The 69943-nt window shown below is 33.8% G+C and overlaps 8 protein-coding genes and 2 pseudogenes across 12 annotated transcripts; 6 read left to right on the top strand and 4 right to left on the bottom strand.

Moving 5' to 3' along the window:
- The first annotated feature begins 1025 nt into the window (after window positions 1-1025).
- On the top strand, window positions 1026-4550 carry LOC108661342 (uncharacterized; annotated as a pseudogene).
- Window positions 4551-10348: 5798 nt separating this feature from the next.
- Window positions 10349-11442, bottom strand: LOC148764552 (uncharacterized; annotated as a pseudogene).
- On the top strand, window positions 11335-13853 carry LOC18612518 (period circadian protein). The gene is made up of 4 exons (XM_007049362.3): window positions 11335-11646; window positions 11751-11847; window positions 12870-13268; window positions 13474-13853. The coding sequence occupies exons 1-4, from the start codon at window positions 11468-11470 to the stop codon at window positions 13609-13611; spliced, it is 813 nt and encodes a 270-aa protein (XP_007049424.3). The 5' UTR covers window positions 11335-11467; the 3' UTR covers window positions 13612-13853.
- Window positions 13854-19702: 5849 nt separating this feature from the next.
- LOC18612517 (uncharacterized) lies at window positions 19703-29480 on the top strand. Of its 3 annotated transcripts, none has more exons than XM_018114284.2 (16): window positions 19703-20265; window positions 20785-21506; window positions 22300-23667; window positions 23823-24230; window positions 24341-24412; window positions 24573-24662; window positions 24779-24813; window positions 24934-25021; window positions 25120-25263; window positions 26204-26395; window positions 26483-26562; window positions 26650-26722; window positions 26822-26923; window positions 27236-27341; window positions 28210-28297; window positions 28975-29480. In XM_018114284.2, exons 1-16 carry the CDS (start codon window positions 19896-19898, stop codon window positions 29159-29161), a joined length of 4125 nt encoding a protein of 1374 aa, XP_017969773.2. In that variant the 5' UTR covers window positions 19703-19895; the 3' UTR covers window positions 29162-29480. The 3 variants fall into 3 exon arrangements, with proteins under 3 accessions (XP_017969773.2, XP_017969772.2, XP_017969774.2); XM_018114283.2 differs by having other exon boundaries at window positions 20782-21506; XM_018114285.2 differs by lacking the exon at window positions 27236-27341 and having other exon boundaries at window positions 20782-21506; window positions 28975-29115.
- A 2620-nt stretch (window positions 29481-32100) lies between these two features.
- On the top strand, window positions 32101-37843 carry LOC18612516 (zinc finger protein CONSTANS-LIKE 9-like). 3 transcript variants are annotated; one of them, XM_007049353.3, is made up of 6 exons: window positions 32101-32383; window positions 33248-33973; window positions 34924-35148; window positions 35965-36269; window positions 36921-37052; window positions 37205-37843. In XM_007049353.3, the coding sequence occupies exons 2-5, from the start codon at window positions 33389-33391 to the stop codon at window positions 37048-37050; spliced, it is 1245 nt and encodes a 414-aa protein (XP_007049415.3). In that variant the 5' UTR covers window positions 32101-32383; window positions 33248-33388; the 3' UTR covers window positions 37051-37052; window positions 37205-37843. The 3 variants fall into 3 exon arrangements, with proteins under 3 accessions (XP_007049415.3, XP_007049418.3, XP_007049416.3); XM_007049356.3 differs by having other exon boundaries at window positions 32102-32383; window positions 36079-36269; window positions 36921-37098; XM_007049354.3 differs by having other exon boundaries at window positions 32102-32383; window positions 36921-37098.
- Window positions 37844-38621: 778 nt separating this feature from the next.
- LOC18612515 (Rrp15p protein) lies at window positions 38622-41545 on the bottom strand. Its single transcript, XM_007049350.3, has 8 exons — window positions 41042-41545; window positions 40839-40940; window positions 40671-40752; window positions 40553-40572; window positions 40356-40416; window positions 39402-39481; window positions 39032-39139; window positions 38622-38884 (listed from the first exon to the last, which is right to left on the bottom strand). Exons 1-8 carry the CDS (start codon window positions 41429-41431, stop codon window positions 38822-38824), a joined length of 906 nt encoding a protein of 301 aa, XP_007049412.2. The 5' UTR covers window positions 41432-41545; the 3' UTR covers window positions 38622-38821.
- Window positions 41546-48440: 6895 nt separating this feature from the next.
- Window positions 48441-50487, top strand: XERICO (RING/U-box superfamily protein). Its single transcript, XM_018114024.2, has 3 exons — window positions 48441-48585; window positions 49370-49435; window positions 49644-50487. Exon 3 carries the CDS (start codon window positions 49841-49843, stop codon window positions 50294-50296), a length of 456 nt encoding a protein of 151 aa, XP_017969513.2. The 5' UTR covers window positions 48441-48585; window positions 49370-49435; window positions 49644-49840; the 3' UTR covers window positions 50297-50487.
- Window positions 50488-52455: 1968 nt separating this feature from the next.
- On the top strand, window positions 52456-60828 carry RNEE/G (RNAse E/G-like protein). The gene is made up of 14 exons (XM_088808327.1): window positions 52456-52730; window positions 53628-53731; window positions 54182-54363; window positions 54935-55187; window positions 55275-56380; window positions 56491-56808; window positions 56941-56982; window positions 57278-57402; window positions 58041-58188; window positions 58776-58848; window positions 59157-59269; window positions 59477-59596; window positions 59731-59886; window positions 60366-60828. Exons 1-14 carry the CDS (start codon window positions 52603-52605, stop codon window positions 60543-60545), a joined length of 3048 nt encoding a protein of 1015 aa, XP_088664453.1. The 5' UTR covers window positions 52456-52602; the 3' UTR covers window positions 60546-60828.
- Window positions 60829-61698: 870 nt separating this feature from the next.
- LOC18612512 (calcium ion-binding protein) lies at window positions 61699-63887 on the bottom strand. The gene has a single exon (XM_007049346.3). The coding sequence runs from the start codon at window positions 63579-63581 to the stop codon at window positions 61872-61874; it is 1710 nt and encodes a 569-aa protein (XP_007049408.3). The 5' UTR covers window positions 63582-63887; the 3' UTR covers window positions 61699-61871.
- Window positions 63888-66259: 2372 nt separating this feature from the next.
- Window positions 66260-68800, bottom strand: LOC18612511 (ARM repeat superfamily protein). Its single transcript, XM_018114256.2, has 2 exons — window positions 68310-68800; window positions 66260-67365 (listed from the first exon to the last, which is right to left on the bottom strand). Exons 1-2 carry the CDS (start codon window positions 68645-68647, stop codon window positions 66540-66542), a joined length of 1164 nt encoding a protein of 387 aa, XP_017969745.1. The 5' UTR covers window positions 68648-68800; the 3' UTR covers window positions 66260-66539.
- Window positions 68801-69943: the final 1143 nt, after the last annotated feature.

Genomic DNA, 69943 nt, shown 5'->3' with positions numbered 1-69943 from the left:
GGTTCCCCATATATTTATTTTTTGTTATTTAATTTTAAGTTTAAGATATTTGTTTTTTATTATTTAAATTTAAATTTAAATTTTTTTGTGGAAGAAAAATTAATGCGTAGTTAATTTTATGAAATACGTAGATAAATATGATTGTTTATCTATACAGATTAGGGTATACATTGAGAAATTGTATAAAGAAGATTTTAATAATTTTTTAATATAATCATATTTTTAAACAGGTTAGGGTAATTATAAGGTAGTAAAAATGTAATACGGTTAGGGTTAGGGTATTTTGAAAAAATTATTCGGGTAGTTAATAGGGTTAGGGTAGTTGAGTTTTTACAGGGTTAGGGTTCGGTTTAGGAAAATTAGGGTTTAGGGTACATGAGTCGTTAACATTCCTAGCCCTAGGGGTTAATTTTGTATATCTTGTTTATTTGATGTTTATCAAAATTTGTTTATCAATTGATGCGCCATTTGTATTTTTAATGATGTTATTGTGTTTTAATTATTTGATTTTCGGTTACAAGCCTAAATGCTTCATTGCATATAATTCAGTCAAAAGATAAGGTCGGCTCTGGAAGCATCAAACCTGTGTTCGGTTTGCTTCAAAACTTGATTGAGTTTTGGTCTAATTTTCGAGGTGAGTAAGATAAACACACAAGCAATTACTTGTTGGTATTTGATAACTGACCACCCTTATTAAACTTCAATTTTATAAATAATGATACTAGCCTTTCCAACGGATAATAGTACATATATTTTTTGACCCATCCACAATACTCATGCTGTTCAATCTGATGATATCTTAATAAATATAAACCATTTTCTTAGGTTTAATGGATAATTCATGTATGCAATAATTTGTACTATAAGGGATACTTTGCAAAATATATGTAATTTTGAATATATACATATATATATATATATATAACACGAATACATATTTGAATGTAGGGTTTAACAAATTGTTTTGTTTCCATCAATACGAATTAGTCTTGATAATGATATTCTGTGATACTTAAGATTATAAAATGTCGGGAGATCGCTCTTGGATGTACCGTCGATTACATAATAGATTCATTACAGCTGAATTTGTAAATGGAGTTACTGAATTTATTAATTTCGCATGTTCGATGACTACATTTATGTGGAAGAATAAAATTAGATGCCCTTGCACACGATCTAGTAACAACAAGTTCTTAGATAAAGATAAAGTCACAGAACACCTCCTAAACCGTGGCTTTACTAGGGCTTACACAATTTGGAGTTTACATGGGGAAGATCGTGTTGGACAATCATCAAGAAGTAGATCTAGAGTTGAACCATCCCTTAGATTTGAGGGAGATGCTGCTTTTCGAGAACCTATCTATGAAGATGAAATAGAAAATCCATATACTAGAATGGTTAGGGATGTTATGCGTCCCGAAGTTACTTTCAACCATGGTTCTGAAAATGAGTCTAGCTTTGTGGAAGAAGATCCCAATCCAAATGCATCTTCCTTTTACTCTTTGTTAAGCAATGTAGAGGAACCTTTGTGGGTAGGTTGCACAAAGCACACAACACTTTCAGCTATGTCGCAACTGTTAAATGTTAAGGCGGAGTACAATTTGAGTGAATCATGTTTTGATCAACTGTTGGAGATAATAAAGAATATGTTGCCATCTGATGAGAATTTACTTATCGACTTTTATAGAATGAAGAAGAAGGTAGCAAAGCTTGGTTTGGGATATATCAAAATTGATGCTTGTAAGAACAATTGCATGTTATTTTATGAGCGACTCGCTACATTTGAGCATTGTCAGGTATGTGGACATCCTCGGTATAAACAGAGGAATTCAAGTGTGAGAAGGCATAAGAAAATTCCTTACAAGATTTTGCGTTACTTGCCACTTATACCGAGGCTTCAAAGGCTTTATATGTCATGTAAAACTGCTGAACATATGACGTGGCATGCGCAACACCACAGTGATGATGGACTCCTTAGACACCCTGTTGATGGTGAGGCTTGGCAACACTTCAATCACACACATGAATTCTTTGCAATGGAACCTCGAAATGTAAGACTCGGGTTATGTGCTGACGGTTTCAACCCTTTTGGATCGACTACCAAGCCTTATTCTGTTTGGCCAGTAATGCTTTATGTGTATAATTCACCCCCATTAATGTATATGAAACAACAATATAAATTTTTTAACATGGTTATCCCGGGTAAGAAAAGTTCAAGTCAAAATATAGATGTTTTCTTGAGGCCTTTGATTAATGAGTTGACTTTATTGTGGAGAGAAGGTATTGTGACCTATGATGCATATAAGAAACAAAATTTTCATATGAGGGCAGCATTATTATGGACAATTAATGATTTTCCTGCTTATGGTATGTTGTCAGGTGGAGTACACATGGACGATTATCATGTCCATATTGCATGGAACATTCTAAATATTTCATATTAGAACATGGTAGGAAACCTTGTTTCTTTGATTGTCATCGACAATTTTTGTCAGCTAATCATCCTTTTAAGAGGCACAGAGACAAATTTATTAAAAAAAGAGTTGAACATGACTTACCATTTCCTCGATTATCAAGCAAAGAAATATTGACACGTTTGAATGGGCTTCCTTATCTCCCATTCGAAACAAAATATGGTGAGCGAAAGAGTTCAGGATATGGTGTTTGTCACAATTGGGTGAAGAAGAGTATATTTTGGTCTCTACCTTATTGGCATATGCTTTTTATTCGTCACAATTTAGATGTTATGCATATTGAACGTAATTTTTTTGAGAATATACTCAACATAGTGATGGATGTTAAAGGAAGGACAAAGGACAACATAAAGGCACGACAAGATTTGAAGGTGTATTGCAAGCGGCTAGAATTGGAATTGGTGGAAAATAATGGAAAACTGTACAAGCCCAAGGCTGCTTACACATTAAATAAGGAGGAAATAAGAAATGTCTGTGCTTGGGTTAAACAATTGAGATTACCAGATGGTTTTGCATCGAACATTTCTCGGTGTGTTAATGAGATTGATTACAAGATTTATGGGATGAAAAGTCATGATTGTCATGTTTTTATGCAACGATTGCTCCCAATTGTATTCCGTGATATGCTGCCTCAAAGAATTTGGGATTCAATTATTGATATATCTCAATTTTTTAGGGATTTGTGCGCAACTGAAATGCCTATTGATCATATGGAAACGTTGCAAGGAAAAATATGTGAAACTATATGCAAACTAGAGAGGATATTTCCTCCGGGTTTCTTTAACTTGATGGAGCATTTACCGATTCATTTACCTTACGAGGCCAAGGTTGGTGGACCCATCCAGTATCGATGGATGTATCCATTTTAGAGGTAAAATAATTGTTATTTGTTTTCAATTATGATTTATTTTGAAGAGTTAAAAGTACATCATAAGATTGATGAATATTGTGGTTGTTAGGTTTTTGCAACAGTTGAAGAAAAAAGTAAAAAATCGTGCCTCTGTTGAAGGATCTATATGTGAGGCTTATGTTATCGAGGAAGTTTCCTCATTCTGCTCATGGTATTTTGAACTTGCTGTGCGAACAAAAGTAAATCGAATGCCACATAATGATGATGGGGGAGAGGTGGACTCTATGGGTCGTCTTTCAATTTTCACTCACCCGAGGTGAGCTTTTGGTTCATGTGATAAATCTCGATTTTTAGATGAGGATGAGTTTTATGCTGTTGAGTTATGTGTTTAAATGAATTGTGAAGAGATGTTGCCATATATAACGTAAGTACCATGACTTTTTTAACTTGTTAATACCCTATAATAAGATTTAAGTTAATCATGTAGTCGTGGATATTATGATAGGATATTTGATGAAATTGTGAAGGGAGATGTTGTGGAAATTTCGGAAGAGGAATTGGAGAAAGTACATGATGCGAGATTTGTTAAATGGTTTAAAAATTATGTAAGTTTCCTTAACATAGAAGTGAACTTTTAATTAATTCATTCCTTTTTTATTATGTTATTTATTATTTTATTCTCTTGTATCAATTGTTTGTAGGTTGCAAAGCATAATGAGAAAATAGACCAACATTTAATTGAAATCTCTTATGGTCCTGGACGTATGATAAGGTGTTACAGTGGATATTTTGTAAACAGTTTCAAGTTTCACACCTTAGACTACGGAAAAAATCGTAAGACAATGAATAGTGGGGTTTGCATAAAAGGAAGTTTTTACAATGATCATGAGCGTGACTTTTATGGCATCTTAGTGGATATAATCGAGTTGGAGTATTTTGGTATAGGGAATAGAGTTGTTCTATTCAAGTGTCATTGGTTTGATACTGAAAAAGGAATAAAGGTAAATCAATTGCATGGTCTTGTTGATGTCAATTACAACTCAATACTGGCCAGTAATGAACCATTTGTTTTAGTTGCCCAAGCTCACCAAGTTTATTATAGTAGTTATCCATCAAGAATAAGATATCGACGTGATTGGTGGGCAGTATTTAAAACAAAAGCTAGGAGTAGATTTCAAATTCCTATTAGTGGTGATAGAGAAAATGAAAGTGATTTGAATGAATGAGTATACCAAGAAAATGTGTCCAATTCAATTAGTAGTACTCAATCAGAGGAAGTTGATTTAACAGAGTTAGCGACTGGTGATTATGAAGAGGTTAATCCATCGATTGAGGATGAAGAAGATGATATCGATAAAGATGAAGATGAAGAAGACGACATGGAAAGAGAAGATAATGAAGATGATGATGAAGATGAAGATGAGGATGAATATGAAGATGAAGATGAAGATCATGTGGAGCACGACGAGTGTGAAACTTATAATGATGATAGTGATAATAATGCAGAACATGAGTTTGATTAATAAGGAAGTGAATGATGACTGTAGCCACGTAGGATATTGGTTTAATATTTTATTTTTACAGTATTGTTGAACTTAAATTTTATAATATTAAAGTATTTTGATATGATGTAAAATTAGAACGTTTGCGTTTAAATCAAGATTTAAATGTTGAAATTAATTAATATATAATTGCTGTTTTGCTTCTCAATTTTAAGAATTACATGTGTCAATGCTATGAACTGATGTTGTTTATTCTGTTATAATAATAATCATTTTAATAATAATTGCTAATGGGATTTTAACAACATGTTGTAAATTGCAGGAACGATGGTTAAAGGGAAGCAATCAAAACCGAGACCTAGGTCTTCATATGCAACGGGGAATATGGCTGTGCTTACAAGTTCCCAAGCGTGTGATGATATATACATTCCACAACAGGTGCAGCAGCAAAATAATGATGTGCCATTTGAGACACAATCTTTGTACGATGTATTTGCAGAGCAAGTAGAAAATGAGACATCTACACATGATATTACAAGATCACCATCTATTGATCTTAGTGGAAATGCAAATGAGGAATCGTCAAGATCAAGAGGTAGGGGACCTAGTGTAGGACTACAGACTCTTGTGGATCCATCGAACAGACTGCGTATAACTCCTATTGGGGATAGGTATGTTATCTTGTTAAACTTGTTATATTTTTCAACTCAATTTATAATTTTTTTAATTTTAATATATACAATTATTTGAAATATTTTACAAGCACTTTTTTCGAGAGAGGGGTCACATCTACAATAACACGGATCATCAAAAATCACTTTCATGGTCCATGGTCGACATGGAGGAAAGTCCCTAATGATATCAAAGAGTTAATGTTTAGCAAATTTCAGGTATTATGTTTGTTATATATTTTTTAAGCGTACACTTTTCCATTAATTTGTATAACTTTGTTAAATTATTGTATTACATTATGTTGTAGGAAAAGTGTGTGTGGTCTGCAAATAAAGATGTTGTAGTTCGACGCATATGGGAAAAAATTTGTTCCCATCGATTAAGAGACATGCTTTTAGAAGAAAGGCATAAAGCAATGATTGAAGCTAAAACTAACAACATTACAGAATGCAGAGGCATGTCGAGGGAATGGATCACAAATGAAATATGGGACACCCTGATCGATACAGTATGGGGTACAGAAGAGTGGCAAAACAAATTGTGACAAGCAAGGTAAAATCGTTTAACGCCAAAAGAAGGAAGCATTCCAAAGCACACTAGCAGTTCAATTCCATTTGTGGTTCATGCAAAAAGGATGGTATGAATTAATGTTACTCAGAATTAATATGTATGTTTTCCCATGAATTTTATTTAAATTGTTTACATATATATTGGATTTTGGTTTTGCTATACATGTTATATATATCAAGATATATATATATATATATATATATATAGATTATGATTGACTAAATACAATTGTTAATAAATTCAGGCAATTGAGCTGAAACGAGATGTTACTTTCTTGAAAGTTTTCAACCGTACTCATAAGCGCTCAGGGGGTCATGGTGATTTTATTGATAACAAGTCCAAGTCTACGAGTGTAAATAAAAATTCATTTATTTTGACTATTTCTTCTAAGTTGATGTTCTACTTCAATATTAATCATTAATGATGGTTTTTATGTAGGAACTGTATAATTCTGTACTATCACAGAAGTATGGCGATGAGTCATCTTCTCAGTCGAAATTCGATCCATGTGCTTGGACTGAAGCAATTGGAAGGAAGGAGACTACACGCACTCACGTGTATGGGTTTGGCACTCGTGTCCCTGCGACAGCTTTACTAACTGGAACACAATCCAATGTAGCAACATCTGAGTCTGCATGTGCCACTCTCAACTCAAACTTTAACAGTCCCGCAAATGCATTGGAAGAAAAAGTGAAAAATCTTGCACAAAACTTGAATAAGATACGTGAGGAAATACGTGGGGAAATACATGAAGAAATGAGAAATGTGATGGCGGAAGGCATGAGTGAATTTATGGCACGTATGGAAACCATGTTCATGAGTAATGCGCGTTCAACCCTTGGCGATGCGGGACCTTCAAGACTTGACAAGTAAGAAAAAAATTCCCTCACATGATGTATAATTTTCAGAGCAAACACTTGGATACTTTTTAAGGATGTTATGTTTAATATTCATATGTATCAAATTATATTATATATTGTGTGTTAAGGATAATTTATAATTAGATGTTAGGACTTGAATCTTAATTTTGTAATGTGTTTTTATTTAATATATTTTACAGTTGAATGCAGAATTAAATTTAGTATTGAGAACAAAAATGGTAATTTTTTATGAAAATTTATTATAAAAATAATAGATCAAAATTTTCCAACGGATTTTTCGTTGGAAATATACTTTCCAACGGAATTTTTCGTTGGGCAATTTCCGTTGGAATTGAATTTTTCAACGAAATTTCCGTTGGAAATTTGTTGGAAATTTCCAACGGATTTCTTAAAAAAAGACTAAAAATTCCAATTTTCAACGAATTTCCAACGGAATTTTTCGTGAGAAATTTCCAACAGATTTTCAACGGATTTTCAACGGAAAGTATTGCCCACAAGGCTTATACCGACGAAATTTTCAACGGACTTTTTCGTTAGAAATCCGTTGGAAATAAACATTTCCAACGGAAAAAGACCTATTTCCAACGGAAATTTCTGTTGGAAATAGCCAAATTTTTTGTAGTGCAAGAATTGTCCCTTAAGAGCAACATGACAATTTTTTTTTTTTGCTCCATTTGCATCAACGTGGCTATCTCTTAATCTCAGTAGAGGTAAGGATCTAATCAATGATATTTGTTGGTCAATTATCTTTGGAGTAACTTGTTGGCTCCTCTGAAAGTGGTGCAATTGTTTTGTTTTTAATGGGAAAGAAATCTCAGGAGAAAGTCATTTGTGTCTTGTGAATAGTTGGTCTAAAGCTAGTTTCTCACCTCTCTTTTGGTTCGGAGTTTGGAAGGCCTTCTATTAACCCACAAGTAAAAAGTTTTATTGGTTGGTCATTTCCCCATATGGACTAGATTGCTTTAAATCTTGATGGTGCATATAAACGTTCATTACAACAAGCTGTTGCGGGAGGTTTACTTCGTGACATCTCTGGAGGCTGGAAAAATGGTTTTTCTATTCAGTTGGGTAAATGTAATGTTCCTTTCAATACAAAAGAGCACATTTCCAACACTAGGCCTTGATGGTTTTATAATTTTAGTACACTAAAATATGCTTCCATGACATAAATTCCTTTGCAAAGAGAAGATAAACATAGCAACATACAAAAACAGATACCTATGATCTTTTCTTAAACAATGATCAGATGACAGAATGAATTAAGCTCCTTAGCAAACATCATCATTTTGAGAAGTGTTCATCCCAGAACATCAAACAATGAATAAAAAAAAGGGAGTTACCATTTTCCTTTACATCAAACAAGTACCTTATCTAAGGTGGACGTACGGTTACAAGCGGAGTTGGAAAGGTTGACAGTGGAAGAGAGCAACGCAGCTGGAAGAATGGACGAGAGAGAGCCAGTGGCGACTGATGGAGCTGGAAACGGTGAAAGAGAACAATGTGGCTAGAAGAGAAAAAGGACGTGTGAGAAAAAATGATTTTATATGGGTAAGGTTGTAATTTTTTAAACTTATGAGAGGTAATTTATTCTTAACGACTTTGGAAGCTATTCCATTAGACATGGAATAACTAATAGTAAGGGTTACGTTTAGTTAAAGATAGTTTTCTACTAATTTTGAAAAAAAAAGGTAAAACTTAAAGAATTGTTATTTCTTGCCAAATTGCCAACCAAACAAGGGCGAAAATAATAGCTGAGAGTGATTCCTCGTACCAAACGGGCTGTAAATATATTGTGAATATTTGGATACAAAATTCAATGTCATTTTTTCTAGTTGACTTTAATTGTAAAAAATTTTCATATATGGAATGCAATGGAGTTTAGAGTAAAAATTGAAAAACATTTTACTTTACTTAATTAATAGAGAAAAATAGTTAAATTTATGAGAAAATTGTAAGAAATGGTTTTCCTCATAAGCTCATTTCAGAAATATCCTTCACTATAAAGTTAACTGTTTTTTAATTTTAGTCATAAAATGATAAAAATACCCTTATAATAATTTCAAACAAATTAAATGCTCTCAATTTTTCTCTCTCGTCATTCGTCTGTTGTGCTCCCCATTCTGTCGTACTCTTTATTTTTTTCTTTTGTCGTCCAACTCTCTAATTTTACCACCATCATCATTTCTCATCATCTTACCATATCATCGTCGATCTATAGACCAAATAGCATAATATGAAAGGTAATAATATATTTTTGGATTTATTAGTTTACATTCACAAAACCCTCTATCGTCGATCTACAGATTAAAAAGCATGACATAGTGAGTAACAACAGGTTCTTGGATTCATTGATGTTGAGTTTTTCAGTGATTCAAATCTGGTAGAACATGCTTTGGCATGTAATAAAGCAATTCATGTCTTGGCGTGTAACAAAGTGATTCATGCCTGGATGTGTGATATCAGTAGGAAGAAGGAAGCTTTGGCTTGTAATATCTAATGCTGAAGCTTTGGCCTTGGCATGTAGCATCTGGTGCTAAAGCTTTGACCTTGGCGTGTAGCATCTGCTACTAAAGTTTTAATGTGTAACATTTTCGGCTTTAGCTTTGGTGTGTAACATTTGATGCTAAAGCTTTGGCCTTGACATGTAACATCTAGTGCTTAAGCTTTGACCTTGGCGTGTAGCATCTGCTGCTGAAGTTTTTATGTGTAACATCTTCGGCTTTAGCTTTGATGTGTAACATTTGATGTTAAAGTTTTGACCTTGGCGTGTGATATCTAGTGTTGAAGATTTGACATTAGCGTGTAACATCTGCAGCTGAAGTTTTGGTATGTAACATCTTCTACTGAAGTGTGTAACATCTGCTTAGGCTTGTAGTGTCATTTTGTTTTCTTTTTCTGTTATTAAACATGGCATGCAACTTGCTCCTTTATATTTTACTACAACATAAACTTTTTGAGTTAAAACATGTAACAATTTTTTTTCAACTGTAACAATATTTTTTTGAACAAAACATGTAATAAAAATATTTTTTAAACGTAGCGTGTAACATGTTCTCTTTTTTTGTATTTCACTAGAACATAAATTCTTGAAGTTAAACACTTTCACAAGAGAGATAAATGTTTAAAATCAAAAAATAATTTGTCATGAAAATGAATATGTATTGAAAAATTATTCAACGTTAACATTACTCTTAGGATAAAATAGACTTGGACAAAAAGATATTATCCAAAATCCTTTAATTTGGATAATTAGCTTTTAGGTTATTTTATTTATTTTTTTAATAAAAGAAAATTAAAATATACTGGTATTATAAAGAAAAGAGTGAGAAATCGAATCTATCAAAGCAAAATTGAAAATTAGCATATTGGAACTTGATTTTGCTAATATTAATACACTTTTCAAGCCTCTTTATAAACAAAGTACAACTTGCCTATGACATGGAGAATGGCAACAAAAGCAATGAAACCAATGCTCATGACAAGTAGGACATTTTGAGAGATTTTGAGCCTTGGTGCATCATTTGTGTAAAACTACAGCATAGTCTCGGTAGCTTTTCCCGAGGTCGCACTGCTTGTTCTTCTCCTCCTCATGTTTACAACTGCTACCGCACTTCCTCTTGATGGAGCTGTTTCAGTTACTATTTCTAGGTCAACTCAAATTCAGATCGTATAACTTGAATATAAAGAGATTTTATTAAAAGTAATTTGATCCAAAAATCTTTTTTCTTAACTAAAAATAATTAAAATTAAAAAAATCATTTTCAAAAGCAACTTATCTTTGAGAGGTAAAAGAAAAAATTCATCCCTAAATTTATTGACTCAAATAATTAATTTATTAGGTCAAGCTAAGACAACAAAATCATTCAACTATATAATAGATAAGTAAAAATGATCATGAGTCGAGTTAAACTAGACTCACACCAAGTTTATTGAGCTTCCCTTTATTAATGTCAAGGTGGAGCTCAAGTTGCAGGCTTACCAATTTTCCCGTTTTTAATTCTGAGTTTAGCTTAATTCATCTATTTTTACATATTATTTATTACAAAAATAATAAAATATATATTTATATTATTTTTAAATATTTTAAATCTATTTCAAAATTAAAATTAAATAAATATATACTCCTTTTGTTCCAAATTATTCGTACCTTTTTATTTTCATGAAGTTTAGAAAAAGTTTTAATTTTAATGTATTTAATATGTTATATAAAATTGATGTTTCATAATTTTTAGTGTTAATAAATAAAAAAGTTAAAAAATATTATATTATTAATAAAATAGTCTAATTGAGTCGAACCGGGTAAATCTATGCCAAATGCAACCCAATTACCCAAATAAGACCAAATCTGCAAGTCTGGACTGCTAGCTGGGGCCGAACTTGAATTGCAAGAAATGTAGAAGTTAATAGAAACATTTCTGCCTTTTGTTTTTTATATTCCTACTACCTCTGCTGCTGCAACTTGTTATATTTCTCCAAGAATCATTTCCTGCCATCGTCATCGAGTGCCTTACTACCTCCATGGATCTAGAGGAAAATCTGGAATCACTCTCACTCCAAAACAGCGACCAAAGCCAAAGTAGAGAGCTATGGAGAATGAAGGTGGCTTCGAACGTCTTCTTCATTTACGACGACGAAGATGGATTCGCAAACGCCATCGCCCAAGGTCTCTGCCCTACCCCCTACCCTTATAATAAAGTGTAAGTCCTCTCTCTCTCTCTCTCTCTCTCTCTCTCTCTCTGGGTGATCTTCGTTGAAAACCCGGATTAAGAAAGCTGCCTTTTCGATGTTTCTTTCCTTTCAGCTTTGAGTTACTCCACCTGGGATTACGGGAATACGATCACAAATATCTAAATTTGACTGGTTCTGTGGCTCAATTGAGGGATGAAGACAATGCGAAGGTACCATTTCTTTTGCGATTAATTTCAAAATTCTTTTTTGAATGTAATGTTGCGGGTTTGCTTGTAAATTTGATTGTGAATGAGGAGTCATATCGAGCTACCTCTTTTTGGAAGTTGTGTATCCTGGTAAAATAAGAGGGAAAATGGATTCTTCAGATTGGCAGTTTCAATTTTTAGGGTGGGTTTCTGTATTTCATACATGAGGGGTTTTATATTTTTGGGTATATAGAAGCTCATTAGGAAGGGAGGGGACCCTCTCCCACCTCATAAACCAATGCCGTCTCCAAGATTCAAACCTTAGATTTTCAAGTTGAAAAATTTTGAAGTTCTAACCTTTAGAGCGTTCCCTTGGGGACTAATTTAAAAATGTTGTGATCCTGCCTCTTTGATGGTTTTCATTTTAGCCCACTACTGCATATTTACGCACTTTTAATTGTATCATTGAATGCCTTGTGGAAGTCCATAGCCGAAACATTGCATTCTTCTCTTTATCACTAATTTACTGCAATAGCTCAAATCCTACATGATCTACGAAGAGGTTGCCACATTTTAAAATTGGCGTATGCAATATTCTGAACTCAAAAGAACTAAAAGGGAAAAGCATGGAGCTGTGGTTGGCCGAGGGTGAGGAAATAGGAATGTGATTTAAGGACTTGCAGAATAAGGGACATAATCTGAACTGAGGATAGTTTTGATGAGTGTGACTGGTTGAGAAGACATATGGAATGGATTCGAATATTAGCTGGCATGCTTTTCCTTTTAAGCATCTTGTCATCAAAAACTTATGAAATATGGTATCATGTATTTGGCAATCTTAGTGGTGAAATAATCAACCTTGAGAAAGATTGTTCCTTCTGAATAAAGAATTAAGGCCATTTGGCCTAGTATGGGTGTATCAATCCACTGCATCATTGCTTCTGAAATTATCACTTGATTGTTTCCTTTGCCACATAAGACATCTTAGTTTCATGAGCAATTAAATGTTTTATGGAAATTTTATCTTCCCTTTTACTCTGTTTCAGGCAACAATGGTGATGCTACATCATTTGGAGCCACCAATACTGTCACATGCTATAAATGCAGTTCTGGCTAAAATAGCAGATGCCAAGCGCATATCATCTACCGTACCCAGTATCGTAGCCCCTTTTCTTGTGCCAGCATCAAAGCTTAAGTTGGAAGGTGGAAATTTAACAACAAATAGCAACAAGCTTCCTCTTTATGGTATTCAAGTAGGCCCAGAGACCGATGCAAGTCGAGTCATTGCTGCCAAAACCCAGAAGCCTCCCCTATCTTTGCAAATTCATTATGAGCCTTTAGCTTGCTTTCTTCAGATAGTCCGTGCTGCAAACTTGCCAACTTCTATTATAGTTGGGCAAAGAAGCCAAAGCCCATTTAATGAAGCTTTAATTGAGGACCAAGAGGTAATCATTCTTTGGCAACTTTAAAGCAATTGTGATAATGACTTGAATAGGTGAGCAAGGATTGATGTGGGAAACCAGATCAATACTGATTTTGCCTCTAACAAAGGGAGTGATGCATTGCTTGTTAATTGATTTCAATTTGTTCCTGACATCTTAAAAAGATTTTGAGATTAATTTGGATGTATTGGAAAATGGTTTTTCTCAGACCCTCTATGAGATAGGAGAGCTCATGGCAAGCACCACTGGCACATACTTCCGGAGAGAGCAAATGAAAACTAATTGGATTCCTACAGCAAAGTCAGGCAGTGGTGGTCGAGAGCCATGGCGTGCATTCTATGGTTAAGCGTCAAGCTGTCGTAGGAAGCAGAAGCTGAGGTGTAATCGACGCATGCAGGCAGATAGATATATATATATATGGAAGTGTAGTAGTGCTTATAACGTTGATCATATTGCCCAGGCTGTCTAACATGTTTTATTTATTGTCGGATATAGTGGGAAGTGTAGTGCTTAAAACTCCAATAGCATGTTTGGTTGGGGGAATGGCTTATTCCCAAGGAATTTTGATTCCTTAGTTTGGTTGAAAAATGATCTATGGAATGGCTATTCTCCAAAATCTTTTAAAATCAAGGAATAGCTAATACCACCTTCCCTTATGGTATTAGCTATTCCATGATTGAGGAATAAATTTAAAATTTGATAAAAATAAAAATATCCCTTACAAATTTGAAAAATTACAACTTTATTTATATAAAATATTATTTTTCTCTCTCTCCTCTTTCTCTCACTTGATTCAAATTTTTAATAAAATATTAATATTTTAAAATATTAATATTAAATTATAATTAAAATATTAATATTTAAATTATCAATTATTAATAAAATAAATTATAAATTATTCCTATTTAAAAACAAAATAAATTAAAAATAAATAAACATAATATCATTTGAATTATATAAACAATATTAATAATTAAATCATCAATTATTAATATTTTAAATAAATTACCAATTATTAATATTTAAAAAATAAAATAAAATAAAAATTAATCATAATAATATTTAAATTAAATAAAATATTAATATTTAAATTATTAATTATTAATATTTTAATTTAATTCTAGATTATTAATATTTAAAAAATCTAATAAAAATAAAATGTCATATAAATAATAAAATGTGTTTTTGTCTTTTTATTTTCTATTCCTTTCTTATTCCAAAATTATTGTTACCAACCAAACACTACAATAAGTTATAATAATTATTCTTGTCCAATTCTCTTTGTCATACCAAACTAAGTAATAACTATTCTATTTTATTCCCACCTCATTCTATTCCCACATAATAACTATTCTATTCCATTCATGTCTATTTCGCTAACCAAACGTACCACAAAATGTTTTGAGAGTATAGAATTTCTCTTTTCATGCATCATATTTTTTGGTTGGATATTTAAAATGTGCATAAAAGCTTAAGGGAATATTGACCGTGAGAGTAAAGGACAGTAGGACGAGAACGAAGGAAACGAGAATAGGTGCGTGTTACTCTGGTACACAATCAATGGTTGATTATGTTTTGGTTAGTCTAGATAATTTGTGAATTTGGAGATTTGAATTTTAAAAACTCGAACAAAGTATTTAATTAATTTACATAATTAATCATAATTTTGTAATTGTAAAGACAATGAGTACTTTGTAATTCAGAAGCTTCTATCATAAAAGTGAAAATATAAAAAACAATAATACTATAACAATTTTCGTTAAAAAATGAAAAATAAATAAAACGTAATAAAACATGTTGATTCGTTACATATATTGTATATTTATTTACTTATGTACAAATTACCTTCTTGCCTTTTGCTTTTATAAAAGAAAAAAATTTGTAGAAATGACAACAAACTAGGATTCTAATGAAATTAACCTCTATATAAGAAAAAAAACAACCTCTATATAAGAAAAATAATCTTAATCAGAAATTAGATATATACTTTGACCTAACTTTTTTTAAGCTTAAAAGTTATTGTGAAGCTTTTATAAAAAAAATAATAGTTTTTAAAATTAAGTTAAAGCTATTTGGTTAGCTGATTGACAAAATAAATTATACAACTTTTAATTTTGATTGGAATTATCAGAGTATTCATATCATTTTTAATTACCCAATAAATCAAAGCGGAAACTTGTATACAATTTCAAATGTTAAAATCAAAAAATTCTATAAAGAGACGGAATAACTCTTAAACTTGTATAATAGTAATAACATTAGATTTTTTGATGAAAAAGAGAGAAAACATTTAAATAGTATTTAAATGCAACTTTGAATTTTTTATTTTCTTTTCTCTTAATCTTTGTAAAAATAAAAAATTTTTGATTTTACTATTTTGTTGTTGAGTCTTCTGCTTTTTTTTTTTCTTGGTTTTTAGTAATATTTGAAGAGAGGTAGAGGAGAACGAGATTGTGATTTTAAATTGGAGAAGGGTGATTTGCAAAAGAAGAGAGAGGAGATAAAGATTGATTGAAAAAAAGGCATTTCTTGAAAAACTGACGTGTTTTTAAAAGAAGATAAGAGAAAGCTCTTATTGAAGCTTTCCTTTAAACTCTTTTTTTTTTTAATTTTATTTTTAAAAAAAAAGTAACTTTTTTTTAAAAGCTTCTCAAAAATCATGTGTTAGTCTAGTTTTTACTTTTAAGAGGTAAATAAATTGAAAAAAAGACAAGCCAAATAAGCACGAAAATATCTTAATGCAATTTTGAATTTTAAGTCTTTTTTTTCTATTAATCTTTATAAGAACAAAAAAAATCTAAAATTTTGCTATTTTATTGTAATGTCTTTTGTTTTTTTTTTCTTTTTTTTCTATTAGTCTTTGTATAGAGAGAGAGGTAAAAGAGAAGAAAATTGTGGTTTGTGTTGGAAAAAGGTGATTTGCAAAGAAAGATTGATTGAGAGAGAAAAGTATTTTTTGAAAAGCTGACATGTTTTTAAAAAAAAAAGAAGAAAAAGTTTTTCTTTTTTATTTAACTTTTTTTCAGCTTGTTAACTTCTTAAAAGCAGAAACTAAATCAAACAAGATTTTAGAGAAAACTCTTAAAAAGCAATTTAAAAATAAAACCTTAAAAAAAAAAATTCAAAGAGGAACTTTCTCTTCGTTTCTTTTAAAAACACACCAATTTTTTAAAAAATGTCTCTCTCTCTCAATCAATCTCCCTCTCCTCTCCCTCTCTATGCAAATCACCTTTCTCTAATGCAAAATTATTATCTCTCTCTTAAGGGTGAGCAAATGTGAACCGCATCGAACAATCGAACCGAACTGAAATGAGTTCGATTTTTTTGGTTTGGTTAGTTCAGTTTTTTGGATAGTTCGGTTATGATAGCTCAGTTATTAAAATTAATTCGGTTCGATTTCGGTTAGGAAAATTTCTAATCAAACTAATCGAACTTATATAAGAGTATTATGGGGATTTTGCATGAAAAATAAATCCTAAACTTAATCTCTTTTCCTCTTTAGTTCCTTTTTAATTATATGAATATCCATCTTATTATTATAATTTTTTATTATAATTTTTAATATTTTTGTAGTATTGATTTAGTAAAAAAACAGTATAAATAAATATATACAAAAAAAATTGTCAAGTTCGGTTTTTGAAAACCAAACCTAACTAATCGAATTAGTTCAGTTCGGTTTCCATTATTTTTAAATATGAGTTCGATTAGTTCGGTTATTAGATATCCAAAACCGAACTAACCGAAATAACCGTTTGCACACCCCGACTCCCTTTTCTCTATCTCTCTCTTCAAAGCCTACTAGAAAAAGAAATAAAAGATCGAGCAACAGGATAGCAAAATCTAAATTTTTTTTATTCTTATAAAGATTAAAAAAAACTCAAAATTTAAAACTACATTTAGATACTATTTAAAGGTTTTCTCCATTCTTTACTAAAAAATCTAATATTATTATTGTTATACAACTTTGAGAGTTATTCCGTATTTCTTTAATTTTTAACATCTGAAATCTATATAAACTCAAAGCAGATTTGTTCCACTTTGGTTTATAAATTATTGAAGATGGCATGGATATCCGTTATTGTAAATTTTAACTAAACTTAGAGCTTATATAATTTATTTTACAAAAGAGCTTACCAAATAATTTTAGCTTAATTTTAAAAGTTATTATTTTTCATAAGAGTTTCAAAATAACTTTCAAGTTGAAAAAGAAAAAAAAAACTAAGTCAAACAGGCTCAAGTTTTTCTTTTAAGGTTTTATTTTAATTTTATTTTTTACAAAAATTAATTATTTTTTAAGAGCTTATCAAAATCTTATTTGACTTGATTTCTACTTTTAAGAGATAGATAAGTTAAAAAAAAAAAACCAGCTCACATGCTTGTTTGGCCTAACTTATTTTTAGCTTATATAATTCTTAAAAACAGAAGCTGGAAACAGAATTTTGTGAGAAGCTCTTAAAAAAAATAACTTTTTTTAAAAAAAAAATTAAAAAAAAGTTCCAAATAAGAGCTTTCTCTTTCTCTTTTTTTTTTTTTAAAAAAAAACATGCCATCTTTGTAAGAGAGTTATTTTTTTTCCAAAAAGTTCCTCTCTAAAAAAATATATCCTTCCTCTCTCCCTATCGATATCCCTCTTCTCTTTTCCTTTCAACAAATCATCTTTCTAGGGTTTTTTTTTGTTTTTACAAAAATTAAAAGAAAAGAAAACCCAAAATTCAAAACTGCATTCAAATATTGTTTCTTTTTTCTGTTTTGTTTTTCATTTTATTTTCTATCTTTTTTTTTTTTACTTTGAAAACTCTTTTTATTGTTTGATATTTCTTACTTTATTGTTTGATATGACAATTATGTGATGCTTATTTGTTCTTAACTTCTTTTTATGTATATAATATTTGTTAATTATGATTAAAATAATTTGTCAAATAAGTCAATAATTGTTGAAATAAATTAGATGAAAATTGAAAAATCAATATTTGTATTCATTTGTGGTAGCTCAATTTTAAAGAATTTTTTCTTTTAAGTATAATAATATGTTGCATTACAAGAAAATTGAAATAGACTTTAATTCCTTTGGCAACAGGAATTGCAAAATCCTTAAAATACTTAGTAGTGAATTTCACATTTGAGTTAACAGTACCAACAGATAATGTAGCACTCCTTGATAAAATAAATAATCCATTAAATAATGAGAAAAAAATATAAAAGCCAAAATCTTTGTGTTAATGGAGGGGAAGTTTTTGAGTAAGGATATCAAGACCTGGATAGACTTGTATGGAATTAGCGTTGATGATTTCGGTAGGAAAATTGGTTGCCAAATCAATGGCTAAAAGTGATTTTTCTGACCCGATTGGATCCATTATTAATACCACATTGAGTTATCTTCCTTGTATGTAACATTATTTTTGTTCAACTCCAAATGTCATAAATTTCAAACCAATCTTTAAAAAATAATAACAAATATTTTTTTATATTCTTCATTTATCTTTTAGCAATTCATAATATTATAGGAGAAATTATATTTTTTTCACACTCATATTTTTTTATTTGATTTAATTTTTTTCTCTTGATTTATTAAATACTCTTTATAGTAATTTTAATTAAAATTAAAATTTATATAAGTTGTTTTACCAAAAGTCTTATCTATAAAAAAGAGCTTATAAAAAGTAAATTTATCAAACAGTTTTATCTTAATTTTAAAAATTATTATTTTTCATATGAACTTCATAATAGTTTTAAACTAAAAAAAGTCAAATCAAACATGCTTTAAATAGGTTGGAACATAAGAGCTTTATAATAGCTTTTAAATTAAAAAAATGTAAGCCAAACAAGTTTTAAATAAATTTTTTGCACTAATAATTTAAAATAATTTTTAAATTATTTAAAAAATTTAAATAAATATTTATTATTTTATTGTATTCAATTAATTTTTATAATTTTATTTTAAATTAAATAAATTTTTATAACTAACAATTAATTAATTATCATTAATCAAAATATTACATGTGGCATTAAAAGGGAGAATAAAAAAATATCATGTAATCATTTTATCATGTCACATCAATATAAATTAATAATTAATATTTTGTTTAACATTAATTAATTAACTGTTAATTATAAAAATTTATTTGATTAAAAATCTAAATATAAACAATTCATTAAACGTAATAAAAAAATAAATATTTATTTAAAATTTTATAATTAATTTAGAGACTTTTTTTTACTCATTATGTTTAAATTTTTTAAAATATTTTTTCATTTAAAAAAATTAAAGTAATCATTCAATTTTTTCGATAAATAAATTGCGTTGTAACATAAATATACTATTAAAATTTTGGGTTAAATGGCGTTCCATTTTTTTGGTACAAACAAAATCTCATTTCTTTTTTATTGCAAAAAATAATGAATAAAGTATTACTTTATGTTAATGAGTAAAAAGCGCACACAAAGAAAAAAAAAAGGGGGCAGAGAGAAAGGGCTTGCGAATTCAAAATTTCTTCACGATCTTTCCCGCACAAAGCCACTCCCCAGTCCCCACACTCCTACTGAAACACAAGGAAAGAAAATATGTATTTCAATTTCTGAACCCTAATTCCGAAAATTTCCCCAAATTTCCCCACTCTCTCCTCCGGAAGAATGGCCTCTAAACTCCCCGACGAACCCCCCTGCAACACACAGGAGACGGACGAAGAAACCATCGCCTTCAGGAAGAAACGGTCGCGGCGCGTGAGCTTTGCCGACCGCGAGATCACCTCGGTCCATATCTTCAAACGCGACGACGACTGCGAGACCCCGCCGGATTCCACTCCCAGGGCAGCTTCTGACCGGGACAAGGCAGTGCTTGGTCTCTTTAGAGATTTGGTGGATAGTGATGATTCAAACGGTGGTGATGACGATGAGGATGAAGATGACGACGTCTTGAGTGCGAGAAAGTCGTTCTTGAGGCCGATGGAGTCGCCGTCTCCAGGTGGAAGTAGCACAGTGGGGTCTGCTACTTCTAATGATGGTCAGTTTGGGTTGCATTGTTAATTTTTAAGCATTTGTTTTAGTTTGCCAAGACTTAGGGTTCATAATTGTTGAGGCGCCTTTCGGTTGTTATTTTGTTATTTGCTTTTTGTTTTGGAAACCAAAATGCAAAAAGTGCAACTTGAATATAAAAGCAAATACTAATTCTTTCGATAGCTTTGGTGAATAATAAAATGTTCTACTTTACCTTATATAATAATTATGTTTGAACGTGAGTTATGTTTTCATTTTTTGTTCATCTTTGATTAAACATGAATATTCTTTTCACTATTTGTGTTTTATTTCTTAGCAACTTTTTAAGAATCAAAAAGCAAGTAGTAAAATAACACTCAAACAAAGCATTAATATACAACGCCTCATTGCCTAAAATTTTCTGAGATGAAAAGATATTTGTCTCCTGTTATATCATAAATCTAGTGATTTAAGCTAATGAATAGAATGGTTAATGCTAATAATTGCCATGTTTTGAAATGTTTGTTCAAATGTCTTGTTGCAGAAGACAACTTTTTTGGACCTGTGTCTGCAAACTTTATCCGACCTGGAAGGTTGTCTGATTCTGCTGCTTCAGATGATAACCATGATATCACAATGGATTCAACAGCATTTTCAATGCATTTTCGTAGCATTGTGCGATCAGAGTCAGGAGATCTCACTACCTCAACAGGAGTTCGTCTTGCATCTGAAGAGAAGACGCCTTGCCAAGTTACCATGCCTTCTGATCCGGAAAGTTTAATGGTGTTAACAAAGGTGAAGAAGCTAAAGTCTCCATCACCTGTGCCTATTAATAAGTCTAGTGGTGGTAGAGATTCTAATGACATGAGTCTTGTTGGAGAAAGCCTGCACAGGTATGATTACGGGAGACTCTCTCCCACATTAGAAGCACTTTTGGCAGAAGGCAGTAAGGAGTTTAATGCCATCCCTGCTTCTGATTCTACCAGTCCAAAGTTATCAAGGATTGAATTGGCCATATCTCGTGAGAATGGGAATGACTGTGTGGAACCCTTACATTATGGGAATTTAGAGCCTTTCATCATTAATAATCATGATATGTCTAGTAATGGTGTTTCTACTGCTCAAAACAAACTGGTTGAGGCAACATGTGATTCGACAACCACTCTTATTGATCAAATAGTGCATGACTGCTTGTCGAACCCAAAAGATGGTCCAGTTGCTGAAGGTTTTTTCGATTGGCAAATCCATACTCCTGATCATCTGAACAAAGTATGGCTCAATCTGATGTTACTTGGACTATTTTTTTCCCCAAATTTTGGTTATTTTCTTATTAATAATTTAATTTGGTATCAGGGAACAATGTGTGTTCTCCTAATAATCTAATTTTACTCAGATTGTTTCTTTTTAGATGTTTTAGTTATTTCCTTTTTAATAATTTAATTTGGTAGTTTAAGTAGATTCACATGGGGTGTTGTTACATGATTGAATGCTCGGAGTTTTCATTTATAATATGCTGCTTTTTTTTTCAATATTTTGGTTATTTTCTTTTTAAGAATTTAATTTGGTATCAGGGAACAAAGATTGTTCTCCTGTTAATCTTATGTTCCTTAGCTTTTTTTTTTTTTAAATGTTTTGGTTATTTCCTTTTTTTTTTAATTTAATCTGGTACTTTCATTAAATAGATTCACATGGGGCATTGTTACATGATTGATTTCTTGGAGTTTTCATTTACACATTGGTGCTTTGGATCTCACAATTTTCTATCCTAACATCTACAAGATCATCTTCTTTTTCTTTTGTGAGATTTTAATTTAGTATTATTTAGGAATCTATGTTATGCAATGACATGTCAAAGATGCAAGTATTGCACTTATCAACTCATGAAGGGTTATTGCAGTAGCTTTCACTGACACAATTTCATATATTTCTTCCATTGACACCCTTCGTTGGAGATGGTGAATAGAGATTTATATACTTTTTCATTGCTCAGTTAGTATCTGTCAGTTCTTCAGGAAGAACTAAGGTATGGATTAGCACTCTTTTTTAATTGTTTCCATTTCAGGGGAACAAGGATATTACTGAAGTTATGTCTGGAACCAGTGTGCTGAATTCTGAGTTGCTTGCTGTTACTACTGGTACCCCACTAAACCAGAGTAGTGAAGCTGTTCAGGTAGATTTGTTCAAACAGTTTGAATGTGGAAACCAGCCTCCAACTAAAGATGGGGTGAAAGCAAATTCTCCTCAGGATGAAATACATACTTCTAATGTTGGTCATGCTTCTAATCAACTGCATGGATCTCCATTAGCTGGGTCCATATACTCGATATCTGCTAAAAGGCAGCAAATACTTCTGGATACTACAAATTCACCGAGACGTGCACTATTTGTTACTCCTTCCCCAAGACACCCGGGTTCTATTTTGTCTAAGGGAAGTGTAAAACAAGGTGGGAGTGTGCCATCCATTTTGAAAAGTAATTCCAAGTTAAAAATTCTGGAGCCTTCTCCCTGTGCTTCCGCTTTCAATGATGGAATTGTAAAGTCAAAACTCAGATTATCAGAGTCTCTTTCTTCTAGAGCTTCTCCATTCAATACCATTATGGAGGAACCAAGTGAGAGTTTTCAGTGCCAACAGGCAAATGCCCCCATTATTAATCTAGAGGAGCAGTTATCTGGTGTTGATCTGAAGAAGGGGAAAGTAGATTGCAATGGTCTTGGGACTCCAAAGAACATCAGTAGTTTTATTCAAGATGGAGGGACCAGTGGACTTGGAAAAGATAAGGAATATAATGACAAATCTACTGAAAGAATGGCCACATTTACTTCACCATCTAAGTTCATTCACTCAGGAAAGAAAATGGGGCATCATACTTTGACATCAGTAGAACTTTTAGATGGGACACTAGTAGCTTCAACATTTGGAATAAGTGAAGATAAGAGAGATACGGGTACAGTTTATAAGCTCGTTTCTCCTCTGGTGGACAGGTTAAATCAGTTGTCATCAGCAACAAAATACCAAGGCACTCTTTCTGGCAATTTAAAGCTTCAACATCAGGATAACAGCACCACTATTGTTTCTGGACGAGAATGCAACCTAGTAGAAACAGTTCCTATCGGTAACTATTTAACTCCAACAGCTGAAAACAGAACACAGTCCGGCTCACCTCTTGTTAAGATTAACAGTTTAAAAGACTTTTGTCTAGTAAGGAGGGTGGATGAAAGAGAGAGTAATGGGCTTGATTTGCAGAATACTTCTAAAACCTTGAGGGATTTCCCTGATGGTGTTGCCCTCAAACTGCAGTCAGGAAGCCGTGAGAAGAATATCCAGACTGCAACTGAGCCAACCCGGTCCAGTGAACAGATGAAGGTTTCTGCTGCTTTTGCTTCCTTAGATGCACATGGAAGAAGTAAAAATGAGCGGTCTCCTCAAAAGGTATATGTCTTTCTCTATATCTTCTCTCATTCTAAGTCAGTCTACTGCGATCAAATCTTTGCCCTGTGTTTTGATGCCAATACTACCCTAAGTGCTTCCTAGCTCTAAATTCATATTAAAGCTGACATTTAAAGTCTGGTGCAATAATTGCTCAGAGCCCATCCAAGAACAAGCAAACTCAGAGTCCCACTTCAAAAGAGCCAAGTTGGAGCCTATGTAGGAAAGAACTGCATGGTGATAGTATGCAACTCTCTGTTGCAAAAGATGTAGTATCTCTTCACTGCAGTTCAACTTTACAAAGGATTGATGACTGTCATCAAAGATTTGTACAGAATCCAACTCCTGTCCAAGACATTCAGATCTCTTCAAAAAGAAAAAGGACAAGTGAAGAAGTAGCTCTTCCGGATGTGCATCATGCAGATAAACGTAACATTATCCAGCAGAGTCCTAAATCTCATAAAGTTGGAGAAAATTATACGGAGCGTATGTTGGAATTTTATGATGGAAGTGATAAAGGAAATGAAAGGATTGAAGATGGCAAAACATCGAAAAATTGGACTGATGTATGTGTACCATGTTGCCTAATTTGTTGCATATCCAGATTTGGTTATATATAATGCAAAAATTTTACTGTTACCTGTCCTGTTGAATTTGATTAGATCTTATATTGCAGATTTCTCTCAAACTATCCGCAGATACAAATCAGCTACTGTCTCCATCCTTTGATAAACTAAATATAAAAGTGGTACATACCTTGTTTTTCTAAATTTTCTGTGCCCGTCTAACATTTTTTCAAAAATGCAGGATATAAATAATGATAACATCTTTTCCTAACCTAAATTCCCATGTAACAGTTCCTGTCTCCTTTTTTTTTTTTTTTTTGCCTCAATAATTTGAATGTGCAGATAAACATGATGGAAGATATATTGATTCATCAGCAGAAGGTTAATCTATGTGCGATGCTTTGTTCTGAAATTCAATCCCAGCTATGCTCGGTAAGCAACACTTCCAGCCTCTTTGTATGCAGGGGTGCTGCTTGCTACTCCCGACCCTAATAACCAAACTAGACTAACATATTGCTGACACTGCTCCTATATATTGCTGTTGGTAGGCATATGATCAATCCAGCAATATTTGGCATAAGAGGTGGTTCCACTTTATCCTCATGTCTTTATTATGAATGTGACTGATATTGGTGTCTGTAATTTTCATGGAAATGGTTTTGCATTACAAGTGTTACGGTTGCTGAAAATGATGTCCTTGCAGAGTTGCTGGGACAAAACCATTGCTCTACAGAATAGTCTATGAAAAGGCTAAATTGCAGTTGATGCATGTTAAGCATGAAAGATTGCTGGTATTTGCTTTACTTTCTGTTTTTCTTTATCTTTTTGGTTAATGTTATTCATTCTGCTCAAATGTGTATGGTTTTGTTGCCTACAATCTTCAATACAGAAACAGGTACAGTTACTGAGAACCAGAGTTCAGGAGTCTCAAATGTTGAAGTTAAATTGTGTCATACATCCACCTGTGTCTGCTGAAAAAGACACTCAACTTGATGATAATTTACGTTCAGTTAGAATTGGAGGCAATGTTGCGGTATACTTATCTGTTATAAGATGTGGATCTATTCTGCATGTTTTTTAGCGCTATAAAGGCTGATATGGCCATGTTGCTGCTTTAATTAATTTTTTGTCTCATCCTTTTTAATTTATATACTTAAATGATTAAAAAGGAAAAAAGGTACTGCTCTAGAGACTAATATTATGTCATACAAATGGGAAACCATGTTTTATTTTAAATGAAACCCTCGCTGGGTTTGTATGGCTCCCAATTTTCATTGTAATAATGTGTTTTAATTTTGAGCAAAGCCCATTTGAGTGGCAAAGAATTTTTTTTGACTATTTCTTTTTTGTGTATCTATCATATTTTGTTGTTTTTGCAGCTGGTATAAGCTATATGTATGGGCTCAAACATATATCAACCTAAGCTGGATGTAGAATTATATTTATTTTCCTCTTTGACATTTTAAGATATCTCAATGAAGAAGAAAATTAGAGTTAGTATCTTGGAAGATTATGGCTCATTTTTGCTTAAAAGTTTCATTGAATTTATTTGGAGTATGATATTATAGTTTCTTGGATGATTACATGATCTATGTCTTCTGTTTGATGACAATATCTGCATGATTTATATATCATGCGATTGTTCAAAAAAATAAAAGATAAGCTTTACATATTTTGGGGATTGTCCTCTATATATTATGAAATACTACTAACTTTCAGCATAAAGCGCACCAGAGGCAGTGGAGGACTCCACCATATACTGTTGCTATGAATGATGCTAAATATCAGTAGCATTCATCAGCTATAACCAAAACCAGCTGTTTAAATATTAATATGATTCATCCTATCTCTTCATATGTTGTGTATTACAGTTGAGTTTTGCTCATGCCTCTTATAATGTTTTAAACGATCTGGATCATTAATTTTGGTTAATTTTTTGGTTCTTATGCTACGTTTTCTTTGTGTCATGCCAGGGATCCAGTGATAAAGTTACCACAATGAAGCATGAGGCTGAAGCTCTGGAAAAAAAAATAAAAAATTTAACCAAATCTTTTCACATTTATTGCAAGATGAAAGGAGAACCAAGTTGTTCTGACACTATTGATTTGGTTAATGATCATCTAAAGAAGAGAACTTGTTGCAGATTTATACGCCAGGATATGCAGGTCTTTTTAACTCTTGCTTTTATTCTTCTCAAAACACACTGGAGGTTATTTTATGAATGAGACATAACCTGTTTGTTATTTCATCAGTTGTGGGAGGTTGATGATTTGGAGAATAGGAATGGCCTTCACAATGTTGTTCTCAACTACCATGGGTTCATCTGTCAGAGGTTGCTTTTTGATGTATTTATCTTTGACCAACACTTGTTTATGTCTGCCAAGTTTTACATTTTTTCTTATATTTTGATGATCTGCAGTCTCAAGTTAAATACTGGTCCAATTTCAAGTATTATTGTTGCAAACAAATTGAATGATATAAACATCACTAAGGTACCAAAGTCAACAATTTAACTGAAGTGTACCTTTGTTCTTTTTCTTTTCTGTTTCATTTTGTCATGCTTATTTTTAAAGTTTGATCTTGTTCATTAGAACTTCCCAAACATGGATGCTTGCTTGGCATTTGCATTTGTCTTTAAACATGAATCCACTAAGAAGTATGGTGGGTTCAAAAGTCTAGCACAAGAAACACAAGTAAGTACTTCTGTCTCATAATGTCTTGTGTCTCTTGCTTTTCTCTTATGATGTAAACAAATTATTTTAGTTTAATTTCTATAAGAAAAGTACACCATGTTTATGCTTTGCTTATGTTTGCCCTGGAATGAAGCTATAGTACATACTTTCAAGTTTCGAGCGAGTGATTCTGTGGTTTCTTGCAGTTATATTTGCTCTAACCTGTTGAACTTTTCTCAATACTTGTTCCTGGTGTGTCTCAGAAATTTCAGAGTATTTCTGGACAATTGCAACGTTTGAAATGATTCACTTTATTTTGTCCTGATTATGCAGAGAACGAGTTTACTTTTGACAAATCTGCTAGATGTGGTTGAGGAAGTACAGATAGCGCAGTTAGAGATTAGAAATCTGACACTAACAAGCTTTCATTCTCCATCTGGTATTCATTTTTCTCTTTATCATGTTCCCTGGAGTTGTGATGACATGGTGTAAATTCTTGAATCAATGGCTTTGGAGAATTTGAAATGTCATTCTTATCTTCAGGCAATCAAAGTAGAGATGGGTGACCAGATTGCATTTCTTGTTGGATATAATTCTATTAGAAGCCTATGCATGTTTATCCTGCATGAAACTGTCTTATTTATTCTTTTTTTTTTTTACTGATTGTGTGGAGCTTATCAATTTGGCCTTTCTAGATGTTGCTTTTATTTACTAGTAGTAGGATGAGATATACAGTCATAAAACTAATAATGGTAAGATGTTTATTTCCTTGGCTCTTTCTTCAGTCAGTTTAACATATTCAAGGTAAAGTCTCTTAATGATAAGTGTGCTAGACCATCCAAAGTTTTAATGCTTCTGTCTATCCAATTACTTTGTTAACAGTATAATTGTAAAGAGGTTTGGGCATAGCCCATAAATGGCTTAGCAAAGTTCAATCTATGTTGTGTAAGTATTTTTGCACTCATGTCCCCAAAGAGACAACGGTAACTTTGCTCTCATGGCTTCCTAGTTGCCTTCTGCCTCTTGATTTCCAGAACAGTTATGACTCTTATCATTTATGCAGTTAGTTTGTTTATTACTTGGTTTTTTTGCTGTCCTAAATTCTAAATCATTGTAATATCAATTTGCCAAAAACCCTGTTTTGGTTGGAATGCTCTGTTGGCTTGACTTAGTTACCATTTTTCCATTCTTTATATGTATGGGCAAAATCGAACCCCAGTCCTCTTTCTTCTGTCCAGTTTTAAGCCTTAACTTCCTAAAGAACATATATGGTCAAATTGAAACTTGATAGCACTCCTGGTTTGCAGCTGAGCAGCTGGGTTTGCAGCTTGCTTTCATTGATTTTGACAGTGGTGTAAAGGTGATGATGACTCTTGACGTGACATGTTTGAACTGGTAAAGTCCTGCATAGATTGTATTTTCTACTTTTTCTTTAATAAGCATTTTGCTAATCTGATGCTTTATCTTAGAGCTGAATTGCCTGAATTGGATTTATGATCTTTTCATGTGGTTGAGAAATTTATAACATATGGAGCATAGATCTTTGCCAAAGAGTTTGTAACTGTTTTGTGCATTATGTTGATTTTTATATTAGTTTCTATGGATTGGTTCAGTTCATCAATTATTTTAGGCTTCAAAGTAGTCCTTTTTTTTTTCTTATCCAATAAAAAATGTTAGTAGTTCAAGCAGTCTGATATTATTTAGAATGTGAGTTCAGCTGCCCTAACGTTGGATTAACTGGTTACTGTTTCTTCAATGTTACATTATTAATCTTGTTATAAAAGTGCCATTGGTAGTCTGTTTTATTTAGGTACCATTTTCTTCAGTTGTGGTTCAGATTGTAATTATGAATGAAATTTGGATAACAATTCTTAACAAATTCGAGTAGATCTGTAATTGTCTAAATATAAAATATTGAATTCTGGAGACTCTTAGGTGACTGCTCATTGTTGTTTGTGCTCTGATAATTGTAAAGCATTACACTATGTACCGATAGGCTCCACGGAAGATAAGTTTACTTGTAATTTGTCAAATAATCAACTGACTTCTCTTGTCTCGTGGTTTCTTAACAGTGGGGTTTATCCTTCGGAGGTCCTACCTTATCAGTTACAGACTCCCACCGCTGGGACAGAAAACTTACAGCTTCGACCACTCTCAGCTGAAATAAAAGCTGCAGTTGGAAACCTTAGAGCTGGACACTCGAGGATTATAAGGCTCTGTAGGTGTGTTTCCCAGGTGATGCGATCTTCGGGCAGGTGATGAGTGTTTTTAACATCCGTTAAGAAGACAGTCGGAACACCAACAAGTTGTTGTTGTTGTTGTTGTTCTCCCTGTTGCTTGTTTGAGCATCGTGTTCTGTTTCTTTGTAAATAATAGTACAAAAGTGATGACTTGCTGACATCTTTAGTCACTGGTAAATGTAAGAACAATTTTTTGTGGTTCTGTTAATATATGGAGAACCTCAAAGTAGCCAGTTCACCTGAGTGCAGTGACATGGAGGTGAAATGCACTGTATAAATACTTAAAAAGCTGTATGAAAGAAATTGTTGGGAACAGGAGTGTAACGTTGCGGATCAAAGGCGCAGCCTTTTGAACTGTTAGGGCAGTGTATTTTCCCAAATGAAGGGAGAGCCCTGCTAACGAGGTAAGCTTATCGACCTTTTAAACGAGGTAAGCTTGTAGTGAGGAATAAACTTGAGTGGTTGAAGTGTCTACATCATTCTTCTTTGAAAGTCTAAACACTAGGGCCACCGGATTTATATGTGGCGTGGACCATCGAAGGCCAGCGTATGATGTTGAATGAATGTGTTCCTTGAAAATGTTTTTTGAATGTGAATATAGCTTTTGTCCGTACATAGTATCCTGGCGAACTTTGTTTCAGAGTATATACAAAACGAGGTCGCTATTGACAGACGTGGATTATTACTTGAACGGCCACGTGCAGCAGTTATGTTGTTTGGGCTGCCGGGTTTCTGGGACCAAAAAGTTTGATAAACAAGATACTCCCCCAACACTTTTTCCTGTCTTCAAACAGAAGAAGATTAAAAAATTGACGAAAGAAAAGCAAAAGGGAGAGAGAAAAATCTACCCATACCCCCCCAACCCAGCAAGAAGGGGTTTCTTTCTCTGATCTGTCTTAGGTTTGAGCAGGAGGATAAGCTGTTTCTTTCACATAAAAACTCTTTTATGTTTCACTTTATGCTAAAACATTATCCCGACACAAGGTGAAGATGAACCTCTCCCAAAGATTAGCTTGTGCTATTCCTAGTCTGCTTCACATTTAGCATGCTGCTTGAATCAAAAGCTGAGTCGCGGGTACAACTAGATTCTCCAGAAAAAAAAAAAAAAAGAAACGATTTCGCTTTATTTCCCTTTCAGCCTTCAGGTTGGCGCACGGCGGTTGGTTGTTGGTAGGTGTGAAACCCGGGGGTGTTGAGTCAACATTTTCTTATTTACTCATTAAAAAAGCGCACCGTGATTATCATGGGAATATAGAAGTGGGATAGGGAAATTGGCTTTGGTGGGGACACGTCGGATTTATTTAATTTAATTTATTTTGCAGGCACAAGGCCGTCGTCAATCAGTGAGAGAGACAAGGGTAGTTTTGGTATTTGGTATTAAAAAAGGGAAAAAGCGAAGCACTTTTGTGCGGTTGAATCTCACATGTCTTTTCTTTGTCCATCAAGTTGCTCGTCACATACTAATGCCTTATCTGAACAAATAGTTATTGCTGCCGCCTCTTCCCTACTCTCTCCATCATACTGTATTTTCTCTACTCTCCCACCCTTTTTGCCACCTGTGTTTTTTTTTCTTCTTCTTTTTTTTTTTTAAGGGCAAAATAAAGTTTATTTCATAAAAGATTTACGAAAGATAAGGTAGTGTGGCAGCTCCTCACGGCTTACAATAACCCAGCACGTTGCAGAAAAAGAAAGGGTCAGGAGAGAAGCCACTGGTTGCCTATGAGATCAAACTCAATCTGGAGTAATCCTATAGCAACCAATGAAGAACCTCCAGCAAGAAACAATGGTCGAAGTTCCACAAACATAAAAAACAAGAACCGAAAATGAAACCTGGGAAAATAATTTACGTTGCGCCTTTCCATTACAACTTCTTTATCTTCAACTCCCATTCTTCTTCATCTTTTGGCTTTGAACCCTCATTTTCCATTTTGCTCTTAATTTATTTATTGAGATGGATGGAATTCTTTAATTCAAGAATATATTTATATTTATATTTATGGATAAGTTATTATAACTTATAAATATTAAATCATGTAAGGCACTGAGACACCTGGACGATAACTCCTATGTTGAAATAAATCAGTAAATAAATTCATAGAAACTCATCCCACGTTGACCACCAATCATTGAATTCTCCAATTTTTAAAAGTACCTTAAAATTGATAAATTTTTAAAATATAATAAACAAATAGGCAAAGAAACTAAAAGCACCATGGGAAGAGAATCTAGGAGTAAAAACTTTTATAATAATAATAATTGAAATGTTTGCCCCCCACACATAAAGAGTGAAGTTACGAAGAGAGAAGCGACTACTTAATTTAAAAGCAAAAATCCTCCCCTCAAGTGGCACAAGAATAATAATAATAATAATATTATTATTATTATTATTGTTATAGTATGTACTATTTGAAGCATATGATTGGCTTCACTTTTTAGTTTGTTTTGGAATTTGATTTGAAGCAGAAGTTGCCTAATCCACAAGTAGAACAAGACCTTTCTACACAAATCAGAATATAAATATAATTAACAAAACATCATATGACAGCTTAAACTTGCTCCTTTTACAGACGCCACCAACTTAAAGCTATGCATACCCTTTTAACCCATCTAACAACAAATTCATTTATTATTTTTATCTTTTTTTTTTTTTTACATAACAATAATTTTTCATTTAATTTTATAAATAAAATAATATCTATATTTCGTAGCATTTAGAAAACATAAAAAAAAAAAACACAATTGGAGAAAGGAAAAAATAAAAAAAAATATTAATTGGGAAGTATGGAATTGGAAGCTTTGTAAAGGAGGGACCAAGAAAAAGAAGGGCCTAACTTTTCCTTTCACGATTGAAAAGGACAGGGCCCCACTTTCTTTACTCTCCCATTTTGCCCTTTTTAATTACCCTTTTTTTTTTTCCCAATTTTAATTTATTTATTTCTATTCTCTCTCTCTTTGCACTTTTTATCAGCTTATGTCATCACATTTCCCATATGCACCCACCAATTTCTATCTCTTACATAAACTCAAAGCAGAAGAAAAAAGAGTAAGAAAAAAAAAACAGAGCAAAAAGAAAAAGAAAAAACAGAGAAAAAAAAAAAAAACAGGAAAAGAGAGAGAGGAATTCTGGAAAGCTCTTGTTCTAGGGTTTCATATTTGTAATGTTTTTCAATAATTATTCAATATTAATATTACAGCTAGTTCCCGATCTTGTCCTCTTCTTTTTTTTTCCTTTTTTCTCACGGTAAATTTCTCATTCTCTTTTGTTTTAGTTCTTAATTTGATTTCCCTTTCTCGGTTTATTCTTTCCTTCTCTAAATTTTGATTTTATTTCTGGCTTTTAGATTTACTTTTTTTTTTGGTTAATATTTCCGGATGTTTCGGTTTATTTATTGATCCTCTGCTTTTTTGGCTTAATCTGTTTTTTCGTGTGTAACTTCGTTTTGATTATGTAGTTTAATTCTTGGATTGAAGTTCTAAATTTTTTTCTTTAATTTATGGCAAAAAAATTATTCTTGTTTTCTGTTTGGATGTTTTATTCTTTTTTTTTTTTTCATGTTTTGAAATGTAATTAATTTTGCTTATAATTCTGTGCTTAGTCCCCTGCTTTATGGTTTTTACTGTTAAAAGAAATAGTTAATTCCTTCTTCTATTTTTTTCCTTCAATTTCTTTTATTCTTATTTGATTTTGACCGCTGTAATCGTCATGGATGACTCTCTAAAATTTGATGAGCTATTTTTCTCTTCTACTTATTCTGTTTTCCTTTTGTACAATTAGAAATTCACTGGTTCACAGTAATTTCTTGTTTTCTGCTGGCTTCTTCGTGTTTAAAACTGTTTACTTTTTGGCTGTGATTATGAAAAATACAAGAAACTTTTACCTTTCAACAGTGCTGATCACGTGAATTCTTCCATGATTACAGTGTCTTCTAGAATTTGACCCTGTTGCTGTATCATTATTGTAATGAGCAAATTTGAAGTAAATTAAGCTACCCCATATAGTTTTTCAGTTGATATTCCAATTTTCCCATTGATTAGCTTGCTTTTATATCAAACATGAACTGAATTCTCTTGTAACAGCAATCTTTTGTTTCCCTCTTTGTGATAGCTATTGAAGTGCAAGAAGAAGTAGCAGAATCTTGGATCATATGAGAAGCTGCTTGCCCTGGTTGATATATAATTTGCGTGGAAGTCTGTAAATTTTGGCGAAAAGTTTTAGGTTTTGATTAGGTGTAGTGTCATTGGAAACATGGGTTACATTTGTGATTTCTGTGGGGATCAAAGGTCAATGGTATATTGCCGGTCTGATGCTGCCTGTTTATGTTTGTCATGTGATCGAAATGTTCATTCTGCTAATGCACTGTCAAAACGCCATTCAAGAACATTGTTATGTGAAAGATGCAATTCGCAACCTGCATTTGTTAGATGTGCAGAAGAAAGGATTTCCCTGTGTCAGAACTGTGATTGGATGGGTCACGGTACCTCTACCTCGAATTCAACACATAAGAGGCAAACGATTAATTGTTACTCCGGTTGCCCATCAGCTGCAGAACTTTCTTCCGTATGGTCATTTGTTTTGGAATCCCCTTCAGCAGGTGAATCTGCTTGCGAGCAGGAATTGGGTCTGATGAGCATCACTGAGAACGCAGAGAGGACTTCCTGGGACCCTACAGAAAACACCATTAGCCAGAATGGTACTGGTGTTGCAGAGGTGAATGATGACCTTGATGCAGATAAGGGGAGTAGTTGGGGTGGATCTGCATCAGTTCCTGAACTCAGATCTGCACCACGACTTCTGGATCAGCCAGCTGGATCAACAGATTTATTGCCCAAGGTAAATGATGAATTCGGAATATTTATTTTAGATATACTGTTTTTGAGATACTTTGAGGCCTTTGGTATCTCAGTTTAATGGGGTAAAGAACTATGATAAGCATTTCAAGAAAGTTGGTTGGCTTTTTCAAATGTATCCTGCAATCTGTGCTAAATGCTGAAAAACAAATTAACAGTGAGTTTTTAGTGATAACTGCGCTTTTTGGTCAGGAACAAGCGTTGAGGTTAAGGTCACAACTTACTTTTCATATTAATTTCCTTCTGCGGAAGAATTTTATTCCAAACTTTTAGCTTGACTTAATTGGGCTTGGCTTCTCTGTGTGTGCTAATGTAAAAGATATCAGTTTTTGACTAAAACTACAGTGTACCATGAATTTGTATTCAGCTTGTTCTTTTAGTGGTCTCTTTAGATATTTTTATTTCTTGGCCCAAAAGCAACTTAAGTTTTAGGGTGATATTATAGAGAACTATTAGGCCTTTACAGTATGATTATAGAAATCTGTAACCTGGTCGTTTATTCTGCCAAAACATAATGCCTATTTTTACCATGGGTTTTTAAATGTGGAATCCTGATCTCCTCTCATTTATGCACATGAATGACTTTCTGGACTCTAGGCTAATGCCACATCTATGTGGGTGAAGTTGTATCTTTTAATCTGGAGGGAGAAGGGGGGTCTGAAAGTAATGGATTGAAAAAAATGGGGAAAGTTGGTTGAGGTTATTGTTGGAAGTTATCAAAAAAAAATTTTAATCATTAAAAGTGTGATTAGAATAACCATTTGTTATTAGTGAATTTGTTGGATTTTAGCATTAGATGGTCCAAGGTCATTTTTGACATATTTGCAAAAACCTTCATTGTTGAAAATTTCCGCAAGTTTCGTTTAATTATCAATAGAGATAATATTTTCCGTTTTAGGAACCTTTACAAATTTTTACTTTATTAATGTGCAGTTATGTTGCCCTCAAACAAAGTGTCCTGGACTTTGTGAAGATGATCTCTATGCTGACTTCAACATGGATGAAGTTGATTTGAACCTTGAAAACTATGAAGAACTCTTTGGGGTTACTCTCAATCATTCAGAAGAACTTTTTGAGAATGGTGGAATCGATAGCTTATTTGGGACGAAGGATATGTCTGCTGCTGATTCCAATTGTCAGGGTGCAGTGGCTGCTGAGGTTCTTTCATCTCTTTTGATCTTGCTTTATGGTGCCTGTGTTATATGCTTTTTTCTGGTGTTCTTAAATAGTAGTTATGACATATAGCCTATACCATATTTCAGCTGTCAGTTAACGTGAAAATGGAAGCATTCCTTGCCAAATTAAAATAGAGAAAACAAATTGATACAGCACTGAGAAGCTTTAATTTGATGAATGGGTTGTAAGCTTTAGTTGTTGGTAAAGTACAAGTTCAGTATGGTTGTCATTGTTCTTTTTCAACTAAATTTTCCATGCTGTTACTCAATGGCAATTATTAATTTTAGTGCGGTATCGCTAGCATCAATAACCTTGATTTTGAGACATGATTAATGTACCAAAAAGGAAGTTTACTATCCTTCCATGTGCTGGGTCTTCATTTTGTATAAGTGATCAGAGGCAAAAATCCCTGTTTACTTGGGTCAGTATTATCTGTAGGAAAACAATAACCCTGATTTTCGGACATGACCAATGTACCAAAAAGGAAGCTTACTTCCTTCCATTTTCTTGGTCTTCCTTTGGAATTGTGAGTACTCTTTTGACAGTTTCCAGATGTACTAATATCTGATTTTTTAGTGTCATCCAGATTATTGGTAATTCAACTTTCTTGTAAATTTTGTACGTGTCAACAGTTTGCATGCCAACATTGGCAGTTTAATGTGATTGGATATTACTTGCATGTTATATCTCCCTTAGGAGTCACACTGTAAAGAATCATTCTATAATTCAAGCCCCTGAGCATTTTAAGTTTGTACTTGGCAAATGTTCTTATGGTCAGAACTAAATATGCTTGTCCAGGGATCATCTGTTGGATTGGTCAATGCCATCCAGCCAGCATGTAGCAATGCGGCATCTGCTGATTCCATGATGAGCAATAAAACTGATTCAGTTCTTTGTTTTACGGCAAGGCAGGCCCATTCAAGCCTCTCATTTTCTGGCCTTACTGGAGAGAGTAGTGCAGGAGATTACCAAGATTGTGGGGCTTCATCAATGCTTCTCATGGGAGAGCCTCCTTGGTGTCCTCCATGTAATGAGAACTCCTTCTCATCAGCAACTCGAAGTGATGCTGTCATGCGTTACAAGGAAAAGAAGAAGACACGGAAGTAAGTATATGCCAATAGCCCATATAAAATGTACATATGTTCTACTTTGACCACCTTGACATATAGTTACTAAGTTGATGACTTTGTGGTTTTAGTCCTTCTTGCTTTACAACTTTCTGGAATTTAGATGTTCTTCCTTTTTATTCCCCTTCTGGCTCTGAATTTCTAGTTCTATGGGTATGGACTTATTATATGGTTTACCAAGTGGACAATATCATGCCTCAAGTTCTTGTTCCTCTCTTGCTCTCTTTAGTTTTCCTTCTTGTGGACCTTCTCTATTTGTCTCTTAAGTGTCAATTTAGTTGTGTGCTTTCAGTACAGACCCGACAACAGAACTCACATGCCACCAAATAAAAACATCATGTCTAGATAATTTTAATATTTGTGTTCTTTCTTGTATCTCATTATCATAATCTGTAAGCTGTGCATTTTAGTTACATTGAAGGAGTTCATATTCACTGTGGTGCTCTCTTCTAAGTAAGGAAATGTGGATTTGCATTCCTGTAGCTATCCACAATCCTTGCCTCAACTCTTAACATTTGATTTTACTGCAAGTCTTGTTCACAATCCTCAATTTTTTCTAAAAAAATATTATTCCACCTGTTGGAGGAATTTATATGTTTAAAATTTGTCCTTGTTGCACGGTGATAGGTTTGAGAAGCGTGTGAGATATGCCTCTCGGAAAGCAAGGGCTGATGTGAGAAAGCGTGTAAAGGGGCGCTTTGTTAAAGCTGGCGATGCCTATGATTATGATCCATTGAACCAAACCAGAAGCTGCTGAGAGTACAATTTTTTAACCATGCTTAGAAAAAGGAAAGAATCACAAGATGTTAGTTGGAAAGAATTGGTTATTGTTACCTAAAATGGTGAAATTGTTGATGCTCTCATATGTTTTTTTAGCTAGTTAAATGACAGGCTGTATGCTTGTATCACAGGGTTCCAGGTTTTTATGAGGAGAAGTTGGATATAAAAATGCCATGAATAAATCCCCAAGGCCTGGTTCTCCGTTACCATAAAGATTGATGGATCAGGACATCATTTGGCAAGATCTGCCTTAGATCGCCGTTGCTGCTGAGCCTTTGGTTTCCACCTGCCATTACTGTTGAGCAAAAGTTCACCTGCTCAATTCGTTTTTTACTAGGGAAAGGAGATTGCTTATTGGTCCTCCAGACATATTTATGCTCAGTGTTGGTTATGTTGACATTTATATATCTTCAGCTCTTCTATAAAAGCTGCTGCTGTAATGACATGTGAAGAAGCCCAGCTAACAATTGTCAAAGTCGCCGGCAAAAAGCATGCAGCTGTAATTTTGCTCTTAGTTTTTTCTGTTGACATGTATAGCATAGATCTATATGTGCAGTTGAGAGAGTGACATGTCCGCCGTACCCGAGTAACAGTTGCTAGGTCAGGCAATAAGCATGCAGTTGTAATATTTCCTTCCTCTTGTGGTGGACGTGTACAACACAGGGTAAGCATATGCACTTAGGATGAAATTGTGTGTAATAACTTATACAAAATACATTCTCTATATTCTTTTATCCCCCTACACTGAATGTGAAAAGATTTCAAGGATATCCACTCTGCCTATGCTGCAATTTTCGAAGGGTTGGGTTTGTCACTTTAATATGCAATGTTTTATCGTTCTTGACTCTCACCTTCGATGGGCGTGCGAGCTCTCGACTTGCTGTGCCTGTTTCAGGTTTTCTAGTTTCTTTACTAGCAAATAAATAGCAAAGCAAAAATGATTCAGCATGTTTTGTTTTGTATCTTGGACCTTTAGTACTAACCTCTGACAGATGTAGCTAAAATGAACAAGTGCAACGTTTGGCATTGAAACATGGCAATGCTTGCTGGGAATTTGGTATATCTGTTCAAACCAACAAAAATCAAGAACCAACGGGGCTTTTAGCTGAGTACGTACCATCCTTTCGTATACAAACTTTCCTCATGGTGTGGAGTGAACAATGCCATCTTAATAGTATCTCCTAAGGGAGAGTGAATTCATTTTGGAAGATTTGAAGCTCAACATGAAGAGAATTGTCTACTGCAAGCCGACCAATGAAGAGGACCCAGCAAAGGGCTCCTCCGTCTAAATGATAACGGTATTTGAGGTGAATGATCTCGTCCTTGATACTTCCTGCCGAGAGTAACCATGGCTTCAGATATGTTCCAAATACAATTCATTTTACATATCGAAGCTAATTTTGCATTGATACCCCGACACTTGTGTTTCACAAACAAATTTTTTAAAACAAAAATATTATATTGGTTGATTGCACTTGCTTCTCTAATTCATAGGCTAATAACCATGCTCCAAAATTTTCATTTCATTCCATCAAGGATGGGTGAAGATAGGAAGAAAAAACAACCATTCCTCTGGGTTGAATTCATTTATAATGATAACTGACTATTGCACAGCATTGGAAACAAGTAAAAGAAACAAGAAAAAGAAAGGGTCATTTCTGTGATTATAACAGGTCACCTCATGGTTGGCGAAAACACTATTACCAACTGTAAGAGATAACATTTAAGCTCCTTAAGTTCAAAGGATATCAATCATCATCTGAACCACTATCCTCAGACATCCTTCCAACATCATCAGCTACTGCTGAGTCCTGTGTGCAAGTAGTAGACAAAACTTGTTATCCAAAAAGAACAGGTAAATGCATGCAGTCTCTGCCTGCATTTGATGTCTGTGTCTGGGAGAGAGAGAGAGAGAGAGGCATGACTTGTGTAATATTCAGAAGAATGAATATTCTTACCGCCATTTTATCCCAGCTCTTCAACTTAGGATTTGTTAACATGTAATTATCACGCAATGGGGCCCAAGCAGGTCCATCATCATTCCTAGGATCAGATGATTTATTACCCTGCATGTCATAAAACGGAGTGAGCAATTACAGTAAAAACTTCTGCAAAATCCAAAAAAAAAAAAGAAAACTAAATGCATTTAATGTGTAGTCCCCACTCAAGTATGGACCCAATTATATAGTTTTTACTTAGCTTTGCACAGACAAAATGATCGTATTTTCTAAATTTTAGTATATCAACAGCAATAATATCCAAAAGTGCATAGTGGAATGATATAGCAGGATGCAAGAAACTTATAAAATAGTTAAGAAAATAACCAACCTTACTAGAAGAGTCATGTGCTGTCAATGATGGCTTGCCTAGCTCTGAAAAGAAGGCTTCTTTCCTTCGCTTCCTTATCACTAGCATGATGCATGGAATATAAAGTCAGAAAACTGGAACTAGGGTAGTAATCACCTTATTAGGGTTGTCCATGGCTAAACAAAATTTTCTAGTAATCTTTTAATAGCAGAAAAAATTAAGTACCATGAGCATTCATATTCGCATATAAAGAAAATGTATGGTCAACAATATTTTTTGCAAGGCATCTCTATAAGTAATACTGATGATAATAACAACTGTAGATCATATTTCAGTTTCAGCCTCTACAACTAAGGTTTCAAAATCTTAACATATTTAACTGTATTATGACAAAATCCAATTAATCGTTTCATTTGTATGTCATGCATGCAAATATAGTTTCTATAAGCTTCAACACCTAAAAAACCAGTGATCAGATCTTGCTGCAGATATAGGACAAAGATGCATGTTTACTCCAATGCATAGAAGTAATGATTATGCTTCAACCTTCAATGCTATGCTTTTGAAAGCATAAAGTGTTCACCATTTAATTATAGAAAAATGACAATAATGTATGTCTATATGTATATATACCAATAGGCTTGCAGTCCTACGTGAGGTGAATTATAGAATGACAAACATATCAGATGATTGTCTGGTGATAATAGTCTATCATGTCTTTCTCGTGGATCTGATCATAAAAAACACTAAACACAGCTGTGAAAGAAGCTTTAGATAAGCAAAGAGCCAAGAATAAGCATTTCAAGTTATTCAAAAATGCCAAATGCCAAAAACAGGGCCTCAGCTTAGGGATCCAGAACAGGGTTTTCTTGGCAGCCAGGATGTTAGATAATGCACATTTCACAAAATCAGCAAATTTGCTTTCAAATGATCAACAATATATACAACTTATAGCCGTAGAGATTAGCTGCATACTTTTCGCATCTTTAGACCTTGAAGGGTCCAATCCTTTCTGAGCCTTTTGTGCTTTGTTCACCTACACAACATATCACACAACAAATTTAGAACCCACAATTGATAGTAATAACTAACAATCTAACAAAACAAACTCAAAAGACTATTAACTTTTGACAGTAAAAGAGGGATGGTTGGGCTTTCATAAAACAACTTACAGCGTTAAATAACTTGACCACTGAAATTCCCAGCAACACATAAACAACAAAACTTAATTAGCATGAGAAAAAAATATGCAATAAATTAAACAAAAATAAAGGTGTTAAAATACACTACCTCCTTTTGTAGCAATACCAATTAGAAACTTCTCACGCGAATCCAAGTAATTAGCAGGCTTCACATGCCCCTTTTCTGCAACCTGTAACATTCATAGCACATATATAAACAGCATAGCAACAGAAAAGTCATGAAAAAAAATTTAGTAGTATAGTTTTGGGAAAATACCAAATGTTTTTCTTTCTTAGCTTCTCCCTTAACTTTCCTTTCAGCTTCCTCTTCTGCTAACTTCTTTGCAACAAGCTGCTTATGCCCTGATAATACTGGACCCTATTTTAGAAAAAAAAAAAAAAAAAAAGGTTCCAAAAGTCACTCATTGAAAAAAAAAATAAAAAAGGAGAAACAGAACCAAGTTTGGAAACTAGCTTTACCAATGAATCATCAGCTACACTCCTCTTTATAATGTTCTTAAATGCCAACCTGAATGCTCTAACACCTTCTGTAAACCTCATAATCCCAGGTTGAATTTCATCATCTTCAGCTTCTTCACCTTCGTTTTCGTCAGAGGAATCATCTCCGCCGCCGCCCATTCGGATATCATCAAGGGCTGCCTCCTCCTCCTCCTCCGCCTCCTCCTCATCATCGGAATTGTAGTCACGGGCGCGTTTCTCAAACAGATTTCTCATCTTTTTACTCACTCTTAGCTTTTTCCCTTGACCCTCCAACATCTTAAGTTTCTTATTCTTGGGTTTGTTACCTTTCTTTTTACCCAAATTTCTTTTCCTTTTCCCAGGAACGCTGCCTTCCTCCACCATCATCATGTTCTGCTTTCAACAGAAAAAGACCCAAACAAAAGAACGAGAGAGAATTGCTAAACCCTTTTTAAACCCTAATAATACAGAGTGAGAGGGGAGTGTCTGAAACTCAGGAGAGAGATGTTCTCTTTTCCCCAATTAACTTTATATAGTTTGTTTTGGAATTCTTTGTTTGGGCCTTTTTCTTTCGTTATGGGCCTTAAGGCTCCTCTTCATTTTTTGCTATTGGGCCTTATTTTCAATGAGAAGCAGAGCTTGGGATTGGCGCTGGCACTTGTACCAGCCCAGTAAGAAGCGGGCTTCTTTTATGTCTTTATTTTCGTTTATTTTTTATTTGAGGTAATTAAAATAAATCAGTCATTTTAATTTTAACTAGAATTTAACTTAGCAAATTCTGTCAATTGTGGCCCACCACCCATACAAGCCACCAGTGACGCGGCTCACCTAAGGCCACACCCCGCAACAACTCTCTCTTAATAGTTACATGTGGAAAACCACTTTTTATAACTTGTAATACCCCTTTACTGTGACATTATCTGAGAGTTCCATAAAACTCTCTTTTTATATAAAGTTATAAATAGATATATGTAAAAATCATGCCTAAAGAATTTGGTAGTGGAATAAATTTTATTTTACTATGTAATTAGCTTATGTCATTTATTCATTTTATTTTAATGTGCAAATGTTTCATATTCATTTTTATTTTATTTTTTCTTTAACCATAAAGTAGTTTTATTTCTAGACTCATTAACAATTAATCTTTAGTTATTAAAATAATATTTTAATATTTTTCAATATGATTATATTTAAACTAGCTTTAACCCACGCAATGCATTTTTTTATTTTATAACTTCAATTTTCTTTTTTTTTTAATATAAACTCGTAAAAATTACTTGATTCATATTTTATCAAATAATCTTTTGTTTTGGTTAAAACATGTTTTTTTATTAATATATAAGCTTAGAAAGGATATATATATAAATAGGCACACTCCATTAAGCAGTTGTTTTAATACTACTATATTAATTAGATTAATTAGAGCTCTGAATTATATTAAACTTACAATTAATTGAGTATTATAGCAACGGAAAATGTTTATGTAATTAATTTGGTCTTCCAGGCATAAAGTTAAAATCTTGCATTAATTTCTTTTTGAAAAAAAATTTCATAAAAAATATATTGAAAAAAAATCTCATAAGTGTCTCAACTCAGAAGCAAACACAAGCATTGGCCCTTGGGCAACTCTCAAGATTAACTGGTATGTATTATGTCATTGGAAAGGGGGTTGGTTGAAGATGAGAGGGGAAAGGAAGGAGGCGGAGGGTTGCCCAGGACAAAGAAAAGGAAGGAAGGGACACACAAATTCAGAAACACAGTCCTTTCTTCCTTAGCCAAAAAAGATGGGTAAGCCCACGTGATGTTCAGGCGATACAACGAACCTGCCTGGTAATGTTACATGTTCCTAAATAGATGTCTGAGTCTAACACGTGTTTCACAATTTAACCATTTATTTTTATTTTTAGTATATTATATGCTATGCTATTCAATTCTCCAAGTGTCTAGGCTCAGCGTTTGTTGTCCTTGGCGTCAGAAGTGGACCAACCTCCATTTTTTGCACATTTTCTACATGATTTTATTCAATCAATATTCATTTTTAACCTTCAACTTATTATTGTATTAAAAAGTAAAATTTTAATGTAAAAATTATTCACATGTTGTGTGAACAAAGATTATAACTCAATAAATAATTAGATTACAATGAAGTTCAAAATGAGATGAACTCAATCTCAAATATTTATTATTTTCGTAAAATCTTTGAAGATTATGAATACCAGATCATAAGTATACTTGAAGGTGACTAGATCTACCACTCAACTTCGAACGTCGTGACTTCAAATATTCCCAAATCAGCTTCACTAAATAACTCCTAAATCCAATGTACCTTACCTGCTACCTCTTCATACTCTGACTGACAGTTATGACATCAGCCTACAGCTTGCCACCTCTTCATCTACAAACCCCTAGATTCTTCTAAGGTTAAAGTTATTCAATGTCACTTTAATTAATCTGAATACCGTAGGTTCCATTTCACCGTCAATCATTGATATTGGACAATTTATATATATATATATATATGCAGAGAAATGCTGTCTTTTTTATTTTATTTGGTTTTTCTGATTTTGAAAGTTAATATGATCACAGTCATTGTCAAATTGGGAACGATAATCAACATTCTTTAATCACTTCTCCACCTAAACCAATCATGCCAATTAGTGCATATGGGTTCGTGACACGTGTCCTTCTGGTGTAGCAATAATCATGCATTGCAAATAACAATGGACCAGTACTTTTGCTGTTTCTATAATAGCCAGATTATCTTTCTTTTACTTCAGAGTTTTCCTTTCCAGTCATTTGCCTTTGAGATTCTTCACTCATTCTTCCTTTTAACTTTCCAAGATTTCAATGTCAACTAGCAGTATTTCTATTTGAAACTGACAGAAGAAATGCTCTCTCTCATTCTGTCTCTTATGGTCAAAAGTGAAATATTTGGGGTTACTTGCCTTAGCTTCTTTAATTCACGAGTCATTTTCCAAATACCAACACTTTTGAAATATTTGACTTAACCTTAATTAGTTCATGGTACTCCACGAACTTACGCACTGAATTCTCTTTCTATTGGACAAAGGAACGATCAGAGATTAGGCAGAAAAGCAAAAGAGAAAGAGTGGTGCATTCATTCATATCCAAATGTTGGTTTTGCCACACCAATCTTCATTGCGAGACTTTCTCTTTACAAGTTTCTCATCAGCCTGAAACAGTGGCTACAAATAATGCTACATTTGCAGAATTAAATTATAGGTAAAATGATTAGAAGGGTTGGTCCCAACGAGTTGACTGTGTTTTAACCATTTTAAGATCAAAAATTATTTTATTATGTGAATTCATATACGTCGTACTATAAACTTTAATTACATATCGCATCTTACTTTATCAAATTTATGAATCACATGGTAAGAATGGCCTATAAAAAGTATGGAAAGAGTTATGACACAGCAATATTTGTGGTTAGTCAGAAGGCTAGAATGGGAGAGAAAAAATCTAAAATAGTCTAAGGGGGAGGAACTTTTTTACGTTTTAGGTGCATTTTTTAAGTTTGTTCGGCCACAAGGGACAAATTATCCCTCAATTTAGCACTCGGCGTCCCCCACAGCACTAACAAATGAGGAAAAATACAAATAAAAAAATCTAAGTCAGTAGACAAGCCGTATCTTTCACTTGAACCAAAATGCCACCTAATTCCTGTGTTAATCATACATTAAAATCTGGACCAAATCCCCGTATTACTTTCCAAACGTAAATATAACTCGTTGCCATCCCCCCCAGCCCAATTTCTTGTCTTGTTCGTCTTTCCTTTTCCAAGCAATGCCACTTTCTACAGCATTGATGGTGACGAGTCATAGGTTCATGGAACGATACTGCGTCCAGACAAAAGATGCCTGTCGGATGTTTCTTGCACTATCATCTTTTGCCTAATTTGCCATTGCCACCCTCTCAAAGACTACAGTCAACAACACTTCACAATCAAATTGGGTCTTTCTAGAGCACTGTTCGTGCAACAAGCAAACTCCATGGATGCAAGCAGCAAGGACAGTGGCCATTTCTTCGTCTTCCTTGTTCTTACAAGTGGAAAGATAAAAATCCAACGGATATGAACGTCCAAGGATTGAAGAGATGGTCCCACTGTCCTCCAAATCGATGGAGACAAGACTTGCTATAGGAATAATGCAATAACATTGTCACAGATTTAAAGCACATCCGACTGCTTGACACATGGACATCAAAGCTGGGGGACTTTGGATTCTGTCCCAGATCCCATTGATCAGCTGACATTTTTCGAATGCCCCATTTAGAATTTGCCACGTAGAAAAGAAATATTTAGAATCAAGACTGTGGAGATAAATGTACTTAGGGCCCCCCACCCCGCCAAGTATATTGTTTTCTATGTGAAAATGGTTCATCATTTAGCAGAAACTGAGACACATTTGTAGTGCTGAGAAAATGACTTAAGGAAAAGAAATGAGGGCATCGTCTCAAGTTGGGGACAAGTAATCACAGAATAAATGCCACTTGTCAATGTGCAGCTAAGATATGATGAAGGGAAGGAAGGGAGGGAGCGGCCTACCCATTTCGTTGTGACAAACAGAGAATAGGGCCAAAACTGCTTTGTCTTTTTTGCTTCAAGGCTCCATCTTTCAATTTCGACAGAGTTAATTGCTCATTTATGGTGTGCCTACAACAGGACAAAGCTGGACATTTCATGCTAATCTCTTGCTTATCAGACTTCGAATGTGTATGATGGACGTGAAAAGGCGACAGCCATTTGATTTTTTGTTCACGTATATTTTTAGTGCAAGATTTACATTATTTGGTAAAAGTATAAGAGTTTGAAATACACAGCAAATCAATAGACTCTAAGAAGCTAAACTAATTAGGATGTACCAGCAACGTATTTTCAATACTAATATTTGAATTAGTTAGAGATGTCAACGGGTAGGTATTAATTACTTTTAAAGTATTTTAATTAGAATTATATTATTTGATAGAATATTTGAAAATTATAAATAGTCGATGTAATTTTTAAATTGTTACTTGAATCCATACTTAAATATCTTAAATACTACTTGTTAAATATTTGATTAAAATAGTCAAAATAAAATTTTATGTATATTATTAGTGAATATTAAATTAATAAATTAAAGTTAGTTCATCTAAAAAAATTATAAATTTAAAATCATATTTAGAACATTTAATGTATTTTAGTAAGTATTATATTAATTATAAAAAAAGTATAAACAAAAAATAATGTATATATAATTAAAATTAAAAATTAAAAATTATATTTCTAATTGAATTCGAGTATTGATCACTACTTGTACCCTACTCAAACGTAATAGTATTACTATCCCAACTCGATTATGGAGTACCGTAACCTTATTTAATCAAGTCGAGTAATGTAGAATACCCAATTACAAGGTAACTATTGATATTGATAGAACTAGTCTTGGATTTGAGTATGATTTTGGCTTCAACATCATGCCTTGCAAGTTGTTGGAACCATTTATTATACCAATCTTAATAGAAAGAATTGAAATTAGATTGGAGAGAAATGTTTGGTCAATAAATCTGCCATCTGATTGTTTGATGCAATATATATATATATATATATATTTATTTATTTATTTAACATGAAGCAGACCTGGATCAACTGTTTCTTTAACAAAGTGTGAGACTGACACATGGGTATGTAGCACTTATATTGTCACAAAATATGGCTGGAAAGAATATAAGAGTGCTGAGCTTTAAGGTTCAACAAGTCAAGACTAAATTTATGTGAGTTTAGAAACTATTATAAGAACAGACCTGAATTATGCCTTAGTGGATGAAGGAGCAACAATCTTTTGTTTCTTTCAACTCCAAGAAACACTAGTACCACCAATGTAAATAATATGTGCAGAAGTGAATGCCCTATTGTCAGGACTTTAATTTGGTTTTTCCTCCAACATTGATATTAGATGCTTTGAGATTTAGCACCATTAAAAACAGAAGCTTAAAATTGGGCATAAATAGAATAGCTAAGGGTAGTTCAAGAAAACCCAACTTGCCAATATGATCAGGTTTTGATCTTTAGGAAGTAAAGTTGCCAATTTGGTAACTATGAAAGAAATTTGTACTAATAAGAAGGAAGGTTGATGATGCAACTTCAATTTTCAATCTAACTTATATATATATATAGATATAGACTGATGTGTAACAAATGCATAATGTCTACTGAAACGCCCATGTATTTTATCATCAACTTGATAAATTAATTTTAAAATATAAAACTTTCTTATTATAATAGATTGTTCAAAAAGATCTCCCGTTCTTCCATCAAATATTTTGCTTTTTCTTGGATACTCGGGTTCAAATATTTATGGATTTGCTATTTGCTTACCAGCAGCATATAATTCGGAAAACATTAATTTTCTCGAAACCTCTATGATATTTTTTGCAAATTAGAATACGCTGCAATATAATAAATGTGGTCGTTAGGATTAATCATTTAAAAATGATGACGTAGTAAGTAAAATTTATTCGAATGTTTATAATTGATCAGCGTTGTACTTATATATATATTAATAATTATTATTTGTAGATTTTTATAAAATCTTTCATATATTATTAATAAAATTATTTAAAATCTTTTAAACCCTTTTACAATTTTAAATAGTTAATAAGTTGCAATTCATTAACAATTCATAAAGTTATACATTTTTCAATGCATTTAATATAAGAATTTCACTGAATTCAAGAATTAATGTGGTATAAAATAAAAAATTTGTGCTGACTAGGGCTCAAAGGTTCTTTGTAAAGTTAATTATTTATAATAATATTTTTATTTTAAATGTAGTAGTTGATAATTAAGGTCACAAGTTTTATAACTAAAAACTAAAAGCTTTGGTTAACTATATACAAAGCAAGTGAGAGAGTACAAAGGTGTATAATATTTTGTTGATAAGAAATGAAAATATTTGTTTTCTCCAAAATGAAAGAAGAGAGAGTGAAAAAGGTTTTTCATTAAATAAAAAAAGTAAAAATAATAATTATCCTGTAGTCAAAATATTTGACTTGTAGTTTCCAGTTCAAACTTGAAAACTTTTCACAATAATTTAGATACTATAAGTGGGAAGCGGGAACTTCCAGCTAAAACAGAGAAAGAGAGTTTCTTTTCACTTTCCCCTTTTTGCTGCTATAACTGCTGAAAGAATCTTATCTAATCCAATGTAAAAATTAAGTTAACTTAAGCTTAAAGACACAACGACACTAAACTGAAGTAAAAAGACGGATTGATGATATAAAGTAACCATGGTTAAAGGGACATACAGTCCGGAAAACCCGGAAGAGTAACCATAGTTTACGTTTTCGAGTTAGGGTGGGGGTTGCTATAAAAGGAGAGAACGATGGCACAGCAGCCATTACCAGACTTCAAAAAGCCTACATATTTCATTTCTCTTACAACCCCAGTTTCCTTTCTCTATGCTTCATGAATCCCATGCAAAAAAAATCGTGCTTATTTCTTGTTCTTGATACCTTTACAGAGCAAAGTTCACCATTTTTGTGTAAGTTTCTTTGCTAAAAAAAAAAGTTTATTTATTTATTTATTTATTTTTGTAAAGCTGGCTTTTGTGTTCTTCCAGGGTCTTTAAAGAAATGTTGGTTTTTTATAATGAGCAAATGAAAGATGTTATGGGTAACTTTGTGGGGCTATTTTGATTATGTATGAAAATGTTAGATCTCATATTACCTTGGTGATGCATTTTTTGTTTTTTCAATTGGGGTGTGGTTTGTTGTTTATTTAATTGGTTTTTCCAAATTGGATTTGATATCATTTCCTTTCCCCTTTTGTGATAACGTTAATTTTCTATTTTGACCATGTTTATTACATCAAGGTTTGAGCATGGCTAGATCTTTAGAAGCGAAAAGCCTATGAAAGGTGTTCCATTTAGCATTGATCTTTGCAGGGATGTTAGATATAGAAAGTTTTGAGTGCTCTCAATTCACCTGTTGCTGGATTCTTCATTTGTAATCATATAAAGTAATTATTTGCCTTGGAAATAATCTTTCGATTTCTTTCAGTCTTTTACTTTATGGAATAGTGGAATCAAAATCTTTATTTAAAGCCTATCCTATAGGCTATAAGCTTTCCCCAATCTTTCCACCAGATGTGCATCTTATCACCCTTTGGGTCATGTGGCCTCTAATAAGAAGCCATTTTTAACTCATCCTCATCAATGTTGTACTTGTTCTGTTTTATTCATTAAAAATATCAGAATTCTTTGGTGATTTTTCTCCTCTAATGTTCAGTAACATCACTTTCCCAATTGAATGCTGGTTCTCTTGCAGGTTTCCAGGGTTTGCACTCATCAGTCATCACTTGTCATCTGAAGGTTTTCCCCCTCTGCTTTTAAGGTAATTTTCAAAATCAATTATAATGATCTTACTTCTCTTTTTCATTGGTGTTTGTGTTGGTCACTGATTTGTTCATCTTTGAGGTTATCTGCATGTGAGTTTTGGAACTAAAAACTTTATGATCTGCTTTTCCTTTGCGTAATTTGATAAATTTTGCATTGGTCTATTCTTTGTATGGTATTTTAAATGGCTGTTTGATGTTTTCCAGGTCATATATATCAACAAGAGAGTAGCATCGTTGCTTATCCTTAATTAGTTCCTTGGCAACTGATTAATATTATCTTCTTGCAACGACCTTTTCCTTTATATAATCAGTTGTTCAGCTAAACTTAGCTTAATCTTGAATTTCTCAAATTGCACATCCCTTTTCTGAATCCCTCATCAAGATTCGACCTTGGTACAAAAATGGGTCTCTCAAGTCTCCCAGCTCCATCAGAAGGAGTGCTATGTATACTCTTGGTAAACACAGCGTTATCCATATCTATAGTTAAAGGCATAATCCGATCAATCCTTCACATTGTTGGTATCCATCTCTCGTCATCCTCATCAGCTTCAGACTCCGTTGAAAACCCCTCAGAATCATTTGACTTCCACCTTAGTACTTCTGATAGTTACATTGACGAGTTCCGGAGTAGGACCCCAGCAATTCGGTTTGATGCTGTATGTAGCTGCAAGCGGCCTGAGCATGACTGTTCAGTTTGTCTGACTCAATTTGAGCCTGAATCAGAGATTAACCGTTTGTCCTGTGGCCATCTATTTCACAAGGTGTGCTTGGAAAAATGGTTGAAGTATTGGAACGTTACATGCCCTCTTTGCAGGACTCCCCTGCTGCCTGAAGAGGAGGCTTCTTGCTTTTGGTGAGAATTTTACGAGTGTGCAGAGTTGAGGAAATTTCCTTGTACAGCGTGTTTAGTGTACAGGTATTTACATAAATGTTATCAGCCTTGGCTTAGAGTTAGGTGTGTGTTGTTACCCTCAAGTTTACCTTGATGTGGTGATGTGTTATTGGATATCAGAATTTAATGTGCATATTGTGAGGGTTTCTGATGTTACATGCATCTCACTACTGTCTTTAGCTTCTATAGTTCATGGAGATTTTGTTTTCTTTTTTGCTTCGCTTTTTAGTGCAATGAGATAGATTGAACAGAAAACTAGGTTAGCGTAACTAAAATCTGCTGACAGGATGTGTTTTAGAATGATATGTTGATGTCAGGTTTCTGATGTTTTTATGGTATCTATCTGGCTTCTATCTCAGATCATGTTTCAACTTTCAAGTTTGTGTTAGGATTTCTATCTTTTTGTCACACTCTAATGCCTTTGAGTACATTGAAATGATGCCATCATTTTATTTTACCTGTTACAAGTGGGATTTATGCTACCATAGCTCTTCATTTGTTTACTCAAAAGTACCCAAGTCCTTCGTCCTATGCATATTGCAAACCTTGAAGTGGAAACCTGGACAAGGCATCAACCATTTTTCTATAATAAACACTTAGAAGATAGAGTCATGTCACTTATTTACCAACATCCAACTTTCATGCCTTAAGTCTGGGAAAGAGTTTGAACATGTATAGTCTACTCCATTTACTTGGGGTGTTCAACAAAATCACCAAGGTTTGGTTTTTTGGCCAAAAAGCAACAAGATTTAATGAATGATGTTATATATTGGGAACTGAGATCTTCTTGTCCCTTTACTAGCTCTTCTCCAAAGAGAATGCCCATCTCAGCAGGTTTCAAGTTTGGAATCAATCAAAAAGTTTGAATTGCATCATCTTCAAACAGGGGCAACTATCCCTTAGTTTACTAGTCTTAGTCTGCGAATATTCTCCAGTATCAGTTACAACAATAACAGCCATACACCTCTCCGCATGTAGTACAGAAGCTGAAGCATGGTTTTGTCTCTATATTCAACAGGTAGATAGCTTATCAAACATCTGTTTGTAACTTCCATGGTCACGACATGCAGTTTTGGCATGGAGTCACGTTTTTGATTTTAATGGAAGAAAACATTTCAACTCATTCAAGCCAAGTTGCATCAAGGAGGTGCTAGACATATTGAGTTGATGACAAAAGGGCAAAATGATTTTTAGCTTCACCATTGAACCCAGAGTTTTACAAGCTTTGACAGTACTTAAACCAAAGAGGACAGAGGCTGAAGGGGAATACAAAATTGATTTGTTAACTTGGAAGACACCACATATTGAATGTGTTCTTTATGTGGTCCTTGCTCTTTGATGATCACTGTGTTTCTTTGCTTGGTGTCCAATTTCTTATCCATGGCTACTTGACTGTTTCTATTACTTTAAAAATAAAAATAAAAAAATAAAAAATATATATTCGCACACGCATACACTTTAATCATTTTTAACTTTAAAAAAATATTTATCTTTATTTAAAGAGCAAGATTTAAATTTCTTTGCTAGTAATATATAAACTTGCTAATTAAATTGAAGACTTGATCAATCAATTCAAATTTCAAATATTTATAAATTATATATGTTTTTTATAATTTATATAAAAGTAAAGTTGAAAAAAGAATTTGATTGATGAATAACCATATTTATTATTATGATTTAAAAATTTTCTCATTATTAGTATTTATATTTATTTAATTTATAAATATATAAAAATTTTAACTAAATCCAATGACTTTCATTAAAAAATATTTTACTTAAATATAATAATATTGAATAATTTATAGATAAATATTGTAAAAATTCAATTACGTATAATTGAAACATTAATTATCTTTTGTATATCATTATGTTTCAATTATAATTTTCTTTTATTTATAAACAATTAACTTTACACAAATTAATTTTATATTTTTATATAATTATTTTTACAAATAATTGAAAAACAAGTTCAGTTGACAATAAATATTAATAAAGAAAAAAAAGAAAAAACAAAAATCTTATAAAAATTTCCAATATCATAGAGCACACGTGTGACAAATGTACAAACGTGCCACGGAAGGCGCCAAGACAAAAAAGGAATCCCCGTATTATCTGCCGTTAACGCAAGAGAAAAACCCCATTTATCCATTTATCCTCCAACTCTCCAGTCCAACGCCTTTACGCTGTCACCGAGCTCCAGACAGTGAACCTCCACTCTCTCTCAAATGACGAAACTGCCCATATTATCTCCTAAAAGTTACCAGCCTGGCCATGCGCTGCTTCACTGAGCTGCGGCACCCCACTTTCATGGCTATCTTAGAATCTTGGCCTCGGCCTTGCAGTCTCTTCTCTCCGCGAACACCGTCTTGTTTGCTTCGCTCCTTTATGTTCTTATCACCGTAAGTTCCGCTTTTCTCCAACTAGGTTTCCATTTTTCACAATGTTCATCGCCTTCTTTAAGGATTACGGATGAATGGGTTTTTTATAAAGTTGTAAAAGGCGGGAGCTTTTATTCAATTACTATGGTTCTTTTGATTTTCTTTAGTGTTTAAATAGTGTTTAATTCAGAAAGTCATTTCTTGCATTGATTCGATAGCCTTCTTAACGGTTAGGTTTTATTATTGAATTAAAACTTTAAATGGGGTTAGTTTTTTTTATATATATATAATTGGGGGAAGGGGGATGTGAGCCCTGCTCTTTAGGCAGGGACCATGCACCAACCAATGATCCAAATGCTTGGGTGCTCAAATGGGGTTAGTTGGGTGGGAATAGTATGCACTAACAGGAGCTTTAGCATTCCTTTGTTATGGAAGTTTTTGAATGGATAATTTGCATTTCATGCTAAATGCAACTATAAGGACAAGACCTTGTTGAGGAAAGAATAGTTTTTACTTGTTGTTACACTCATTCTGTTGGTTATCACCATATTATCAACCTCTTTTTTGCAATGATGTTTTAACGTAATTCCAAAGTCAATCAAGTTGTATTTAGCAATAGTAATGATGCTTTAATAAACATGTTTATCAATCTTCTTGGCTGACCTATAATTGAAATTGTCAGACACATTCATAAGAGAAAACAGCACCTAATGAACTCGAGCTGTGAAAATCATGTTTGTGCTTTTTGTTGAATTATTCTTCTTTAACGTCTGGAGTCTGTTTTGTTAACTGGGAAAACTACTTGTTCAGAAAGCAAACATAAAAATTGGGTTGAAATGATGTTTGTATTTAAAATTCTCATCACCTTTGCTTCCGCTCTCTCTGTCCAAATCACTATTGATTGTACTGTTGAAGCAGGTTTACAGACCATCACATTGCCCTTGGGAGTATGTTCAGATTTACACTTTGTGCTGGAAATCATAATTCTTTGACAAGATCGCCAATAATGTCCATGAAGAAAGGTAAATGAGAGTCCGATTTTGCAATTTTTTATTGACTTATACCATAAGTTGCCTTTATCATGCTGTAGATGTGATAAGATTTCCTAATCTGACGGAAAACACTTACTGTTGTTAGATTATACACACCCAAATATATTTTTTAGAATTTTCTAGTTGCAGAGTATGGCATCTTGGTTTTCCAGCTGACAGGTAACAATGGGAATGACAGAAATATAGACTTTTTATGTTGTTCCTGGAAATATAAACCCTTTGAAGATTATTACAATTGCTCAAAAATGTATCCTTTAAATTAATAGGAAAAACCGTCCACTAGCTTTCAGACTGAACTTTTTTAACTTCATTTGTAAAGCTGACATGTTTATCTTTATAGTATCCACATCTCATGTAACCCTTTCAGGAATTACTTTCCTATAGTTCAGAATGGCTGATGAACTAGACTAAATTTCTCAGGCCTGTCGACCGTCACTTTTGAAGGACTATGTGAGGTAGTTTGGACTGTAGAAGCAGATTTGGCAGAAGGTCAACTTCTCTACATTAGTGGGGAATCTGTTGCCTTAGGCTCCTGGGAACCAGAGACGGCAATCCTTATGTCTCCTACTGTACATGCAAACATATGGAGGGCTGAAGTGAAGGTAGTGTCATCCAACTCTGATAAGTGGCAAGATTTTTCTGTTGACAAACTTTGAAATGTAAATCAATATCAAAAGTGCAGCAAATAAATCTATATCTATGGTTTATATTTAACGACATGTCAAATAGTAGTCATTCTATCCAAAATTTGTCTTCTTTGCACTTCTTGCATATGAGATTATACATTTTGGATAGAAGGATTACTGAGCCTAGTTAATTCTTTCTTGGTTCACTTCACCAAGGCAGAGTTTCGGAGAAGGTCCATGAGAAGACAAGTTCTTTGTTATCGAGTTAGTCTAAAGTCTCGAGGACTCCTGTCTGTACATAAGCCTCCTTTTTATTCTTTTCCCTCCTAGGAAATAATGAAATTTATTCTGAGAAATAATAACGAATAGCAATATCCTTTAGCTCTCTTTTTTGTTTACAAAGGAATTTTGATGTGTAGGGTCTGTCTTTTTATTAAAAAAAGTAGCTGGGTAATAATTGTTACCAATTCATGCAAAAATGAACCTGACCATTTGCCTAACTTATATTTACTGCATAGTCCATCTAATTACCTTTTATATTTGGCAGATAGCGTACGGTGTAAGTTTCAAGTATAATTATTTCATAAAAGGAAAAATGCAGCCTTTATCTGACATCACTTGGAGACCTGGACCGCAATTTTCTTTGTCAGTTCCTCCATGTAAGAAGCAAGAAAGAAGGATTGTGGTGAGAGATTCATGGATGAGGTCTAAAACTGAATGCTGTCCACCTCATGTATGGGGGTCATGGATTGAGGAAACTGATATTCCTATAAAACCTTCAGTCTCAGTTCAAGTTGAAGGTAATATCTCTATTTTGGGACTTTTTGTATGCAGCTTACTTCTTTAAAATGTTTCTGAACACTCAACTGGTTCCAGTGCTTTGACAGATGAAGAGATGATGAAACATCTCAAAAGTGATCTAAACGAGTCAGAGCCATTCTTGAATGACCTTACAGTCAAGGATGAAATAGAACCAAGTGATGTGGTTGCAATTTGTGATTCAGAGGAGGGATTATATTCTTATACACTTCTTTCTGAAAGAGACCAGCCTGTCGAGGAACCTTGGTTTTTTCATTCATCTCCATTCTTTTTCACATATGGGGATGATCTGGAGGCTGATATGTTAAAATACAACGACAGTGTCAAAGATGAGATTACAAGGTTGGAAGCAAATAATCAGCAATACCAAATTACAGAAAAATTCTTGCCCGAAGAAAGCAGTCCTATAATTTCCAAAAAGGACTCTGTATCTACTGTTATATTGATTAACTCTTCAATATGTACCATGCAAAGGATTGCTGTACTGGAAGATGGTAAATTGGTTGAGTTGCTACTTGAACCAGTTAAAAGCCATGTGCAGTGTGATAGTGTATATGTAGGAGTAGTTACAAAACTTGTTCCTCATATGGGTGGCGCATTTGTAAATATCGGAAGCTCTAGACATTCTCTTATGGACATAAAGCACAACAGGGGACCATTCATATTCCCTCCATTTCGTCGGAGGACAAAGAAACGAGTCAAAGGTTTAGTTTCTGGAGCCCCTAGTCAGCATTTAGCAACTAATGATATTGAACCTCCCTCAGAAGATGTTTTCATTGAAGATGCAACAGAAGATGACTCTGAGGATGAGGAGGTGCAATTTATGCATAATGACTATGAGGATAATGATGTTGATGAGGATTTTGATGTTTCAGAAGTCACCAATGAGAGTGTTAATGGTAGTGTAGTTGACTATGCTGAAGTAGATGCTGATTTTGAGGACTTGTCAGATGGAGAGCATCACCTAGTAGAAGGAAGTCTTCTTGGTTCCTCTTCGTTAGGAATATCTAATGGCTCTTCAGTATCACATTTCCAATATATAAAGGATGCTGATGAAAACAAGTGGGACCATGTCCGAAAGGGAACCAAAATAATTGTGCAAGTTGTCAAAGAAGGATTGGGTACAAAAGGTCCTACATTGACTGCTTATCCAAAATTAAGAAGCCGATTCTGGGTATTTTCCCTTTTACCTTATTTCCCCTCCTTTAATCCCCTCTCTGCTCTTTCTCTAATCATGGTCCATTAAGTTGCTTGTTTTTATGAACTATTTCACCTGGGTTGCAGATATTAGTCACTTGTTGCGACAGAATTGGAGTCTCAAAAAAGGTCACTGGTGTTGAGCGTACGCGTCTGAAAGTCATAGCAAAAACTTTGCAGCCTCAGGGCTTTGGTTTAACCGTAAGGACTGTTGCTGCTGGCCATTCTTTGGAGGAGCTGCAGAAGGACTTGGAAGGTTTGCTTTCAACTTGGAAAAATATACTAGAACACGCTAAATCTGCAGCTCTTGCTGCAGATGAAGGTGTAGAAGGAGCAACACCTGTTTTGCTGCATAGAGCAATGGGTCAAACACTCTCAGTTGTCCAGGATTACTTTAATGATAAGGCAAGGCTCTGTCATTTATTTTGTCTCCCATCTTCGATTCACCTATACCTTTTCAATGCTTTATTTTACATCATAAGCTTACATGATAGTCGCTTATCCCCTAATATCACTACTTTTTGTATCTACCTTCAGGTTAACAAAATGGTAGTTGATTCGCCAAGAACATATCATGAGGTATTGCATTATTGGGACTGAAAGGCAATGGATGCATCTGTTTCTGCATGCAGGCATGCATGTGCATTTTTGTTTCCATTGGTGGTGTATACTTACTTTTGTGTTTTCTATTTGATGAAATTTTAACTCATAGTTAAATCTGAATTGGTTTTACTTATAAAGCAAAAATTGGCTTATATCTTTTTACCCAGAATTTCTGATTTCACTTTATAAGTGCTATTCATACATCTCACTCTCTTTTTATTAATTATTTGCTATGAAATAGGAAGATCTCAACTTCTCTTTTTGGTGTCAGGTTACAAACTATCTTCAGGATATAGCTCCTGATCTTTGTGATCGAGTAGAGTTACATGATAAAGGAATTCCCCTTTTTTATGAATTCAACGTTGAGGAAGAGATCAACAATATCCTTAGCAAAAGGCGAGGATTACTTTGTTCTGCAAATGCTTTCAATTTTTGGCATTATTTGTAGCTGTGAGGATGGGATCTTGAGCTATTTGTTAATTCTTATAATATCTCCAGATTGATTTGATTCCTTATGATCAGCTGATCTGGAGTTCCTGGGTTAAAGTTTTAAAAATTAGCAGCATTCGGGAGTTAACTAGATAAAGTTTCAAACACCAGAACCATGACAAGAGGCTTAAAAGATGGTTGTCATTCTATCTTTTGTGCCTGTAAGAGGGGATTTTAGCTATATTTAAAGCCATTACCTGAATTGGGGTGCACAGACCCAAAAACTGACAGTCAAATATCGGTTCCCTTAGTTGGTGTCAGACTTTTGTAGGCATCTCGTGGACTGTTTGGTCCATTTCTTGAACTTAAATGTTCAAGAACAAGCTATGATTTCAGAAATGATCTGAAAAAGTATATAAATAAATAAGGTGAATAGTCGTAATCCATTCCTATCAAATGAGCCAAACTGATCATTGCTGTTTTAAAATTACTAATATTTTTCCTCAAATTCTTAATTATTAATGTAAGGTTGCCTCTGTGTTATCGGGCAAAATTTTTATACCTTTTTGTTCCCCGTCTGATGTCAACTACAACTCTTGCAACAGGGTTCCACTCCCTAATGGAGGCTCCCTGGTGATTGAACAAACAGAGGCCTTAGTCTCTATTGATGTGAATGGAGGACATGGGATGTTTGGTCATGGAACATCACAGGAAAAAGCTACTTTAGATGTCAACCTTGCAGCTGCAAAACAAGTATGACACTGTTTTTCTTCTTTTTTAACTTTGTATGCACATGCCATGATCAGTATATAATAAGTTGGTGTCTGTCAATTGCAGAGAGGAAATATGCCGCTAGATCATGGATCCTAAATTTTTTCTTTACTTTGATCAAAATATAATTAGTTTCTGTTTCTCAGTTTCTTTCTACTCTATCTATAACTATTTTATATCGCATCTGAGATGGGTAATCATTTTTTCTTTTAGTGGCTGGAGGTTGCTGCTCTAAACTGGAGCCTTGTGTATGCCACTAATTAATCTGCCTGATATAAACATTTATATTAAGATGTAAAAAGTTGGACTCTTGTTCCCTTTGATATAAACACAATCATGCTAATTAACATTCAAATTAAGAAGTTTTGCATTCAGTATGTGTTAGAGGAGGAGGTAAAAGGGGAACAGTATCGGTGTGAATATCTTTAACTAAGTACTTCTTTTATGTGCACAATTAATCTTACTTGCAGTCTCTTGTTCTTTTCATATGTTGTTTTCAATAAATTATCTGACCATGCTTACCATTACACTGAAGGATTTATTACTTATTGAACAATATTACTTTTCAGATTGCAAGGGAGTTACGGCTTAGGGATATCGGTGGCATTATTGTAGTTGATTTCATTGATATGGAAGATGACTGTGAGTATCTAGAACTACTCAATCACACCTTTGAAAGGCTATATATTTTGCTTAAACCATCACATATATATTTCAGTTCGTATGAATATTTTCTATCCATCTCATTAGGGGAACTGCTCCAGTGCACCTTGAAGATGCTAGATAACATACTGTCTCTCACCCTCTTCGTTTTCCTAATATCTCTAGTAGAACTACTCAAGTGCACCTTGTAAATGCTACATGCTTGAACTAGTAAAACAAGTTGTGTTCTAACTTCTAAGGAGTAAGGAAATATCTCACTGATGTTTACTTGGCTCTCTAACTTTCAGCAAATAAGAGACTAGTATATGAAGAAGTTAAGAAAGCAGTTGAGAGAGACCGATCAATGGTGAAAGTCTCTGAATTATCGAAACATGGACTCATGGAAATAACAAGAAAGAGGGTATGCTGGTTTCTGAATATTTTCTTTGTTTAAGTTTTGGAGAACTTTCACAGGGTACCAACAGATGATGCAGATCTAATCTTGTTCCCAATTTATATCTAAGTTCGAACTTATGATAAAACCATTTTTTCAGATTACAATATTTGCTTTTCAATTTTTTGAGTGAATTACTTCTTTTAACTTATAAGTGGTGGTAATCTTGAATAGGTTCGGCCTAGTGTGACATTTATGATTAGCGAACCATGCACTTGTTGTCATGGTACTGGGAGGGTTGAAGCTTTAGAGACCTCCTTCTCAAAAATTGAACAAGAAATTTGTCGATCACTTGTAAGTTATATATATTTTCAAAACATTACTGACTTTGTCAACTGGCAGGATAAGGGTTGGATGAAGTTTTGTTCTAATTAATGATTATAAAAAGAAGATGATCTGTTGATACCCTTTTTCTTTTTTGGCATCAGGCTGTGATGAAACAGAAGGCTGACCCTGAAAATCCAAAATCTTGGCCAAGATTTGTACTGAGGGTTGACCAACACATGTGCAATTACTTAACTTCCGGAAAAAGGACAAGACTTGCAATCTTGAGCAGTTCTCTGAAAGTTTGGATTCTTTTGAAGGTACACCATGTTCATTGAGTTATATTCTTGTTTCATTTCTGCAGTGTTAAAACAATTTAGTATAATATAAATACCACAATTCCATCTTATTGCCCTTTGACTTAGCATTCAATATTCAATTGCTGTTTGCTGGGTGCTTGGCATTATTCGCCTATAAACCTGTGTGTTCATCTTCTCATCATCCCTTGATTTCCTTGAACATTCTTGAAATCTATTTAGGCTGTAATGTGTCCAGTTCTGGATCATGCTTCATTTGAACAATTTATCCATCTTCAACCTTGACATCCTTGACCACTAATATCATTTGTGCTTCTGCAAAAATTGGCTGAAAACGGTGTTATTTTTGTATGTCGACATTGCCTGAAAATAGAATTGTCAGGATGATAGTATATATTCTACACTGGTATGTTTTCACTGATCACCAGAATTTTAATACCACAGGTATGTTTTCACTGATCACCAGAATTTTAATACCACAGGTCGCTAGAGGTTTCACCCGTGGAGCATTTGAATTGAAACCATTTACAGATGAGAAAGCAGACAAAAATCAGCATCAAGTTGCAATTTCAATGTTACGAACTGCAGAAGCTGGAACTGGCAAATCTGGCAAGAAACTGACTCTGGTTCCAGTTAAAAGGGCTAAGGCTAATAGGAAATAATTAAGAGATTTTGCTGTTCTATATGCTGGGGCTTCTTCCTCTGGGTCATACATTCAGAAGAGAAGGATCTGGGTAACAAAGAGGGTACAGGGGGAAGAGGTGGTTTAGTATCAAGTTGTTTTCCAGGTCTGCCTTCTAGCTGTTAGTACGATGCGAGTCAAGCCAGGCTAGGTCTACTACATTGTTTTGCTTTTTGAATTGTTTGGTTCATATTGATTGGCAAGCCAATTTTGATTCTGAGAACATCTATCTTCACAGCAATGTTCAATGGTTCCAATTTTCACCTTGACTCTACCCCTATATCATTTGCTGAAGATAAAAGTTGGTTTAAAAAATTTATAAAGCTCAAAATGAGTATAGAGTTTTCCACAAAATCAACCGTTTTGGTAGGGGAGGGGGGGCAGCATAGAGCATGATCATCCAATCAAAATCTTGGGGGTGTCTGTCTGCAAGGCAGCGTCTTCATCTTGCTTGAGATGAACACTTTATTAAGTGCCATCACCCTAGCTTGTAACAAGTACCAAGTTCTCTACTTTTGTCATTGAACATTGAGGCTATGCTTCAAGCATTGGCAGTGCCACTCGGCGCAAGAAAAGAAAACAGGATGATCGAATTTTATTTAGAGTTAAAAATTTATCTCAAAGGGTTGTTAAAGGCAAGTTTGTCCTTAAAGTTGCACATGTATACGCCCTCGTAAAATTTTGAACATGAAGCTGTGGTATCATTACATGCTGGGTTAAAGATTATAATAAAACATAAGAGCTGAGCTCCGAGATCTGCAGCTCCTAGTCACTCCAACGCCATTACGTCTACTACATTGACTAGCAGTTTACTTTGTGCAGATATGATGATGACAACCTTATGATTCAGGAAATGGCATATTTCAGCATTCTTTCCATAGAAATTAGCAAAGTTCTTCCTTTCAATCTTTATTACAGAGCTCTTCTTTTAGATTTTACGTCTTTTAGATTACTCTAGGCTAAATGGACAAAAGCATAATATCTACAGAGCAAGGTTTAAGGTTCCTGAAAAAGTAAAGACCAATTTAAAAAGGCAATTGCCCAAAAAGCAAATTCCATCACAAGACTATATTATGGCACAGGGTAGATGAACACGGTTGAAAAAGAAAGTTGAACTAGTCTAGAACCTCATATGATGCCAAGTCATGAAACATTGATAATCAATATTCTACAAGTACAAAATTCACGAAATGCCACTCAATGACAAAACTACTAAATAAGGCATACAGTTTATTAAAGGTAACAAAGACAATAGCTAAAAATACCCAAATGTCGCAGCGAAGTCTCTGACCTCCTGTATAGGGGATTAACTGGCTGCTCTATTGCAGGTGTTAACACCATCTTTGCAATCGTTAGTTAGATCATTGAAAGTCTCAATCTGCTTCTTCCCTCTCAAGAAAACTTCTGTATCGACAGAGACCCTCATGTACCCATCAAATTCAACTGGAACTCCATTGTTCAGCTTCGTTGTCTCTGAATACCACTCACTGTTCTCATCCCAAAGATCCTTATAGTCATTAAGAAAATGAGTGGAATATTTGTCTTTCAAAGGTTCAAAGAAGGATGTATCAGGTTCATTTGTTGCAATATACACGTTCCTCCCATCTTCAATCTTATTCTGCAAGGTTGAGATAAGTGCATCAGGTGAGGTATCTTGCGCAAGATTAGGCCACAGATCCCTGTTCCTCACCTTCTCCCCTCTTACAATGTGAACAGAATCATAATCCCAGTTCAACCTTGATGCAATTGCCGACACTATATCCATCAACCTTCTTGATTTCCATACCAGATGCCATGGCCTTTGAACAATAGATTCTGTCTCTCCTTCACAAACCCTGTACCAGTAATTATCTGGCTCCACAGATCCAAACTTTCTCATAATCAAAGAATCCTTCACCTCGGACAGCTTCATTGGCGTCACCCTAAAATCTTCAACAAGATGAAGACTCAACCCATCTTTCTTTTGCCATTTATTCCAATCTTGCCAAAACTGCTCCTGATCCAACACGGATGCTGCCTCCTTCAGATGCTCAAAATCAAAGTAAAACCTAAAGTCTTTCCCTTCCTCATCCTGATTTGATGAGGTGTAAATTGAAGACAAACAAAGGGTCAAATCCATAACCAGAGTTCGATTCAAATACTGCGCCTCACCCAATGCACATAAGAAACTCCACAAATAATGGTTCATGCTCTTGCACCTATCTCCACCACCCACATAAATCAAGTACTTCCCATGTCTAAATGCATTCTCAGACTCAACCACCGGGAGTGAATCATTCACTGTTTCCCCAACAACAGGCAAAGACACCGCACCTTGCTCCTGCCTACCAGACGTCTTCTCAAATCCAGGCTTTTGATTCTTATTTTTCTTCTTCCTTGCATTCACACCTGAATGATAATCTCCAATGCTCACCACACTAAGCGTACAATTCTCCGATCTATTAATCACAAACCGCCTATAATCCTTATAAAAAGCAGCTGTCTTCCCTTCCTTAGGCCTAAAGCGCCATGCCATATCGCAAGTATTCTCCTCGGGGCCAGGAGCCGGCTTCCCAAACCGATAAAAATGTATATCCTTAAATTGCTCGATTGCCACTTTCATCATCAAATGGAATACTTCCGGGTCCTTACAATTGAGTGGTCCTTTCGAATCACCTTCACATCCAGATGAACTAGTTCCATCTGTAGTCGCCTCTTTGATTTCTACTACATCTGTCACATTGATAAAAGTGGCAAATGCAGTCTGGTTGGCGGCCATAAAGTCCTCTCCGGTTCTAACAACCGTGTTATCAGATTGAAATGTGGCATTAGATGTGGAAGTGAGGAAAGTTGTGATCTTTGTGGAAGGGTGGAAAAGAGGGTCCTCTGGCTGATAAGTAGCAGCTATAATAGTGAAAACTAGGACACCTACTACAAATAGAGTGAAACAAAGATTGCCAATCATATGTAAAGCATTTTGTCCTAGATTCTCTGGCCTAAAGCTTCCAGTTCTAGACAACCCAGAACGACCCAACATATTTTTAGGAACTAAATCTACTTGTTAAGACCAAAACAAAAGTTACCAGATTACTAAAATGCAAGAATTCAGTAAAAAGATTAAGGCTTTACAGATCTGGGTTCACAGATCTTGAAGCTAAAAATGTGGCAAGTAATTGAAGACTTTGACTTACCTTTTTGAAGATGAAGCTAAAGCAAAGAGAAAAACAGCGAAGAAATTGAAAACCCAATGTTCCTCTCTCTCTCTCTCTATATCTAGAGTGAATGCCAGAGAGAGTGTGAGCTGGCCTTACTAAGATTTTCTCTCAATTTCTGAGGCTTTATTTCCTTTCTCTTTTCATTTTTTTTTTAATTTTCTATTGTTTGATTCATTAAACTACAAGGAAATGTGACATTGTGACCCAAATGCGCAATGCGCACATTCCTTCTGATTATTACACGTGGAAGTTTGGCTGACTTGGACGGGTAAGATCAGTGGGTGCGCGGGATGTTGTTTGTTTATTTGTTTTATTGTGAAAGGACTGCTCTTGCGTTTACTCCTGGAGACAAGCACACCGACAGAGTAAAACACGTACTAATTTTGGGTCAACATTTACTCTTAAAACTTGAACTTAAAGGCCCTCATTAAGAAGTAAAATTGATTATCATGATTTTTTTTCAAAAATAAAATAAAAATATTTTAACATAATATTATTAATAATTTGTTTTTTTAAAACATTGCTTAACTTGACTCATGATTTTAATAAGATAAAATTGAAGTGTAGTTTTTAAAATCAAGGTTACACCTTAAAATTGTTAACTCAAGATTGAAAAATTAAAGTTAAAAAGATTTATTTTGGATAAAATAAATTTATATGATTAATAATTAATTAATTATTATTAATTAAAATACTATTTGTTATTTTTATATTATGTGACGTTGAAATTAAAAGTAAAAATATCATGTAAGCATATCATTATAATCCGTCAACATTTCACGTTAACTTAGAATAATTAGTTAAGAATTAATTGTAAAAATTTATTTGATTGATTTAGAATAATTAATTAATCATTAATTATAAAGACCTATTCTATTTAAAATAAAAATATAAAAATTTGATTAAAAGTGATAAAAAATAAAAATTTATAAAATTTATTTTAATAATTTAAGGACTTTTTTAAGGTGTTATGTTTATAATAAAGCATTAACATACACAAAATAATTATTACATTTAAAAAGAAACTAAACAAACCAACAGTAGGATGGACAAAACTCATCTTGAGACTTTGAATCTAAAATTTAGAAATATCAACAATTTTTTTTGTCATTGAGATTAAATTATAAATTAAGCATTTTAATAATTAAAAAAATCTAAATTAATAGTAGTACTAAGCAATTTGATAAAAGAATTTATTTTTTTTAATTTTTCAAATCAATATATTACTTTATAAGTTAATTGGATACTCAAAAATATTATGTAACTTAATTCTGAAATCTTTTATCCACGGCATATTTTTTTTATAATTATTGTACTATAATTAGTTATTTATGAGATTTATAAGTGGTGAATTTCTATATAATTTTTTGTTAGGATTGAATAATTATAAGATCGTAGGAAGAAAATTTTACAATATTTTCCCTTGTACCAAACATAACTCCTGTTGAATTGTCGGTTTAACTATTTCATCAGCCCATAAAGGAACCCCAACTTTAAATATTTCGATAAGGAGCTCTTTAAACTTTCCAAACCTCTGCTTTATCTTTTGTCATTTGTCAATTAACATTAGTTACTTGATACAATCAAACACCATCAACATCAAAATCAACACCTTTTTCTTTTCTTTTTTTGTTTTTTCAGTATGGATTTCTTTTCCCAGTAACTCTCTGCCATTGTGGGATAAGACGTGGAAGCTGCTTTCCTCTTGCAGCCTGTCAAAATTCCATTGTTGGAGGGTTTTCTTTACGTCAAAACCATTATCCAACTGGGGCAGAGTAAGTTTCTGTACCAATGCTTTGCTTTTTATATGAACCGTGGAAGAGTGTGTTCTTTTCACCCCGGACTTTTTCCAATTACAAGTGTTGATATTATGAAGAGGGGAGGGAGGACCCCAGACTTGTGGTATATGTGATCCACATGTGGGTGGAGGAGCACATAATCATGTCCCCCCGTCTGTCCCTGACAGGACCATCACTCGCAACATTTTGGTTGCAAAAGTCCCAATATCCTCTGTCTCAACACATGATCAACCAATGCACCTAATTTGATGTTGCCAACACAAGTTGAGCACTGTGACTGTTGCATTTCAAACCCTTTTGGCAATAGAAGCATACTCATGTTAGATTCAAATTCCATTAACCTAACAATGTAACCTTTCCATTGAACAAAAAGGATGTCATGGAGGGATTTTCTCAATGGTTAAAAGTTGTTAAACCTTGACAATAAGGTTCCAACATTAAGTTTTTGTTGGTGATAGTCTTTTGACGCAACACTCATGCTGGATACGTTACATCCTTGCCTAATCTAAAGCCCCATCTACCCGAATTTTGTATATTACAAACAGGGGAAAAAACAGATGAACTTACCTCCTGTAGTACTATCAGCCAATGAAGTGGTCTACAGGAAAATAAAAAAGAGTGAATAAGTTTATAGTCAGGGAGACTGAAGAGTTGTACATCATGAAAATGGGAGCTGTAGACAACTTTGGTCAGAGAAAGTATTCGGTCACAAACTTAATTCAGTGCTGCCTCTCCTATGATTTCATCAGTGGAAATGTACATGTATAATAACAGAGAGGTTTTTTATATATACACGAGGATCAGGGTCAAGATGTACAACACACACCCATGAGGTAGTAAATAGCACCTCCCAAAGGTAAAAACTCCTAGCGAAACCTAATCCAGATATTTTACTCTATTGATTCCCACTCTCTTCGATGGTAATCTAGAATGGACACAAATTTGAACTGGTGTGCTTGCTTCCTGCGCAGAAAGCACGCATCATGCAGATGGAACTTTGGCAGGTGTGCAAGATGCAGCCCTATGTTGGATACGATTCATGCTGAGTTCCATACTTCTTTGAACCATATCTTCCAGTAACCTCTTGGCAGTTTCAGCAGCTTTATCTGCTCCATCTACACGGGTAGCAATATCATACACGATTTTCTCCAGAACCGAGGAAGCCAATTTCTTTTCCTGAGGAGTATCTCTGAGCAAATCCAAGAGAGTACGAGCTCTTTCTTGAGCTATGCTCGTGCCCTCTACAGTCAGTCGCAGAAGCCCTGGGATTGCACCTTCTTTAAGAATGAGTTCCCTATATTTTTCTCGGCAGCTCTGGCACAAAGAAAGCAAAGCTCCAACAGCATGCTGTGTGCTGAAAAGAGAGCCATCTTCAACAGTCTCTACCAAGGTTAAAATCCCACCATCTGAATCAGTGATTGCAACTCGCCCTTCTTCAGATTTAGAAAGGATTTCAAGAAGGGCTGTTGCTTTTTCAGCAAACTTGGAATATTTCTTGCATTCTTTGAGTAGGTTGATAAGTGGGGAAACTGCTTTAGCATCAAGAATAGGAATTGAATTCTCTTTGCAGGTCGATAGGTTGTGTAAAGCAGTAACAGCATCAACTTTTCCTTGAACACTTCCAGACCTAAGGATTTGAACCAGAAGGGGTGCAGCCCCAGAGGCTGCAATTGTGGGCTTGTTAGGTGCAGCAGCTGAGAGCGTTAATATTGCTGCTGTGGCCAATTCTCGCAAACCACTGTTTTGAAATTTGAGAAGCTCTACAAGAGGAGGGACAGCCCCTGCTGTCACTATATTGACCTTGTTTCTGATAACACAAAATAAAGATAACAAATGGATAAATATTAACTACATATTCACAATTGTACATTAATATTTTAATTAACCAATGAAGAAGAAAACAAGTACAGAATTGCATAACAACATGAAAGAAAATGATTCAAGCAAAAAAAGTCGCATAATTATAAATGACATTTCTCATCATTGTGAACCATCCATCACATAATTGAAATAAACTTTCTTGGACCAGACAGTCTAATTAACATGGGGAAAGCAAATAGAATCATGTTGTTGAAGCTAGAATGACTGTCCAACATATATTTGAGTTTTTGCAGACTATTAACTACGAAGAATACAGCATTCAGAGACATCAGATGGGGTATGCATTTATGCTAAATTTACACATCTGAAGACAAAGAGATTCAAATTGCATCAAGAAACCACCATTACGAGAGCTTCTCACCCAAAATATTCATTTTGACATTAGAATCAAAACAATCAGAAATACAAAGAGCTAAGCTACATCTAAATCAATCACTTAATTAACTACTTTGTTTGGACAAAGACCAAATAGAGATGCAATAGAATCCAATAAATAAATAAATAAATAAAACCAAGTTCCATAAAACCAAAAACAATCATCAAAACAGCACCCCATAGTCCAATATTCTCAACGTTTACGCCCAAATAAAAGGAAATGAAAAATTTCCCACCTTGATAGAAACTAATTGAGTTCATTGAGTTGATAATTTACTCAAAGAACTAAACAATCCAAGCCCACCCCATCTGATTAACTTTTATCATGTTTTCCCTCTAGCCCCTTTCTCCCCTATTTTTCCAGCAACCAAACAAAGACAACTCTACCAAGAGATTCTAAAAAGAAACAAAAACCCATAAAAGAACTGAAACTTTAAAATAAACCCAACATGGATCTATGTTCAAAAAACACAAAAGCAGATGAAAAGTAGAGACCTTTCATTTCTAACAGCAAGGTTGAGGAGAGCAAGAAGAGAAGCTTCACGTGCATCAAGATTAGGAGACAAAAGCATGAAAACAAGAGGCTGAATAACACCAGCAGCAGCAAACTTTGAACGCGTCTTAACAGTTGATTTTCTGACAACTCTTCTTATATCTCTAGCAGCTTCAATCTTGGCCTGAAGATCTCCATTTATGAGCTTCTCCGAAAGCTCTAGTATGAGGGTTTGTTTCTGGTGGTTCCAAGTTTCTTCTTCTTGGTCTTTGCTGTCGGTGCTGGCGGTGGTCGTTGGGGTTGCTGGTGGTGTCTCCTCCTCCTCTTGGTCATGACCCATTTTTTTTTTCCTTCTTCCTTTTTGGGTTCTTTCTCAAAGCTGTGAAGCTGCAGCTGATGTTCTGTATAGGGAGGGTTTGGTGTCTCGGTTTCCTGCCCTTTTTATCTTTGGATTGCGTTTTTGTGTCTCTTTGTCCTAAGAAGACAAAAGCAAAACTCCAAATACAAAATATCAAAAGATAAAACATATATACTCAAGTCTTAATTATTACTGCTAAAGTATGATTATTTTTCTTTATCATAATTACTTCATTACTTAACTTGGGAGAAAGGGTTTGAAAGTTAGGAGACGAGATTTTTAAGTTGTTTTTTATTTTATTTTATTTCCTTTAAAGGAAAGAAAAAGGGGAATACGAAAATATCTTGTCTTTTTCCTTTTTTTTTTTTTCTAACATTGAAACAACTGATGGAAACTACTGTATTTTTTTACCTAATGCTTGATTGAACCAAAAATAAAATTAATTTGATTTTTTAAAAAAAAGGGTGATTACATTCCTTTTTTGTCAACTTTTTGGTTTCTTTTCTGTTCTGTCTATTGCTAGCTAAATAAAATAATAATTAGTTTTTAGCTTAATAATTATGTCAAATTGAGCTTACCATAAGTCAAGGGTTTCATTTATCTAATATACAGTCTTTTTTGCAATTGATATAAAAGTTTACTTAACTCTTCTTCATCGGATCATTAAATATCAAGCTCAAAGTGAGTTAGTGCAATAAAATCATTTCTCTACCTAATAAATATATCTAAAAATACGGATCCGTAACAATTACCCCACCTTGAAGTGAAAATAGACTTATAAATGATTTAAAATCTAATCCCCATTTTTCCCTAGTTTAGAATACCTTTTGTATTTAACCTAAAAATATATCTATTTTTGGGAGAAAAATAAAGGACTAGTATTAAGATATAAGATATAAATCAAATGAAGCAATAACAAGCAAGGAGTTATGTGCTGCTTCGAGTAGATCAAGAAAAAAAGTAGTATATGCTGCCAAAGACATAGAAACAAGGTGGCCTTGGTTAGGTTAATCATCAAATTAATCACCACAAAACAATATTCTTCAAAGTCTCCAAATACCCTTGAAACAAAACAACAGACGGATTTTTTTGGTGTGGGATAATATATATATATATATATATAGCTCATAAAATATTATTGTTAGTAGCAGAATAATCATATCATTCACCAGGCCCATGGCGTTCACTAATTGCTGTAAGACTTGGCTGCCATAGGACACCATGTTTTGCCTTCAGCTTCCCTCCTTGCGACTCCACATTGGATTGCTTCTTGGAACT

The sequence above is a fragment of the Theobroma cacao genome, chromosome 1, assembly GCF_053813885.1.
Source record: "Theobroma cacao isolate CCN51 chromosome 1, ASM5381388v1, whole genome shotgun sequence".
NCBI classification, from domain to species: domain Eukaryota; kingdom Viridiplantae; phylum Streptophyta; class Magnoliopsida; order Malvales; family Malvaceae; genus Theobroma; species Theobroma cacao.
Note: the sequence above shows the minus strand (reverse complement) of the source record. Positions and strands in the feature narration are given on the sequence as shown.

Excerpts from the sequence above, each read along its gene's own strand:
- LOC18612516 (XM_007049353.3), top strand. The coding sequence starts at position 33,389 with ATGGGTTACATTTGTGATTTCTGTGGGGATCAAAGGTCAATGGTATAT. Across the intron at positions 33,974-34,923 it reads CAACAGATTTATTGCCCAAG|TTATGTTGCCCTCAAACAAA; the intron begins GTAAATGATGAA and ends ATTAATGTGCAG. Across the intron at positions 36,270-36,920 it reads GAAAAGAAGAAGACACGGAA|GTTTGAGAAGCGTGTGAGAT; the intron begins GTAAGTATATGC and ends GCACGGTGATAG.
- LOC18612515 (XM_007049350.3), bottom strand. The coding sequence starts at position 41,431 with ATGATGATGGTGGAGGAAGGCAGCGTTCCTGGGAAAAGGAAAAGAAAT. Across the intron at positions 40,941-41,041 it reads GTGTAGCTGATGATTCATTG|GGTCCAGTATTATCAGGGCA; the intron begins GTAAAGCTAGTT and ends TTTCTAAAATAG. Across the intron at positions 40,573-40,670 it reads TGGTATTGCTACAAAAGGAG|TGGTCAAGTTATTTAACGCT; the intron begins GTAGTGTATTTT and ends TGGGAATTTCAG.
- LOC18612518 (XM_007049362.3), top strand. The coding sequence starts at position 11,468 with ATGGATCTAGAGGAAAATCTGGAATCACTCTCACTCCAAAACAGCGAC. Across the intron at positions 11,647-11,750 it reads CCCTACCCTTATAATAAAGT|CTTTGAGTTACTCCACCTGG; the intron begins GTAAGTCCTCTC and ends CTTTCCTTTCAG. Across the intron at positions 13,269-13,473 it reads CTTTAATTGAGGACCAAGAG|ACCCTCTATGAGATAGGAGA; the intron begins GTAATCATTCTT and ends GGTTTTTCTCAG.
- XERICO (XM_018114024.2), top strand. The coding sequence starts at position 49,841 with ATGGGTCTCTCAAGTCTCCCAGCTCCATCAGAAGGAGTGCTATGTATA.
- LOC18612517 (XM_018114283.2), top strand. The coding sequence starts at position 19,896 with ATGGCCTCTAAACTCCCCGACGAACCCCCCTGCAACACACAGGAGACG. Across the intron at positions 23,668-23,822 it reads ATGAGCGGTCTCCTCAAAAG|AGCCCATCCAAGAACAAGCA; the intron begins GTATATGTCTTT and ends ATAATTGCTCAG. Across the intron at positions 26,924-27,235 it reads GTCTAGCACAAGAAACACAA|AGAACGAGTTTACTTTTGAC; the intron begins GTAAGTACTTCT and ends CTGATTATGCAG.
- RNEE/G (XM_088808327.1), top strand. The coding sequence starts at position 52,603 with ATGCGCTGCTTCACTGAGCTGCGGCACCCCACTTTCATGGCTATCTTA. Across the intron at positions 55,188-55,274 it reads AGTCTCAGTTCAAGTTGAAG|ATGAAGAGATGATGAAACAT; the intron begins GTAATATCTCTA and ends GTGCTTTGACAG. Across the intron at positions 59,597-59,730 it reads AAGAAATTTGTCGATCACTT|GCTGTGATGAAACAGAAGGC; the intron begins GTAAGTTATATA and ends TTTTGGCATCAG.
- LOC18612512 (XM_007049346.3), bottom strand. The coding sequence starts at position 63,581 with ATGTTGGGTCGTTCTGGGTTGTCTAGAACTGGAAGCTTTAGGCCAGAG.
- LOC18612511 (XM_018114256.2), bottom strand. The coding sequence starts at position 68,647 with ATGGGTCATGACCAAGAGGAGGAGGAGACACCACCAGCAACCCCAACG. Across the intron at positions 67,366-68,309 it reads CTTGCTGTTAGAAATGAAAG|AAACAAGGTCAATATAGTGA; the intron begins GTCTCTACTTTT and ends TTGTGTTATCAG.